The sequence below is a fragment of the Macrobrachium nipponense genome, chromosome 1 (assembly GCF_015104395.2).
Source record: "Macrobrachium nipponense isolate FS-2020 chromosome 1, ASM1510439v2, whole genome shotgun sequence".
Taxonomy (NCBI): domain Eukaryota; kingdom Metazoa; phylum Arthropoda; class Malacostraca; order Decapoda; family Palaemonidae; genus Macrobrachium; species Macrobrachium nipponense.
In genome coordinates, this window is record NC_087200.1 from 108,889,158 (window position 1) to 108,961,246 (window position 72,089).

The 72,089-nt window shown below is 39.5% G+C and overlaps 2 protein-coding genes across 3 annotated transcripts; both read right to left on the minus strand.

Moving 5' to 3' along the window:
• Positions 1–33,213: 33,213 nt before the first annotated feature.
• Positions 33,214–45,305, minus strand: LOC135219544 (macrophage mannose receptor 1-like). The gene is made up of 7 exons (XM_064256397.1): positions 45,223–45,305; positions 39,651–39,724; positions 37,235–37,477; positions 36,007–36,255; positions 34,214–34,420; positions 33,756–33,845; positions 33,214–33,675 (listed from the first exon to the last, which is right to left on the minus strand). The coding sequence occupies exons 2-7, from the start codon at positions 39,685–39,687 to the stop codon at positions 33,503–33,505; spliced, it is 999 nt and encodes a 332-aa protein (XP_064112467.1). The 5' UTR covers positions 39,688–39,724; positions 45,223–45,305; the 3' UTR covers positions 33,214–33,502.
• Positions 45,306–59,019: 13,714 nt separating this feature from the next.
• LOC135219546 (uncharacterized) lies at positions 59,020–69,027 on the minus strand. 2 transcript variants are annotated; one of them, XM_064256401.1, is made up of 7 exons: positions 68,905–69,027; positions 68,438–68,539; positions 66,434–66,667; positions 65,502–65,765; positions 61,906–62,115; positions 59,868–59,957; positions 59,020–59,314 (listed from the first exon to the last, which is right to left on the minus strand). In XM_064256401.1, the coding sequence occupies exons 2-7, from the start codon at positions 68,475–68,477 to the stop codon at positions 59,145–59,147; spliced, it is 1,008 nt and encodes a 335-aa protein (XP_064112471.1). In that variant the 5' UTR covers positions 68,478–68,539; positions 68,905–69,027; the 3' UTR covers positions 59,020–59,144. The 2 variants fall into 2 exon arrangements, with proteins under 2 accessions (XP_064112471.1, XP_064112470.1); XM_064256400.1 differs by having other exon boundaries at positions 68,810–68,956.
• Positions 69,028–72,089: the final 3,062 nt, after the last annotated feature.

Here is a 72,089-nt window from a genome sequence, read left to right on the forward strand (position 1 = left end):
GTAAATCCTAAGAATGCTCCTTTGTGCGTGCCATGGCATCGCGCATTGCAGAGGAGAGTAAATCCAATGAATGCTCCTTTGTGTGTGCCGTAGCATTGCACAAAGCCGAGGAGCTTACGCGTAAAGGTCTGGTAGTTCTTGAAGGACTCAGTGAGCTGGTGGGGAAGCGATACCTTCCCACCGCCGGTAGTTATCCGCAGGGCAGATAACTACCGGCCCGGTAGTTACTACCTCGGTATATAAAAGACTGTATTAGCCGGTATTTTCAACTGAGCTGCAATCTATCCTAAGTAAAGGATGGAAGGTTTGTATATGGTGTAGGAACAAATAACAGCTGGCATGCAAGGTAGTAAATAAAATAGTATTAATTATTAACTGGCACAGTGTGTTCAAAAGGTTGCTTACCCCTGATGTAGGCCATCAAGAGACATGTAAAACTTATGAATGAGTCCCTCAGGATGAGAAAATCAATTCTAACACAAGGTCAATCATACAATGAAATTGTAGGGGTATTTTTTCTAGTTCAAAACAAGTTAAAGCCTTGTTTAGAGACTCTGATGCAAGAATTATTTGTCTCCAAGAAACAAAAATTGGCAATAGGCTGTACAACCCAGGGTTAAATTACAACTTTTATAGTTCTCCTCAACAACCAAGAAACAGTTCAGGGAGGCACAGGCTTCATTGTCCGGAAGTCAGTTAAGTACAACATGATCCAAATAAGGGATTTTGACGAAGGAAAAATCTATTTCTGGGCAACGACCTGTGTCGCCCTGTGAAATGGTTCCTTTGATACTATTTCTGAGGAATAAATATTGCTATTCATCCTAGAGAAAAAAGAAACAATATAATGCCAAGATAAATGGCTCGCTCACTTCTTATAGAAGTGTCGGTATAGTAAGGAGCGAGTGGAATCACTACCAGAGGTCCCTTGCCATTTAGCTTCTTCCTTCGACAGAACCCCGAACTACGGAGGAGCCGTGCTACAGCTCCCGGTCTACTACTACCGTGAGCGCCTCCGACGCCTGAGACGTCATTCCTGAAGATAGCCTCCAAGCTTGGGGTAAGCTGGGTGAGGATAATCTAACTACAGGGTGGGGTTTCACAGGACGACACAGGTCGTTGCCCAGAAATAGATTTTTCCTTCGTCAAAATCCCTTTTCTGGGCTTGACCTGTGTCGGCCTGTGAAATAGTACCAGAGAATGCTAAACACCAAGCTTGAGGAACAGTACAGATAAATTAAGAAGGTAAAGTTAAACACTTGTAAGGTTAATAGTATAATAATCAACTAAAATTACAGTCTTACCCTAAGGGAAGTATAAGCCCTAAAACATGGGTTATAACTTAAAATTAGTTAGCCTAACAACAAACAATAACAAAACAGGTTAGGCAAAGACAGGATATAAGTTGATATATACAAAAGAATGGAACTGAATCCAATTAGAATGATGAACAAAAGCAAACTCAAGGTAACCCAATACATGGAGGCGACTAAACTAAGTAAGGGTGCAATGGGGCAGGTAGAAGGGAAGGCTACAAGAAGTTATAGTAAAAATTAAGAATCAGGAGAAACTGTGTTTCCAGCTGCCACTGCTGGAAATTTGAGGGCTTCTAAGGGTTTTAGGTAGTGCCGTTTAAAAACTGTCGGAGATTTCCAGCCTGTATACTTCTTAAGATCGTCAAAATTCATGTGTTGGAAATAATAGATGTGGCCACCGCCCTAACATCGTGGGCCCGAGGAAAGGACTCTGGATTGGCCTGTTTAATGAAGTATAAAATTTGTTGCCTGATCCCTTTTAGGGATAATGTACCACCTTCCTTCCTCCTAATGAACAATGGGCCTGAAGATTTCAGAGTTGTTCTGCTTAGGTAGGCTCTTAATGAGTTGACAGGACAAAGGGAAATGTCTTGAGGTAGTGGTAGGATTTTCCACGAGGACCATCTGTCCTGTGGGTCTTCATTTTTGGCTAGAAAATGGCGATCTGGGGATAAGAGGACTTCCCCTGAGGGGAGGAACTCAATGTGGCCTGGTTCTCTTGATAAAGCTGACAGTTCTGATATTCTAGCTCCGGAGGGTAAACTTAATAAGAATAGGGTTTTCCTCAGGAGGGATATATAATTGCAAGAGTCATTGTTAATGTCCGAGGCCAGTTTGAGGACATCATTTAGGAACCAAGAGACTGATTTAGGTCTCGTTGATGGTCTTAATCTAGCACAAGCTTTTGGTATGGACGTAAAGTACGAATCCGTAAGGTCTATGCTAAAACCAAATTGGAAGATCTTTTTAAGAGCTGATTTGGTCGTAGTGATAGTGCTTGCTGCTAAGCCTTTCTCAAACAATGATCTGAAGAAAGTTATGGCTAGGTTCGTTGTCATGACTTGAGAATTTGACAACTTAAGGAACTCTGCTAGTTTTCTTGACAGATGAATCATATTGCCGGAGAGTAGATTCTCTTTTATCTGATTCCAAGAATGAGATATTCTGGGGATCAATTTCTGCATTCCTCATGGCTGCGAATTTCAGAAAATCCATAAAGTTAGGGCTTTCTGAATTCTTGAGGAAGCGGACACAGTCTGAGTTTGCACTAACTGGGTTAGTTTGGGGTTGGGAATCCGTAGTGGTCGGAGTCTCAACTCTAGGAGTAGAGGGAACCAATTGCTCTTGGGCCAGTTGGGAGCTACTAGAGCTACTTGGCCTTTGAATGTCCTGAGTTTGTCTAAAACTTTCATGAGAAGGTTCACCGGAGGGAAGAGGTAAATATTCTTCCATTCGTTCCAATCGAGGATCATTGCATCCGTAGCGTATGCTAGAGGATCGAGGTTGGGTACCACGTAACAAGGGAGTTTGTGGTTTGACTCCATGGCGAAGAGGTCTACTTGGAGTCCGGGGACTTGTAGACTGATCCAATTGAATGAACTCCTGTCCAGTGTCCACTCCGATTCCAACGGAGCGGAGTGCGATAGAGCGTCTGCTACTACTTTCTTGACTCCTGCCAGGTGAGTGGCTGACAGGTGCCATTTGTTTTTGTTTGCCAGAGAAAAGATGGCTATCATGACATGGTTCAAGTGGCTTGACTTGGATCCGCCCCTTTTGATGCAGTGTACTACTACTGCACTGTCCAGAACTAATTTGAAATGTGAGTTCTTGGGCGGACGAAGCCGTTTTCAGTGTGAGGAATACTGCCATGGCCTCCAGTACATTGATATGTAGCTGGCGGAATGTTAACGACCAAGTTCCTTGAACTTTTTCGTACTGGGAGTATCCTCCCCACCCTGTTAGTGAGGCGTCTGTGTGGATCACTAATGATGGAGGGGGAAACTGTAGAGGAATTGCTTTTGAAAGATTCTTTGTCTCCGTCCAGGGACGGAGACGTTTCCGTAAGATCGCTGGGATAGAGGCTAGTTTGTCAGGTGATCTGCAATTCGCTTTTGAGCGCCATACTCTGTTTATATCTTTGAGTTTGGCTCTGAGCAGAACGTCTGTGACTGATGCAAACTGGAGTGAGCCCAGGATCCTCTCCTGGCACCTCCTGGATGTTTGTTGTCGTTTGAGAAATTGTTTTGTAGCTCTTGCAATTTCTTTCCTTTTCAACGACGGAATTGATAGTGTGCGCGATTGTAAGTCCCACTGAAGGCCTAACCACTGGAATCGAGATTCCAGTGTTAGTCTGGACTTGGTTTTGTTTATTTGAAAACCTAAATGTTCTAGGAATTTGATCACTCTGACCGTTGCTTCTTTGCATTCTTTGGGGTTCTTTGCCCAAATAAGCCAATCGTCCAGATAAGCCACTAACATTATTCCCTGTTTCCTTAGCTCTTGCACTACTGCTTCCGCCAATTTGGTGAAGATCTTGGGGGCTATGTTGAGCCCGAATGGCATTACCTTGAAGGAGTAGGATCTGTTGCCTAGTTTGAAGCCTAGGAATGGACGGAAGTGTCTGGCTATGGGAACATGATAGTAGGCATCTGTAAGATCTATAGAGGTTGTGACGGCCCCACGGGGAAGTAAGGTCCGTACCTGCGAAACGGTCAGCATCCTGAACTTGTCGCAATGAATGAATAAGTTCAGATGGGACAAGTCTAAGAGGATTCTTCGGTTTACCGAGTTTCTTTGGCACGCTGAACAAGCGTCCTTGAAATTTTAAATTGTTGACTCTTGAGACTACTCCTTTGAGAAGGAGGTCTTCGGTATACTCTACCAATTCCGTTGTTGGTGCTTGATAGAATCTGTTGGTTGGAGGAGGGCCCTCTAGCCAACTCCAACCTAGTCCTTTTGTTACTATACTTTGAGCCCAAGGGCTGAACCCCCACCGCTGGCGGAAGAGGTACAGCCTCCCTCCTACCTTGGGACTCTCACTGCTGGTTTGCCGAGGGGCGGCCACCTCTTGCTCCTCGGAAACCTCTTCCTCTGTTAGCAGCCCTGCCGGATCCTCTAAATCGAGAGGCACCTCTTGCTCTGCTGCCTCTCGCAAACCTATTGAAAGCCTGAAAGTTCTGGCTTTCATAGTTGGAATTGTAGGCTGGCGAGACAGCAAAGGAAGTAGAGGGTTGAGATTGCTGGGACTGAGGGGTCAGAACAAGGTATTGTTGTTGACCCTTCGACGATGGTTGCCCTTGTGGTGCTGGGAGTGCCTGAACCAACGTTTGCTGAGAAGGCTGGAAGGGAGAGAACTTCTTTGGTTTCTTCTTGTTCCTTGGGTTAGGACCAGAAGATTCCTGCCTCCGCTTTGCTACCAGTCCCCACCTGACTTTGAGGCACTGGTTAACCTTAGAAGCCTCATGAAGGACTTCTGCTACTACTGGTGCTGGAAAGAGGTCCGTTCCCCAAATTGAGGAAGCAATCAGTTTATTAGGTTCATGGCGGATAGCAGCTTCCGCCAGAACGTGCTTCCTGCAATTTCTCCTGGCTATGAGGAAGTCGTAAAGGTCACACTGCATGGTGTGCAGCAGACCTTTAGCTAAAACTTTAAATAACGGCTCTTCTTGATATACAAGAGCCGTCATCTCCGCCATAGTCATGGAGGAAAGGGATCTTGCGAGCCTAGTCCGGGCGTTGTACTCCATCTGGATGAGGGAGTCCGACAACCTGGGGAGTCTCTCACTAAAGAGAGAGGTGGCACAGTCCGCCTTTAGTTTTCCTACTGAGAAAGTAGGAACTGCCCCCTCGAAGTACGTCTCGGAGCCTGGGACTAAGAGAGAGGTGGGTTCCGTCTCTCGTAGTTGAGGCAGGGGCTCGTCTTTCAGGGCGGCCTGAAAGGTTGCTTCCACTACCTTAAGGGTCAGTGGTAGCGGAGTCCCTTCCACCGGAGTAAAAATGGTGAAAGGACTCCTAAAGGCTGTGATGCGGGTGTTTTCACACCCCCATTCCTCCAGACTTCTCATTGGAGTCTGCTGTGCCTGTTCCCTCGGAAGGATCATTGTTTCCTTGGGAACCTTGTCCTCTCTCATCATCGCTGCTTCTGTTAGTCGGACGTAGCCAATGAATGGTGGTTGAAGGTCTCTGGGGTGGAACTCGAAGTCCTCACGCCTTCGAGTTCCTATGCCTTCGATTGTCAACATTCCGTTGACAAACGGGGCATATGAAGCGATCCTCCAAGGGTTGGCCGCCTTGAATTCCGGCAGTTGGCTGGAATCTGGCATTGGAAGAGGAGAAGGTGGCACAGATAGAGGGGAACCTGCCGCGATCGAGGTTTGAATCCCGGCAATGGCATTCTCCTGAGCGGCCAGCCGTTCCGCCAGCGATTGGATCGACTGGCCGGAAGACGTAACAGAACTGGAGAGCTGGGAGAGCACCGAGCCGACCTTGTTGTCAACCAAGGCCCCTACGATCACTCCCACCTGCTCCAGAATATTAGCCGAAAAGGATTCGGGATCAAAAAGAGGGACTTGAGCCCGATCCTTACGTGATCTATGTTTGGGGGACCTCGACGCAGAGGAAGAGGCCTCCCTTGACCTAACTGATCCGGGGTGGTGAGCCGGAGTTACAGTGTCTGTCAGGATGACCGATTTCTTGGGGAGAGACTTTTTAAGTTTCTCCTCGGTCATCTTAGCCTTGGGGATCACTGAAGTAGCCTTAGGACGGACAGACCGTTGCTCTTCAGTGAAGCCCCGGAAAGAAGTGGAAGTAGAAGGATCAGTAGAAGGTGATGGAGAAAGGGAATTCAGGAAAGGGCCCTGAGAACCCACAGAAGCTGCCCCTACTACACCCTTACCTGTACCCATGGAGTCAATAGCCATGGGTTCAACGTCGAGGTTCATTGCCGCAACGTCTTCTGCAACATCCTCTGGGAAATCCCCCTCCTGAAGGGAGATCATGACTTGAAGGTCGGCCATCAAAGGGGCGGCCGCTATCGGGTCCACCACTGATCCTTTCTTGGCTCCTGGGAATACTAGGTCCGCCATATCCTGGGTAAGAATGTAGGGGCGGCCCTTCGAATTCCGGCCAAAACCCCCTACCCAAGCTTTGAGAGTCGACAAAGCTTTCTTCTTTTCTTCATCAGAACCCTGTAAAAAAGGGTCTAGAGTTAGGGAGAGGATAGGGGAGGAATGTCTGTTGTGTTGAGATTATATGAATGTGTCTCATATGTGAGAGGTATAATATAATAACAAGTATTCCAGGTGATGAATGAATGAAAAAAGTGCTAAGAAACTTACTACTAGTGAGGCATCTCCTACTAGCAAGTAGCAGGTTTGGCAAGCTTCATGATGCCAAACGATAAAATCCTCCACTTTCACTGCACATCCTGCATGAGAACGGCATACTACATGGCCGCACGGGTCTTGGAGGATGGCATTGCACCCAATCTCCTGGCACAACATCTGTAAGTCAAAGGATACATGAGTACCAATGACAACCTCCGGTGGTATAATATGCAAAATATCCGTGGGTGCCGGAGTAGGACCGACGGATAGAGATCTACGTATGAATATTACGTAGAAAAGTTACGAGGGGGGAAGAAAGTCTCCGCCTCCGCCTAAGCTCACTTGTATATGATTAAAAATAGACTCCGTAGGGCCCGGAGTTCTCCGTATGGCCCGGAGTTAATTAATATTGAGTGAGCAATGTCAAACTTCTAACGAAGCAAGGGATAGTACGAGAGGCGGAAATAAAAAAACCCCGGGAGTAACGCAAAAGATTCTAAACATTAAATTAAACAAAATAAAAACAAAATAAAAACCCATTATATCAGTAAGTGCTCGTGTGAACTATCCTAAGTGGATAGGAAACCCAGTGGTTCCCTCCCCCCCTCTCTATGTTCGGTAGCGGCGGATAGACACCTGCCGGACTGAACTGAGGGGGAAAGGGTAGGGAAGAACGTGGGGTAGGGAAGCCCTCCCCCTGAGCGGCCAGTTAAGGATGGAGAAGAAGGGGGAGGAGGTCCCGAGCCCCGAGGCACATGACGAGTGAGAATACCAGTAGGGGAGGGGAGATCCCCACCAGTCCCGTGAGTCACCCCCTCTCATGCAGACTCGGACGCTAGCTGTGAGAAACGAGTCATCACCCATCGACGTGGATGGCAATGTATGGAGGGGGGGAATGGGGGGACGGGAGGGGGACCCCGTAACCGGGTGGCTCACCGCGATCAACCGGTGGTCTTCCCAGCCAGGTGAAAGACACGAGGTGGGGAAGAACCGTCGGAACAACATCAATATCACTGATATATATAGGATTACTTATAATAATCAATCAAATAAAATTAAAGCGATATCTTAAAGCTAGGCTAACACGGGGAACACGAAGCTAAGCAAACAGAAAATTAGGCTAATCGCCGATCTGAAGAAAGGGGTATGTTAGTTTAATCTAACCTCTAGTTCAAGAAAACGGGGGGCAGGCTAATCACCAATCGACAATTGGGGTATGAAAGCCTAACTTAACGGTAAAATAAATGATAACAGGGAAGCTAATCGCCATACCAAAGCATGGTGTATGTTAGCCAACCTAGTACCTATAATATTATTAATGGTAATCAGGAACTAGAGAAGGAAAGAGAGAACATCAGAATAATTAAGATGATATGACTCTCAAAATCGTGACTGATAAAACTCTTAACAATGTAAGGCGTAGCTAGACTAAGGTCCGAAACGTCCGGTCGGAGCGTGCCCCGTGGAGGCCTAACTAAAAAACTAACTGCATAAAAGATATAGAGACTATGTATAAGTAACCATATCTAAAGTACTGAGAAAAAAGGGGGAAATCCCTAACGGTATGGAAGACCGAAAGAGAGAACCCGTACCGCCAAGCGGTCGAGGGGCATACCGGCCGATAAGGCTCCGAATATGTATAAAACACGAAGATCATCATAAAATGAGATCAGTAACCCCAAACAGTACTTAACTTAGAAGCAGAAGCTGAAGACATCTTGAAAATAAAAGATAATCCAAAATCGAGCGAAACACAGCACAGAAAAGTTCTAACGTCTGGTTGTAACGCGTGCTATCAAAAGGAATGACGTCGGAGGCGCTCACGGTAGTAGTAGACCGGGAGCTGTAGCACGGCTCCTCCGTAGTTCGGGGTTTTGTCGAAGGAAGAAGCTAAATGGCAAGGGACCTCTGGTAGTGATTCCACTCGCTCCTTACTATACCGACACTTCTATAAGAAGTGAGCGAGCCATTTATCTTGGTATTATATTGTTTCTTTTTTCTCTAGGATGAATAGCAATATTTATTCCTCAGAAATAGTATCAAAGGAACCATTTCACAGGCCGACACAGGTCAAGCCCAGAAAAACACTTTACTCCAGGCATGTGCAATTGAAATATACCGTACAGATGGATAAAAAGATTACCTCATGTTCTTTATATGTTGAACCAAGGTTAGAGAACATCTGGTTGATGCCTCGGGAAATAAGAGACAATTAGATATGAATGATCTTCAACATGTGGTTGATCAGTTACCAATCCCATTTATCCTAATGGAGCATTTTAAATAATGTGGTTTTATTGAATGATGGATCACCTGCTAGATGTGATGTCCACCATAATTCCAGTTCAGCTATAGATTTGTCAATTTGCTCTTCATTCCTAACATTAGATTACCAATGGTCAGTGAATAAATTTTTATATTGAAGTGAATACTGGCCAATATATCTTAAATACGTCCACAATATTCCTTCTTATCTTCCCAATTGGAAGATCGAAGAAGCTGATTTGTCATCATATGAAAAATCTACTTGTATAGATGTTGATTATGATGATTTCACATCTCCAGTCCAAGCATATCAACATGTAAGTAATAAAATTCAAAGTGGTGCTGATACACACTTTCCTAAAACTACTAGTTTGCCATGCCATCCAGTTGTACCTTGATGGAATCAGAAGTATGCATTGGCCAGGAAAATTAAAAAGATGTGCTTTCACAGACACCTTAGATCTCCCTGCGAGGCAGACAAAATAGCATATGCAAGAGCCTGTGCAAAACAAAAACGAGTGATGAAAAAGGCAAAAAGGTTATCTTGGAGTAGGTATATATCAGAGATCTCATCCAAAACTCCATCAAACCCAATTTAGAAGTATAGGAAAACTACAAGGCAAATTTGTTTCAAATCCATTACCTATCTTACAGGTTGGAGAAAGATCTGTAACAGACCAAAAAGATGTAGCAGAGTTATTTGGTAAGCATTTTGCTGATATATCTAGTACATCACAGTACTCTGCAGTTTCAGCTGATCAGAAACAGTACATCAGTTGTCCCACCCACTCCAAACAACACAGAAGCTTTTAACTTGCTTTTTACAATGGATGAGATGTTAAATACTTACGACAATTCTTCATTAACATCCTATGAAGAAGACGGCATCAGATAAAAGATGATTAAACATCTTCCAGAGACCACTTGGACATTTTTACGAAAAACCCTAAATGGTCTTTGGGAATCACATACCTCACCAGAATCTTGGAAGATATCAGAGATAGTGTATCTGGAATCAAAGAACCTCCTATCCAATAGGCAGTTTGGCTTAGGAAAAATCGAACTTTAGATCCATTGCTAATGCTATCTTGGGAAATCCAGATCGCTTTTGCAATCCAGAACCAAGTGGTTGGTGTTTTCTTCGATTTGGAAAAAGCTTACGTTACTTCTTGGAGGGCTGGCATCCTAAAGCAGTTAGCTGGCTGGGATGCAGGAGGTAACATGTTTTTATTCATACAGGATTTTTTGACAAATCGTTACCTGAAAGTTTGGGTAGGATCAGGTTTTTCATCTCGTATCTGCAGGAAGGTGTTCCGCACATTAGCGTGTTGAGTGTCACCCTATTTGCAATAGCCATTAATAGCTTAGCGGCCCACATTCCAACAGGAGTACAAGGGTCATTATTTGTGGATGATTTTGCTTTCTACTGTAGTGGGTCTACTGTTGTAGAAGCTTGCAGAAATATCCAAGTTGCAATAAATGCTGCCACAAAATGGGCAGGAGCACGAGGCTTTAAATTCCTGCCCTATAAAACCAAGGCTATTAGGTTCACAAGAACACGGAAAATAGAGGGGATCCCTACACTATTTTTGAATGAAAATATTCTACCATATGAGGGAGAAGTAAAGTTTCTTGAGGTTATCTTTGATAAGAAACTTACTTTTGGCCCTCATATAAATGTATCTTTGATAAGAAACTTACTTTTGGCCCTCATATAAATGAGCTATGCAATAGGGTCAAGGTATCATTAAACATCTTAAAAATGGTGTCACACTTAGATTGGGGTGCAAATAGGAAAACTATGCTGAGATTGTATACCACACTGTCTTAGCAAGGTAGATTATGCTGTCAGATACTATATAGCCAGTCTGTATGTGGATTCAGGATTACCTCCCCTTTCAATACGCAGAGAAGAATTAAATCCTGGGTTCTTAGCAAGGTCAATGACTTCAAATAATAATCTGAATTATAAGTACGTATGTAAGACCTCCTGTAGATCTTGGAGCAATGGACCCCACCTGCCTAAGCCACTGGAGGTATGGTGCAAAAATGAAAAAAGGGAAAATGGGTTATTTTCAAAACCTATAGAACAAGTAACTTATCTCCAGACACCACCTTGGTGCAAGCCATCCAATAAAGTTTGTGCTATAAGTGGAGGAAAGAAAGAAAAATCAAATTAAATACTAAAAGCAGAATTTTTAGATCATGCAAGAAAGCACAGAGGCCAAAGTATATTTACAGAAGATGCAAAATGAAGTGATGGAGTTGGATGTGTCATTATTTCTAACAAAACTGTAATTAAGAAGAAATTACACCCTTGCTCTTTTTTTACTGCTGAGATCTATGCTGTACCTCAAGCAGTAAAACATGTTTTTTACATAGGGTCATATAATGAAACTTTTGTAATACATATATAGTAGTGACTCTGCCAGCATTTTAATTACATTAGCAGCATATGCCCTCTCACCATTTAGTACGAGAAGTGCAAGACTGGCTGGTCCTCTTGCACTCGCGGAAATGTATCTAAAGTGAGATTCTGTTGGGTAAACAGCCCACGTTGGGATTTAGGTAATGAGAAAGCAGACACACAGCAGCTAAAGAAGCCACTGGATTGCAAAATACCACCTAAATTAGCGTTCCACATGGTGATTTTAAAGAAATTGTTCACTCCCTCATTTTAGGTAAATGGCAAAATTGGTGGGACAGATTACAAAGCAATTTTAAACTGAAAGCCAATAGACCTTTTATTAAGAAATGGGAATCGTCAAACCAACCTGATTGGAGGAGAAGTGTAGATCTGACCAGATTGCATATTGGCCATACGCACATCACACACAGGTATTTGTTGCAAAGTGGAGAGGAAAGACAAATCTCACAATGCAATTAGTGCAGTAGTAGGTTAACTGTGGAACATATCCTTGTTGAATGTCCTCTTTATGATCAAGTCAGAAGATCAACCTGTATACATGGCAGGTCCATTGGAGAGGTATTTGGGGGGGGAAATGTAATATAGAAAGAAAATGCTAGACTATTTTTGTTTTAATTATTCAGAGGTTATTTTAAAAGATTAGTATTCGATAATTTTATTGTTTTTAAAAAATTTTTCATATAGATTTTTTATATACAGCACAGTAAACATTACAGTGTTCTTAGAGACTATTTATTCAACCTTTTCATGAAGATAGTTTGGCACACTTGCTGGTTGAGTGTCCCAGTCCAGGGGATGTCTCTGAGGCTGTAGGTGGGAGTGGCATGTTCATCTTTCCCAAGGTCCTTGGAGAAGGGCTGATGTATGATGCCAGGACATTTTTAGATTTATTATTGAAGCTGGCCTTTTAAAGCTATAGTGTATGTTTTATATAGTTTTTATTTTTTATCTATATTTTTTTTAGTGCATATACATAATTGAAATTGACATAAATGAACTTTTAGTGTATAAGCACCGAAGGGCCTAACTGGCATTAATGAACTTTTAATATATAAACTCCGAATGGCCTGAGCTGCCCCAGTGCATGGCTTTTGAGCCAAAAAACCATAATTGAATTCAGTTCAATTCATTCACACTTCTGTTCAATTCATCAGAGGGTTGTCTCCTTCCTTTGCTCTTACATGACCAGGAAGGAGTCCTAGATGAGGCAAACTCCAGTCAGTTCAGAAGCTTACTCAGAATCCTCTGCTTCCTGGGCCAAAAGGCAAAGTGAGTGTATACTGACTGGGTGAGTGGGACTCCCTCCCATAGTCAGTAGTTAGCTATGTACTTCACCTTGTTTAAAGTTCAATGGCCATGTTCCAGCTGCTGCTATAAGTAATTCCTAATGTAAAGGACCTCAGGTTTGTATAATTAGGAAAAAAGGGATTTTGACGAAGGAAAAATCTATTTCTGGGCAAGGGCCCGTGTCACCCAGTGAAATGTCCCTTTAGCACACATTTCTAAGGTAAATTATGCTAACATTACCAGAGAAAAAGCTAAATTGGAAATGTCAGAATATTCTGACTCGCTCACCTTGTATAAAAGGTGTCGGTATGGTTTCTCAGGCGAGTGAAACCACTACCACGGGTCTCTTACCATTTAGATCCATCCTTCTTCGAAATCCCCCTACCTGAGAGGGCCGATGCAAGGCCCGCTCCCAGCTACGACTACTACTAGCGCCCCCGACGCCATCACTAGCGCCTCTACTGGTCATCCTTGGAGTTAGCCTGTCAAGCTTGGGCCCAAGGGTGGGGGCAAAAACAGGGTGGGATTTCACTGGGAAACACGGGCCCTTGCCCAGAAATAGATTTTTCCTTCGTCAAAATCCCTTTTTGGGCTCAGCCCGTGTCGCTTCGTGAAATAGTACCAGAGAAATGGCCACAAGCTTGAATATGGATACAAGATGTGTAAGGAAAAAATAAAAAACAATTAAAAATTCAAGTACTATAATCTAGAAGGACTTATGAACTATAAATGGTTATAATACATGCTTAAGATTAATTATAATAACTTACATTAATCTTAAAATTAAATACAAAATCACAAATTCAAAGATATGCATGAGTAATCCTAGCATAAAAATAAGGAAAACATCACAATATGTGCATCTATGGCACCAAAGACATAGAAAAGGCTACATGGTGGCAGACTCGCAGGAAGGACGTCAGTGAGGCAGGTAGAAAGGAGATCTAGATCTAATTACTAATACTACTTAAGCAGTGTCAGGAGAAACTGCGTTTCCCGCTGCCACTGCTGGGAATTTAAGAGCTTCTAAGGGCTTAAGGTAGTGACGTTTGAACACTGTTGGAGATTTCCAGCCTGTATACTTTTTCAGATCATCAAAATTCATATGCTGAAAGTAGTTGATAGAGGTAGCTACTGCCCTAATATCGTGAACCTTGGGAAACGAGTCTGGGTTGGATTGTTTAATAAAATATAAAATCTGCTGCCTAATCCATTTTAAGGAAATGGTGCCACCCTTTTCCTTCATGAACAAAGGGCCAGAGGATCTCATGGCTGTCCTGGTAAGATATGCTCTTAAGGCAGTAACTGGACATAAAGAAGGGTCCTGAGGAAGTGGGAGGATCTTCCAAGGGGCCCATCTCGTTAATGGATCCTCGTTTTTAGCTAAAAATTGACGATCTGGAGAAAGTAAGACTTCTCCTGAAAGGAGAAATTCTATGTGACCTGAGTCTCTAGATAGAGCCGACAGTTCAGATACCCTGGCTCCTGAGGCCAGACTTAAAAGAAATAACGTTTTCCTCAGGAGGGGCAAGAAATCACATGAGTTGTTATCAGTGTCTGAGGCCAGTTTGAGAACATCATTTAAGAACCATGACACAGAATTAGGCCTCTCTGATGGTCTGAGCCTAGCACAGGTTCTAGGGATAGATGAAAAATAGGAGTCTGTTAGATCTATTTTAAAACCAAACTGGAAGATCATCTTTAGTGCTGATTTAGTAGTAGTAATAGTACTAGCTGCTAAACCTTTTTCAAATAATGATCTAAAGAAGGAAATAGCCAGATTGGTAGTCATGGTTGGAGATTCGGTCCCCCTCAGGAAAACGGCTAGTTTTTTAACAGCTGAGTCATATTGACGAAGGGTCGATTCTCTTTTATCCGATTCTAAGAATAGGATGTTTTGAGGATCAATATCAGCATCCCTTTTGGCTGCGAACTTCATGAAGTCCTTAAAGTTAGGGTTTTGAGAATTCCTGAGGAAGCGAACACAGTCTTCATTTGCACTAGTTGGGATAGCTTGGGATTGGGAATCCGTTGAGGCCGGAGACCCAATTCCAACAGGAGTGGGAACCAGTTGCTCTTGGACCAATCGGGGGCTACTAGGGCGACTTGTCCCTTGAAGGTCCTGTGGTTCGATTCTGTGGCAAAAAGATCCACCTGGAGCCCTGGAATCTGTTGGCAGATCCAATTGAATGACCGCCTGTCCAGAGACCACTCCGACTCTTGAGGGACTGAGCGAGACAGGGCATCTGCTATCACGTTCTTCACTCCCACTAGGTGTGTGGAGGACAGATGCCATTTGTACTTGGCTGCCAGAGAAAATATGGCCATCATGACATGGTTCACATGGCTTGACTTAGAGCCTCCCCTGTTGATGTAGTGTACTACTACTGCACTGTCCAACACCAGCTTGATGTGAGATCCCTTGGCTGGTTGAAGTCTTTTCAGGGTGAGGAATTCTGCCATAGCCTCCAGTACATTGATATGGAGCTGGCGGAATGGAAGGGACCAAGTCCCTTGTACCTTTTTGTACTGAGAGTACCCTCCCCAGCTGCTTAGTGAAGCATCCGTGTGGATAACTAATGCCGGCGGAGGGAATTGAAGAGGAATTGACTTGGATCTTGAGTTTTGCCTTCAGTAGAACGATGGTTACTGAGGCGAATTGAAGAGAGCCCAGGATCCTTTCCTGACTCCTTCGAGATGTCTGTTTGTAGAGAAATTGTCTGGTTGCTTTGGCTATTTCTCTTCTCTTTGACGACGGAATTGATAGAGTGTGAGAGTTTAAGTCCCATTGAATGCCCAGCCACTGAAAGCGAGACTCCAGTGTCAACCGGGACTTGGTCTTGTTTATCTAGAACACCAAGTGTTCCAGAAACTGGATTATTTTGACCGTTGCCCTGTGGCATTCTTCGATGCTAGTTGCCCAAACGAGCCAATCGTCCAGATACACAACTACCATTATTCCCTGAGACCTGAGTTGTTGAACTACTGTCTCCGCTAACTTTGTAAAGCCCCTGGGGGCTACATTTAGCCTGAAAGGCATTACTTTGAAGGAGAATGCCTGGTTCCCTAGCCTGAAACCTAGGTACGGGCGGAAGTGTCTTGCCACTGGGACATGATAGTATGCGTCTGTAAGATCGATAGAGGTGGTGACGGCCCCACGGGGAAGTAAGGTCCGCACCTGCGAGATAGTCAGCATTTTGAACTTGTCGCAACAAATGAATAAGTTCAGACGGGACAAGTCTAGAATTATTCTTCGTTTGGTTGAGCCTTTCTTTGGCACGCTGAACAAGCGATCTTGAAACTTTAAATGCCTGACTTCTGACACTACCCCTTTCTGAAGGAGTTCCTGGGCATACTCTACCAATTCCGTTGTCGGTTATTGATAGAAGATCTTGGATGAAGGAGGGCCTTTGGTCCAGCTCCATCCTAGGCCTTTGGACACGATGCTCTGTGCCCAGCTGCTGAACCTCCATCTGTGACGAAAGAGGAACAGTTTCCCTCCTACCTGAGGGTTCTCACTGGCTTGGGGCAGGTCGACACCCGCGGCCTCCCCGTAAGTGCTTCCCTCGGCTGGATGCTCTTCCGCCGCCTCTCTGGCGAAAGGCACCTCTAGCCCTGCTGCCCCTTCCGAACCTGTTGAAAGGTTGGAACGACAGGCCTTCAAACACTGGGTTGAAGGCCGGAGAGACAGCAAAGGAGGTGGAAGCTTGACCTTGAGGAGTCAGCAGCAGAAATTGTTGCTGAGGCTGTGACTTCGATGTAGAAGGCTGTGGCACTTGGGAAACTGGCACTGCCTGAACTACCTGCTGTTGCTGGGGAGCCTGGAAAGGCTGGAATTTCCTAGGCTTCTTGACTTTCTTGGATGAAGAAGTCGACTCCGGCTTCCTCTTACTGGAGAGGCCCCAGCGGACCTTAAGACTCTGGTTGAGTCTTGTCGCCTCATACTGAACCGAATTGACGACCAATTCTGGGAAAAGGTCAGCACCCCAGATCGAAGCCGCCAGCAACTTATTCGGTTTGTGGCGGATGGTGGCTTCCTGCAGTTACACCTCACCACGATGAAATCGTACAAATCACATTGTACAGTATGTAAATGTGATTTGGCTATTAACTTGAACAGAGGTTCGTTACCATAAGTAACGGCTGAAACCTCTGTCATGACCACAGTATTGAGTGACCTGGATAGCCTTGTACGTGCGTCAAATTCAGCCTGAATGAGACTGTCTGGAAGTCTGGGAAGCCGTTTGCTGAACTGTATGATAGCGCAGTCCGGCTTTAATTTCCCGACCGAAAAGGTGGCCGGAAGATCTGCCCAAAGATCTTCCATACCAGGAAGGAGGAGTGACGTGGGCTCCGTTTCCCGGAGTTGTGGCATCAGCTCGTCTCTCATAGTGGCCTGCATTGTTAACTCTGTCACTTTTGTGGTGAACGGAATGGGAGTCTCTCCATCCACCACAAACATGGTAAAAGTGCTTTTAAACGCTTGAATCCTGGTATTAGTGCAATCCCAGTCTTCCAGGTTTCTTAGCCAGTCACACTGGGCTTGATCCCAACCGAAGATGACTGTCTCTTTTGGGATCTTATCCTCCCTCCTCATAGCTGCCTCCATAAGGCGGGCGTAACCAATGAAGGCGGGTTGCAGGTTGCAGGGACTCGAAGTCCTCAATCCTTCAAGTTCCACAGCCTGCCAACGTTAGCATCCCGTCCTTAAAGGGGGCATAAGACGATACTCTCCAAGGATTACTCGCCGTGTAAGGAGGGAGGTTGTTGTAGTCCGGCATGGCCTGAGCTGCCACACCGGGCTGAGGTAGAGCTGCCGTGGGGTTCTCCCGGAGACCTGCTATGAGGTTCTCCTGGCTGGCCAGCCTCTCCGAGATGGCCCGGATTGACTGACCTGACTCCTCAAAGGAAGAAGAGATGTGAGAGAGCATCTCTTGGAACTTGTCCTGAACCAAGTTCCCTACCAGACTACCCATTTGCTGCATGATGTTAGCAGTAAAGGAGTCCGAATCAAAGGAACTAGGTTCCTGCTTCTCTCTGGGAGTCTTAGGGCGTGCTCCTGTAGAGGTTGAAGGCTCAGGATCATAAGGGAGCTGAGCCTTGTCTCTGGAGGACTTCCCTCTGGACCCTTTTGAGTGGGAAGACGACTTGGGCTTCTCTGCTCCGGGATGGTGAGCTGGAGACTTTTGAGAACCGCTCGAAGCCGCCATCTTAGACAGCGTCTTTTGAAGCATTTTTACTTCACGTTTCCCTTTGACCTTAGGGATTGCCTGGGTGGACTTCGGTCTAGCTGAAAGCCCATCCTCAGAGAATCCCTGAAAAGAAGAAGAAGAAGGGACAGGGGAAGAAGATCTAGAATGGCTCAAGGGTAAACCTTGAGCCCCTACCAAACCTGCCTCACTCAACCTCCTACCTGCTGCCTCTACCGCCATGGGCTCGAGGTCCAGATTCAGAGTTGTCACTTCTTCTATGATCTCTTGGTTCCCAGGGTCCTCCAAAGCTTGAGCTACTTGGAGCTGAATAGTAGCGATGTAAGGGGCCGCTGCTTCCGGGTTGACGTAGGAAGTCGTCTTACCGCCGGGGAAGACAAGAGCAGCCATCTTCTTGTCGAGAATATAGGGCTGCCCCTTGGTAACGTTCTTTCCAAACCCGCCGACCCAGGCCTTCAGGGTGGTATGGGCAGCGTCCCTGACCGCTTGAGCAGTCTGAAAGAGAGGGTCAGTATAAATACTAAGCTACTTAGAACTAAAATATATTATCACTTGTAATGATATATCACTTATAAGAATTGTATATATATAGGCCAAAAATATATATGATAACTTGGTATCCGGAAGAGTACTTACTCCGGAGGTAACCTGATCTACCAGCTCGTAGCATATGGAGCAACTCTCATGATGCCAGACAGCTATCTCTCCGTAGCGGATGGCGCAGACAGCATGCGTCCGGCAGACCTCGTGCCCACAGGGGTCCTGCAGGACAGCGTTACAGCCAGATTCCTGGCAGTGGGTGGCCTGTAAGTGAGCAGATACATGCGTATCAACTGTAACAGTTGGACAAGTCCAAGAAGTGATATATCATAACACCGGAGTTACTTGACAGAATAAAGATCAGCCTCTACTTGCTCTCCTGCCGTGAGTGGTGGGTGTCCAATAGAACTGGTAAACTAGTGTCAGTGTGTCTCCGGAGTTGCCGGAGGACGGAATCACCGAGGCAGTTACCCAGTCTATACGCCGGAACGAGGAGTACGAGAACGGCGGGGGAGGAGCAGGTGGGGGCCAGTAAAATCTTTGGCGGAGGAGTGAAACTCTGCCATAACAGATATCAAGATAAGCAGGTGGAGAACCCGGATGGTGAGCGGGGACTCCGCCGACTTAACAGAATGTAAATAATCAAAATTGAAATAAAGTTAACATGCATAAGGAAAAACATGTGGCAGAGCTTCCCTGTAGTCACCAAACCTGAGATCTGGCGGAGCCAGAGGCCCCAGCCGCCGGAGCGGGATGGGAGAGGTGACTCGGGGAGAGGGAGAGCTCGATCGGAAGCCGAGAAGGTGTGAGTGCGGCCGAGCCGGGTGGCCAGCCGAGACCAACCGCACAGGGAGCCCCCTCAGTACCGAAGAGTGAGAGCGGTACGAGCCGAGCCAGCCTTGGTTGTCCCCCCTGCTAACTCCCGCATCCCCCCCGTGGAGAGGGGGAAGAAGGGAGGGAGCTCGGATGGTTGCCATGGGCAACGGGAGCGAGCAGGACTCCCCCCCTAGAGGGGGGAGGAAGCGTGGGGAACAGTGGCCGGGTGGCTCATGGCCATCGCCTGGCTCGTCGTGAACGTTGTGTAGGCCACGCATTGAGACAGGACAAGCGGTCTGAGGTGGCCTAGGCTACCTCTAACCGTCTCATAGCATGAATAAAAACAGCCTAATACAACATGGGGAGGAAAGGATAAGATAAATAAGCAGAAAAAGAGAAAGCAAGGTCCTGGAGAAGCTAGACGAGCCAACCGAGAAGGGAGGACGACTAACAGCCCGGGAGCTGGCCTCTGCCGATACGTAGGAACGGAGGGCGGTGGCCTGGGTGGTCAGGACTAAAAGGAAGGACCAATGTCCTAAGTGAGCCTAATACAGACCTAAAACAAAGGAACATGCATGCATGAACACTGAGCTAAGGAGCGATGTAGGCTACGCGCTCAATAGAGTAAGGAATCCCCGTGAAAAGCTAAGCATAAAATAACATGGTAAGCTGCAAAATATGTATAATGCAAAATATGTACTGCTAAATATTCAAGCTACAATGGTATAGAAGACCAAAGAAGCATGAAACAATGAATCATGTGGGACGAGCCGCTCAGATGGCTCGGCTACGAGGCCGAAGGAGGCGCCGTCTTAAAACCTAAATAAAATTGGTAAAACGGGCCCCTGGCTGGCTAAAATTAGATGAAACACTTATAGCAGTACTTAACTTAGATGCAGCGATGGCTTGGCGTTCCATGATGCAGATAAATCCAAAAAGGAAAGCACAAAAGACACAGTGAAGAAAAACACGTGCAAGCAAGATGGTGCTAACGAAAAGGATGACCGGTAGAGGCGCTAGTGATGGCATCGGGGGCGCTAGTAGTAGTCGTAGCTGGGAGCAGGCCTTGCATCGGCCCTCTCAGGTAGGGGGATTTCGAAGAAGGATGGATCTAAATGGTAAGAAACCCGTGGTAGTGGTTTCACTCGGCCCAGAAACCATACCGACACCTTTTATACAAGGTGAGCGAGTCAGAATATTCTGACATTTCCAATTTAGCTTTTTATCAGTGCGTAGTAATGGCTAGGGAAGCCAGGGGTTACAAATTACTTAGGAAAGAGTAGAGTCAGGGACTTGGACTGCTTCATTTACATAAAAGGTGAAAATAAAGGGCAGATGTAAAGAGTAATAATGTTAAAGTAAATTACAATCAGTTTGCCACAGATTTATTTCTTAGCTTTTGTAATGGCTATATTTGTTCTTTAGCCCAAGGGTCGTCAAAGTACATACATACTAGAATGCCATGGGCGTTGTAAAGCAGTCAGAGGGCGCGACCTCTCTGACAGGAGTGCCAGGCTGGTCATGCAGGCATGATGCTCCTGCTAGGTATTAATGTGACAGTGCCAAATGTGGCACATCGTGTTATAAACTTGAATATTTACCATGCCCCTGGGGGCATGGCAGAAAAGTCAGGAAGACTTAAAGGACCAGAGGGTTTGGCAATTGGCACTGCTTAGGGAGGGAATGTACCAAAGAAAAGGGTACTGTAATGAGGCTTAAAATAAAGTGAAGAATAAAGCTTTAGAGGTAAAGGAAAATAGAAGAAGAATAATCAGTTACAGAATGATGAGAAGGAAGTAATAGAGGAAGAGACCCAGCATCCTCCTATGGATAGAGGTGCCAAGGTCCTCCTCAAGATAGCACACTGTGCCAAAGTGCACAGGTGTGATTAGAGTTCATAGACACTTAAGCTAACTGGAGTGTGTACACCATTGATCCTTCTTCCTTGGCCCCCTCTGAGGTCGGTATGTTAACATTGTAGGAGGACTTGGGGGAACCAAGCCGAGGAAAGGTATAGGAATGCCAGCTGCTCTGGAACAGTGGCATTCCCTACCTAATACCAGTCGTTGGAGTTCCTTAAATTCATTGGCCACTTGAAGAATAGCAAAATCCTTACTCAAGGTTTTGTCTTCTGAGGACTGGGAAGAAGAGGAAGAGGTCATCATGGGCTTGAGCAGCTCACAAGTTAAGGTGCCTAACTCAGGCATGGGTTGTGATTCTGCACCTTAGTGTGTGCTTCTGCTGTGGTCATGGGAATATGGTTGGGTTCCTAGTGGAAATATGGCGACGTCTCTCACTGGCGCTGGTAGCGTTGCTAAACTGGGAGGTAACAGGTTATCTGACCTGGTGTACCCTGGAGGGAGATTAGTTACATGCTCTGGTATTGAGGCTAATGCAGCATTAGCCCTGGCCTCTTTCTCAGGCCCAATCTCATTGAGCATGCTATGTAGGTCTAGTGCATCCAGTGGTGGGAATTGTCTATGGAAGATAAAGCTTCAGGAGTTCATGGCCTAGTATGGTTTTGTAAGTTTTGTGAATTTGCTCCACCACTCCTAGGTGGCACTTTTATTTCATGACCCATGTCCAATAGGGGCATTCTTACCTTGAGAAGGACGTTGGGGACAGTACTATAGGTGATGCCATCGATCCATTCAAACTATTTCTTCATTTTCTCTGACTTGGGTGCCCTTTGGCAGCACACTTGCGCAGGCAGGGAGGCTATGGCTTCTACATTGGCTGTTGGCCTTATCCACCATTAGGCTTTGGGAGACTCATTGCCAGGGAGGGGGACATTATAGGCATTCCTTATGACACCTTGAAAAGTGTCATGGTATGTTAAGGACCGATTTGGACACTTCGGAATTTGTGGAATGTCCACGTATGAAATGACTAATGCAGAACTTGTGCATCCATCTCTTACCGGGAGCCCAGCCCCTTGGGCTGGAACTTTGAGGTAGGGGAAGACATTGCATTTAGGCTGTGCATTAGAGGCAAAGTCTAATGTGAAATGAAAAGCTGTGCAGGGAATAGACAGTCCCACAGAATGGGAGGGTCTCTCTTATGGTGGCACCGGCACTAAGTATAGGTTCATTCTGGACAACTGGTGAATGGCACTTGGTAGTGCTGGCTCGTTCCTGGGATTCGAGTGTTAGGGTTATAGTTTGTTCAAAGAATGGCTTGTGTCTTGCACATGGATAAGGCTAGCCACTTGTGCCAGGTTTTAGGGTGTTCCTGAGAACTCAATTGGTTCGTTATCTGGACTGGTGTACCCTGGAGGGAGATTGGTTACATGCTCTGTTACTGAGGCTAATGCAGCTTCAGGCACAGGAATCAAAATTTGAATGAGCATGACATACCTGACGAGTGGAGCATGTCACTGTGGGGTCTGATAAAGAGACCTATGGTATGTTGTGGCACTGGCACAGGGACAGGACCAGACGCAGGATGTGGAGTTATCAAGGCCTCTATGTTCTGAAATGATGGAGGCTTGCACTGCCCAAGGCACAAGTGGCACTGGCAGTGCCTTGGAAGCAGGTCTCTTAAGACTCTTTACACCTGAGGAAGTTGTTGCCGGGTTAGAATGCCTGGTTCGTCGAAAATTTGGAAGGGACTTGAAATCTTGTCTGAGGAGGATTTTATATCCCTCATAAATATAGCATGCTACTGCAAGTGTACATGGTTTGGAATTGTGAGGTCTTGTGCCTCATTTGGATTGTGGGAAGTATCAACTTTATTTGGTTGATGCCTTCAATCATGACAAGCTCGCATTGATTGGAATTACCCCCTTTGGGGATTCTATTTCCTGTATCAGGGAGATTTGCTTGCCAGTCATAAAATTCTTTGACTTGGCATGCGGGATAGCTACCTCAAGGTGGTGCCACAGATATAGGACCCTTAGCTGGAGGGCTTAATGAAGATGGATTTGTAACTGTCATGGCAATGGCGTGTATATTGTAGTTTGAGCAACACCACGTATATCTCTCAGACATGTGACCTTTCTGACCAAAGTCTCTGCAGAGCTTGTTACTGAAGTCCTTTCTTAGCACTGGATGATGAGGCCAAGATGGAGCCAGAGGTTGCGAATCTGTGGCGTCACCAAGGCATGCAGTGCTATGTGTCACTGGTGAAGAGCCTTCTATGACAGAGGCTAGAAGTGGGGAGGTTAATGACTCCTCCTCAGAATCCCCTTCGGGAATGAGGTGAAGAAGGTAGACATCAAAAAGGGGTAAGAGGATTGCAGGATGCAAGAGTTTCTTCTGACTTTGGCACTGAAATAGGGTCAGGCACAAGACTGGAAGGAGTAATGTCAGTGACATTGGGGTCAATAGTGCCAGAATGACCTAATGGGACAAAACCTTACACAGGTCAGAGAGGCACTGACTCCAGTTAATGGTGTCTTGGGCATTAGCCCTGGCCTCTTTTCTCAGGCCCGGTCTCATTGAGCATGCTATGTAGGTCGAGTGCATCCAGTGGTGGGAGTTGTGTCCATGGAAGATAAAAACTTCAGGAGTTCATGGCCTAGTATGGTTTTGTAAGTTTTGTGAATTTGCTCCACCACTCCCAGGTGGCACTTTTATTTCATGACCCATGTCCAATAGGGGCATTCTTACCTTGAGAAGGACTTTGGGGACAGTACTATAGGTGATGCCATCGATCCATTCAAACCATTTCTTCATTTTCTCTGACTTGGGTGCCCTTTGGCAGCACACTTGCGCAGACAGGGAGGCTATGGCTTCTACATTGGCCGTAGGCCTTATCCACCAATAGGCTTTGGGAGACTCATTGCCAGGGAGCGGAACATTATAGGCATTCCTTATGACACCTTGAAAAGTGTCATGGTATGGTAAGGACCAATGGGAGCCTAGCCCTTGGGCTGGAGCTTTGAGGTAGGGGAAGACATTGCATTTAGGCTGTGCATTAGAGACAAAGTCTAATGTGAAATGAACAGCTGTGCCAGGAATAGACAGTCCCACAGAATGGGAGTCTCTCTTTTATAGTGGCACTGGCACTAAGTATAGGTTCATTCTGGAGAACTGGTGAATGGCACTTGGTAGTGCTGGCTCGTTCCTGGTATTCGAGTGTTAGGGTTTTAATTTGTTTTAAGAATGGCTTGTGTCTTGCACACAGATGAGGCTAGCCACTTGTGCCAGGTTTTAGGGTATTCCTGAGAACTCAATTGGTTCATTATGAACAATTCAAGGTTGCTCATTAATAACAGATTCAGGAAGTCTTGTAGGACTTAAGGGATGGTCTGATTTGACTGGAGTAAGCAGTCTTGAAATGGACTTAGATGTTTCTAAAGAACTAATATAGTCTTGAAATGGAATTAGGCATTCGAAAGGATGGATATAAAGTCTCGAAGTGGACTTGGGTTTAGCACAATTCTAGGAAGGTTTTTAGAAATTCCTTGAATTTTAAAGCTTTTCAACCTAAGTGTTTTCAGTAATTTTAATGTTGAGAGATTACTAATAAAAAATTCTCCTAAAGATGTTTCTGGTTCCATATATGAAGTTCCTTGTAAAACGTGGGATAAAATGTATTACAGACAAATTGGAAAATCACTTTCACAATGAATCAAACAACACCAATATTGTGCGAGAAGTGGCCAAATATCAAATGCATTATTCATACATATGAGAGATGTAGATCATCTTATTAACTAGAGTAAAGCAAGATCCTTAGTCCCTTGTAGCGACACAGTTAAAAAGAATATAATTGAATCTTGTTTCAAGGCAAATAATGGAAATGTTCTGAATATAAGATTTGGTTTGTTTAAACTTGTTGCCTTCATAATAAAAAAAAGTTGCTGATAAATATAAGCAACAAAATTAAGTATATTCAATTTTATACTTGTTTTTGGATTTTGTGTGGCTAAGTTTCCATATCTCTTATGGTTAAACCTATGGTTTTAATTTGTGACTGCATGATAACGGATTATCCTGGATTATCTCTGATTTTTACCCTTTTGACAATTAACCATCTGGTATTCTTGATCTTTTTGTTTACCTTATAACCTTCTCTCCAGCTGGATTTCATTTGTGCCCCGACGATACCTGAATAAACAGGAGAAGGTGCTTGGTATTGACCTTCTGCTTGTCATTTTCCTGTGGTATTTGCGAGAGAGAGAGTGAGAATGTTTAGTCGCTGTACGTGTGTGCATGTATGTAAGTATACATATTTATTTTTATATATATATATATATATATATATATATATATATATATATATATATGTGTGTGTGTGTGTGTGTGTGTATGTATGTATGTATGTACATATATACAGGGTGTTTCGAAATTAGAGCCCTTCCCCCTCTATAGCATAAACTAGAATTCATATGGACAAAAGCAAAAGTAATTCAGAACAGGTATTTATTGAAGTTTCTCTCTGAGTATTTAATATTTTGTGTGGCCTCCATCTGCCTGTACCACAGCTTGCATTCTTGAGGGGTATGATTTCAGCAAATTGCAAAAAAGCTGAGACTCAAACTCCATTTCCCCGAGCACTTCGGGCACCTCTCTTTGCAGGTTGTCATAGTTCACTGTTCGTGCTTCAACACGATCCTTCAAGATACTACCAATGTTTTCACACACATTAAGGTCAGGGGAGCTCCCTGGAAATTCACTTGACAAGAAGAAATCTATACCACTGTTTCGAAGCAGCTCCTGTGTCTGAAGAGCCTTGAAACATGGTGCCATATCATGCAAAAATGTGACTTCTTCAATAGATAACACATTTTCAGGATCTTTGAGGAAAGGAAATAACTCCACCAGTAAGCACAGTTTCTCTGAAGTATTTGCCATTCTGTGACTGTCCTTTTTCTTTGATGATCCACATTAACCATTTGGTTGTGAAACAGAGAAAATTTCCCAAACATTCAGGAAATTTCACAACTTGGCGATAGCACATGTCATCGCTGATATCATCCAACTTTGCAACCCAAATGATGTCATTTTTATGATTTGGCTTCCAGACTAAATGAAGAATTTATCTGACGCGGCAACATTGAGAAAGTTAGTTTCATCCCAATCTTTAAGAAATGAACCACAAAACCATGCACCATCTTCTCTGTGTTGCTGAGTGATGTTGGGCTTGCTGATAACATGAAATGGCTTGATACCAGTGTTTTTCAACTCACGATATACAGCACTATAACTTCTCTTCTTTCCCCTTTTTGTTTCTAGTTCAAGCACCAATTTACTTAAAGACTTTCTTGGTCTACCCACTGCCTCAGCTATGATGTCTTTTGACTCTTGAGAAAGGATTTCAGGCCTTCCAAGATTCTCATTCTTTTTGCGATGACAGTCATATGGATTTTTGTTCCAGTTTCTTTTAACAAAGGATTTATCACTTAATGTATTTAGCTATCCAGGAATGTGAAATGAAGGATGCGCCAGCATCCCTGGCCTCTCTGAAGGTTATAGCCTGGATTCGGTCAATCCATCTGATGTCCTCCGAGTCATTAGCCATGGCTGTATCTAACTCCGTCACTCAGTCTAAAAATACAAGAAATGTGAAATGGAAAATAGCTTAATAGAAACAAGATAATGTACTCAGAGATAGGCTATAGCAGACAACTTCATAACTTTCCATTTGTTTTGTGGAGGGGGTCTCTAATTTCGAAACACCTGGTGTGTAGTTATATATATATATATATATATATATATATATATATATATATATATATATATATATATGTAAAATAGTGTGTGTGTGTGTACACACAGTGACTAAATATTCTCTCTCTCTCTCTCTCTCTCTCTCTCTCTCTTCTCTCTCTCTCTCTCTATATCATATATATATATATATATATATTATATATATATATATATATATATATAATATATTATATATATATATATATATGAGATATAGAGAGAGAGAGAGAGAGAGAGAATATTTAGTCACTGTGTGTACACACACACACACTATTTTACATATATATATATATAAAGAAATTAAGACAGTAGCAATTGCTCATAGAATAAGCATATTGGAGTATGGAGACTCGTTCTGTCCTTTTTCCAATTATTAAGTGCCGACGTTTCGTATCAGCTTGGTACATTTTCCAGGCTGAAATTGCGATTACACATCAGTTGCCTGTAAGCAGTAAAAGATATACACATTAAATGTTTACTAACACCATAATTAAAAACCTATTCGGAAGTTTTTTTAAATACAATAAACAAAGAATAAAAACAGAAACACAGAACAAGTGAAAGGGCCAAGAACCAAAACAGAAAAAACAAGACACTTACCCTTGTTATGGAGAGGAGTGTCAACAGAGATTGCAACAGAGAATCTGGACAGGTAATTAGGAAATAAACAGTTGCGTGGAAGATGATTGGTGGTTAAGAGTAGAGCCTACTCTTAACCACCAATCATCTTCCACCCAACTGTTTATTTCCTAATTACCTGTCCAGATTCTCCGTTTATACTCCCCTCCATAAGTTCATAACAATTTTTGTGTCAGTCCTCCTTACGTTACTGCTGTGGGTAGTCTTGTTTTTTCTGTATTGGCTCTTGGCAATTTCGTTTATTCGGTGTTTCTGTTTTTATTCTTTATTCATTGTATGTAAAAAAAACTTCTGAATAGGTTTTTAATTATGGTGTTAGTAAACATATATCTTTTACTGCTTACATTCAATTGATGTGTACTCGTAATTTCAGCCTGGAAAATGTACCAAGCTGATACGAAATGTCGGCGCTTAATAATTGGAAAAAGGACAGAACGCGTCTACACACACACACACACACACACACACACACATATATATATATATATATATATATATATATATATATATATATATATATATATATATATATATTATATATGTGTGTGTGTGTATGTGTGTTTACTAGCATGTACATATATATTACATACTCGTCGATAATGTTCTTAATCGTTGCATGTGAGTTACTATCTGTTATGTACTAAAAATTCCTTTGTATTCAAAGCTGGTGACGTTAGATTTCAGGAGTTATTAAATTACTTGATTTTCTCCATTTTTCAAGCATTTCTTTTTATTATTTAAATAAAACCTTTTTATTTGGTATATTTATGCTGCAGAAACCCTCATAGGGAAATGATGAAAGAAATAGTTTAATGCACATTATGCACTTTACTTTTTCTTCTGCTCTAGTGCTAGTACAAAAACTATTGCTTTTGTTTTGAAACGCTTTACAGGTATAATCATGTTTTACATGATTACACAGTTATCTGTGAAATAGGCAAAAAAGAAAAAAAGGTGAAACGAAGTTCAGTTCAGTTTCTCAAATTATGACAAAAAACATTTAGACGACATCATAATGTCATATGATGTTCTGAACGGGAAAGAAACAGAAAAAGAGAAGAATAAAAAAAAAGGATCATACTGTATAATTTACCATTCTTCGCTAAATAACGGTGTTGATGGTAGCCTACCGCGATGCCCACTTTGTATACCTATGGCGAGGGTCTTATATAATTCGCTTTACGCGGCAAAATAAAGATAATGAGAACGCATTATCAACATTAACCCACTACTGAGAGCCCTGACAAGTACATCCTTTAGGACGAGCCCTGTTACAGTACCGCCCGTGGGTACTGGGGTCACCCCTTTTCAAGACCCAACGAGAGAACTGTTGATGGTGATGGTCTGCCTCCGATTTAAGGTGGAGTTTTTTTTATTATTCACCAAAGATTTACGTTTCTAGAAAAAGGACCTCTTTGCTACTAGAATTTCATCCTTGTATCATTGAATAAAATTAGTTACGGACTATTTTATATATAAGAACAAGAAAAAATACTTTTTATCTTTCCAGTAATGCACGTTTCTTGCTCCTACTTTAAAATGTTACACTACTAGTAACTATACGATTTATGAGACTACATGTTATTGAAGCCTTTGTAGACCAACGCATGCATCCAGCAGCAGCCCCTTTTATCAAAGTTCTTTTAGGAGCAACCCGAAGCTCCACAATGAACTAAATCCCAGGCCTATCCCGCACAAAGAAACACATTGCATAACAATTATAAACCCATAGGTCTATGAAACCTCGAGGATGTGGATGAATAGGCCCATTAGAGTAGCCCCACCTCACCTACCCTAATTTTTCATCATCCTGAGTGTGTTTCTGCCTGCCGAAGAAGAATGACGAACGAATTTGCATGTCACCGTAGACAATAAAAGCCCATTTCTCCTGCCCAACCTCCCACAAACGCTTTCGTACCTAACCGTACTGAAAAAATAGAACCATGACAATAGAAAGAGATTTCCAGGACAATAGAATAGATTCTTTTTCCCAAAAAGAATCTATTGTGCGGTGAGCGGTACGAGGAAGCCATGAAAAGGAGCCGCCTTGCCTTAGATGAGAAGGGAGAGGGCGAAGTAAACTTTCTATGGCTATGCAAAATGTACTATCATCCTTTAGAGTTGATTTTCATATTCATTTTAGATTAAGGATGGACTTTACTGCCGGAGTCTTGAGGGACGTGGAATGTTTAGATTTAGTATTGCAACACCTCAAGGGAACTACATTTACTTTTTATGCAAATGGAGCATAGACACTTGACAGGTAAAAATCCTGAAATGTGCCTGGACTTCTGTCTAAAAAAGGAATAAAAAAGTAATGGCCTAGTAAACTTCTATCATCAGGCGATGGCATTAACGACTGTTCTATGAACGAGAACTCTTTAAGGCATATAACCAGCTCATCCACAACAGAAGAGTTATGAAATGACATACTACATGGTAGCACAACACAAAATGGAAAATATTTGCTAACTTTAGAATTGGCGGCGGAAAAAAAAAAAACAATTACCAACACGGTTCCTCCTTTCGACTACACTTGTAAGTGTTAAGTCAAAGAGAGCAGTTGAGATGGCATTGTCTGTCCGTCCGCACTTTTTGTGTCCGCCCTTAGGTCTTAAAAACTAATGAGGCTAGAGGAGGGGTGCAAATTGGTATGTTGATCATCATACTTAATTGTAGCCCTCTAGCCTCAGTAGTTTTTATTTCATTTAAGGTTAGGTTAGCCATAATCGTGCCTCTGGTTTTTCGACAATACAGGCCACCACGGCCGGCTGAGAGATTCATGGGCTGCGGTTCTTACAGCATTATACCGAAACCACCGAAAGATAGAGCTGTTTTCGTTGGCCTTAATTATAGGCTGTACAGAAAACTCGATTGCGCCGAAGAAACTTGGGCGAATTTTTTTACTTGTTTGTTCGTTAGTGCGTGGGATTATGAGCATGATGCATGCATTGCGGACAAGAGGAAATTTCCTGTATCCACAATGAGTGGCCCATTAGGGGAACACAGAAGGTAAGACAGTGCCATCCATATCCAAGTTGTCGTAATCGGTGCCCAGCAATACCAGAATAGCTGCAGAAAAGACGAAGATGCAATCCTTACCTAAAAGAACTCTAGTTCATTCTTCAACATAAACAAAATCAAATGATTACGATTTCGCCATTAATCTGTTTCCGATCCTGAATAAGAAACTAGATTGTAACATATGGTAATTATGTTAAGATTGTCGCTTTTAACATTCAATTATTGTGCCTAACTGTGGTTAGATTATAGTCTTTAACATTCGATATACGAACATATCGTAAATATGTTAAGGTTATCGTTTTTAGTACTCGACACAACTTTTAAACAAACCTTGGGATGATAAGAATGGCTGTGGAGAAATTTGATGACTAAACAAATTCGGAAATGAATACCATAGTGAACCTCTGTGAATTCCATAGCATCAACACCACAGGAATTGTCTGTTTCCTTCCAGCCCATCTGCCGTCCTCGCACATTCTGCGGGTCAGCTTCAAAAGCTTTTATAAACTACAGCAGAAATTTCCATTGGTCACGAAAAAACAGTTAATGGGCTGGGCTCAACTTACTCTCCTATATGTTTTATAAAGTCTCTGTCTATACAGTCATGATTCTCTCTCTCTCTCTCTCTCTCTCTCTCTCTCTCTCTCTCTCTCTCTCTCTCTCTCTCTCTCTCTGTATGTACGAAGAGCTTTGTCAGCATTCCAGTTCCTGTCTGTCTGTCTGAAAAGCAAATGGTCAACTTTCTATAAGAAACCATAAAAATGTTCAACAATTGATAACGAGCGGCAGAAGAAAAATGCTCTTCTAGTTTGACAACTGCTAACCCACGAAACCTAAAGGAAAGTAATTGATTACTCGTTGGGAAGGTAGCAATTTTCGCTCGTCTTTGAGTCAATTGCCTCGTTGGCCTAAATGATTGGGGAGGAACCAGCATCCCTTCGCGATCCTTGTTCAGAGAGAGAGGTCTGCGTCAGTGAGTCTCGCCATCATCATCATCACCGCCTCCGTCATGCATATTTATCACCATTTTGTTGCAATCATTACGAACTATTTTGTGCATTACATTTACAATGGAAATGCAGAAAGTCAGAACAAGTCATGTAAACCCAAAAGGTCCATGAATAAACGGCCGCCACATTCGGCTAAAATAAATAGCTCCTCGCTTGATCTCTCGTCGATTCCCTTTGGCGGCCTTTCCGTGGTGGTTGCGTCTCCTCTCCGCTCACTAAGCCTGAGCCCCTCTGGGGCTAATCTTCTGAGCTCAGAATTTACGCTTACTCGGGGAGTAAGCCTACAAACTACTTAGTTGTTGGGGGTGGGGGAAGGGTTTAGGGAAGGTCAGAAAAGGGGTGTTTCGCATGGATGAAAGGTATATGAATTTTGGTATAGGATATTTATAATTTATTTATCAAAATGAAAATGTAGAAAATAAATAATGTGCATGTTGAACAGTTCAAAAAAAATATTTAATGAAATATAAATGTTATCCGTCCATTGATTTTAGTGACATATATGAACGTGTTTAACTTGTATCATTTTGATTTGATCCTTGTTAGTATGAGTAGTACTAATTGTGAGTATTAATTGCGAAGACTCCTTCACGTTAACTTAAGGGAAAATCGTTCACGCGTCCCAAGTAAGCTGGAGGTGGAATCACGCCTTGTTTTTTTCCATTATCCTTTGGCTAATACGCAGTGCTCCATGAGGGAAGCAAAGTCTTTGCTAAACTCTTCTATATATGAAAGTGAGTTGCAGAAGAATATAATGTAGGTAGCACTAGTAAAATATTGTACAATTTTCCCAGATAATATTTCAGGAAATTCATAAAGATTTGATTGAGCAATAGAGAAAGTAAAGAATAAATAAACATGATATTTAAGCGTTGAACAATACAGCAGAACATTTAATAGTTGAAAGTGTGGAATATCGGCCGTTTACAAACGCGGAGCTTGCAACTGCGCCTCTAAATACCCAATAAAAATCCAGAAAGGCGCTACCGCTTTCACAGCAAATTACATTACGCATGATAGCTTTATATATGTATGTATGTATATTATATGTGTATACACACACACACACACACATATATATATATATAACTGATGATAACTGTATGTATATTGTGTACAGACAAATAATTATATATATATTAACTTTGCAATGAGTAGAAAAATTTAGGGAGGCTGATTTTAACGATCCATTTTGCCATAAATGTGCAATTTACATCCCATTGATTCGAAAATGATGTCCAAAGTGTTACTCACTCTCCAAATTAGACTAAACTGTGCTTTTAACTGCGATATAACATTTAGATAATTTTTTTTTATGTGAACGGTCAATTCAACGCTGTTGATGAGATAATAACAACGGGTAGAAGAAATTTTTTTGTTAATTACATTTCCTTCACATCTCCAGGGAACGACGGGTGATTTCTACAATTTTCAGGTTTCTTTAAATGGTAGCTATTTTTTATAAACAAAAATGCCTCTGTTTATTCATTTGTTTATTTGCGCAAATATTGTCCACTTACAAACATTCCTTTTACTCAATTATGTAATGAACAAATTACAGAAAAGTATTCTGTTAGTCATTATTTTTGTACTCTCATGTTAGATAAACTCACATAACTGATTGCAAGAAATGTCATAGATGGTGCGTTAAAACTTATTGAAACAACAACAAAAAATAGGATAATTAATATTTCAAAAATCAGGTTCATCCTCGTCAAAAGTTTATTTCAGTCTCGACCATTACAATGATAGAAAACTAGATGTTTTCGAGACACAGATAAATCGACTAAACCAAAGAGCGCCTTTCCTAACTTAACCTTTTGCCTGGTCAAATCATATAGAACTTTGACTTTCTTCGTTTCAGTCACGAAAAACGACTCGATAGGACGATCACAGACGAATGTATCCCCAAGACCTCGTAGCTACAGAAAAATGCCAAAGTAAAAGTCGACCTGAGTGCAGTTCCCGTAGTTCATATTCTGCATGAGTTACAGGTACTTTGTGCTGATCATGCAGAGAGGACTGAATAATTCAGAACAGACTTTGTCTCTAAGGTAATGCTCCCCTTCTGAGGTTAGAGCAAGGCAGTTCTCTCCCTCGGCACCGGTTGGCTCTGGGACCCACTTGTCTCCATCGCTGGAATAACCCCACCAAGGACTATCTGTAAGCATGAAAGAAATTTATCATTCTCTCTCTCTCTCTCATACGAAACAAACGCAAAGAAGTAAACTCGATTCTTACCCATGGTAATGTTAGTGTCGTCGTTCCAGACCCAAAGCCCTTCTGCTTCCTTGTCCGATCCTCCAATCCAGAAGGAATGTTGATGGATCTCTGTGGAGGGGAGAGAGGTGAACGCATTAAAGCAGTCTATTGTGTCAGCTTCGTCAAATATTTTCATAATAACAATATTTAAACTCCGCTGTTAATTCTTTCCATCTGTTAGTCTTAGTCATATGAGACATGTCATATCTGTTTATCATCATGTAGTAATTGACGCTCAAATTTATTATATCAATTACGGGAACAACTATTTGGCAGCATTTTCTCAGAATAACGTGCATGTTATTTTATATCATAAGTCCCATGCACTCCTTCGTTAATAACATTAGAAAGTTATAAATGAATTCGTATGATCTGAGTTACCTCAGGAGACTACGTCAGTACACACACAATCTGAACATTGCACAGGATTACTCTACCATGTTTATGCAGATACTCATAAATATCTCTGAGCTGTTGTATGTTGTTCAAAATAGCCAGTTCGCCTTCCATGCCGATACATGGGATGTTGGCATCTTCCCAGGCAACGTTTTCCCAAATGACGAAGGCCAGACAAGTGCCACCGACATCCACGAAGAAAGGAGGACATTCAACAGACGCATTTTCTTCATCTACGCTCTCTTCGACTGATTGGAAGAAGAAGAAAAAACCTTCGAGGTGAAACGGACCGAGATCCTCGTCCTTTCCCTGTGCAACTGCTCCTCTGCCCTGAGGTCGCCTATCACATCCACAGGGAAATGGTCTTTCATTCCTCTTTTGCAAGTTAACTAACGAACGGAGGTCCTTAATGCTTACATATCTGGCTAATGTTACCACTAGATTCTACACACACATATATGTGTATATTTTATTGGAGCTACAAATGTCCTTTAATATCTAATTCGCTCTACCTCGGAATTAATATATTTTCATATATGTAAACCGAAGGAGAATTTTATTAGTTGATAATAATTTCGTCCTCTCGCGGGTTCGAACCACCGCCCACCGGACAGAGAAGAAATCAGGACTTCAGTGAGGTTATCGATTCGGCTAACGTCACTGAAGTCCTTTTTGCTTCTCTGTCCGGTGGGCGGTGATTCGAACCCGCGAGAGGACGAAATTATTATCAACTAGAAAATTCCCCTTCGGTTTACATATATGAAAATATATTAATTCCGAGGTAGAGCGAATTAAATATTAAAGGACATTTGTAGCTCGAATAATTTATATGAATCACGGTGATGTGATAGTATTCATATGTGTATAGGTATATATATACCATATATTATTTATGTTTGTGTTGTATGTATATATATATATATATATATATATATATATATATATATATATATATATATATATGCATGCATATATATATGCATTTATATATGTATATATATATAGATAGATAGATATAGATATATATATTTTGAAAAATAAATAAAAATATAAGTACTATATCGTACTTCTCAAAAGTATGTGGTAAGATCCAAAATGAAATGCATGTCACAAAACTTGGCCTATTAAGAATATATAGTATATACAAAGCTCATGGCTTTTGTCCAACTGCTGTGGACTTGATCACTAAAAGTTGGACGAAAGCTGTAAGCTTTATACACATTTCACATATTTTGTCACGCATTTCATTTTGAATCGTACCTCGTGTATATATACATAGAGTGTGTATGTGCTTATTTGTGTTTAAATTATACTGACAGGTGATTTTTTATGTCACACAAACGACAGGAAAAATGAAAGATTGGGTGTAATCCTGACATTCGGCTTTATGTCCAAGAAATAAAGCCGAAACCGGTCTTGTTTTACACCCAGTCTTTGGTTTAACTTGTGCAAAAACATTTATATAAGCAAAGTCTTCTGTTGAAATATATATATGTATGCATGTATATCTATACATGTATACATATATATGTATACTTATATACACATGTATATTTATACATGTATATATATACAAATGTGTATGCAATATATATATATATATATATATATATATATATATATATATATATATATATATATATATGAAGCTTGCTATTAGGTAGTTGTAGATTCTTTTATGAATGTGACACCACCACACACTTTGTTCATGGCCATTTCTTATCAAATTTGCCTCATAACCATCAAAAAATGAATATGCATAGTTTTAACGCACCCACCCACCAAGCGTCTAGAGTACCTCTCCGGAACTGAAGGGAAATTGCAATCGCCTTACCTCCAGTTGGCAAGGGGTATTCGCAGAGAGCGCTGTGTAGGCCCTCGCAATCGACGTTGTTCATGAAGAAACCGTACTGGTCTTCGAGTGCAATGCAGTTTGTGGCATCTTCGGTGCTAGGTTTGTGGACTGTCTCGGAGGCTAACCAGAAGGGGGTATTCATGACGACCAGGTCCTTGTTCGAGTCGACCCAGACAGTTTCATTCTTAACGTTGGAACCGTCGACCCAGAAGGAGGAGGATTCGTATCCTGAAGTAAAGAAAATGCTTGTATGCCACGAGAGACCTTGTAGGTTAAGCAAAAGGCGAGAATATTGTCCAGGGAATGGGTCCTGGGCCCACAGACCTACAGAGGATTCATATATTTTAAGTTCTGTCGAGCATTTTGAGGATCTGAAAAACATCATAATTCATTGAAATTGGAAAATGAAAAATATAAATATTTCGTCTCGTTAATAACAGATTCCAAAAATTAATTAGTATTCAAGTGTGGTTACTTATTCATTTTTGTTCAACGATATGCAATATATCGTTGTATATGTCATTGTTGACATAAGAATTTGACATACTACAAAAATCTAGAAATCGATTATATTAGCACTCGTTGATCAACGACCCTCAAAACTTTCACTAGAGTAGGTCCTTGCATGTTTGGTTCACAATGTCGTCAAGTAGATTATTTTTCTCTTAAAAATTAAATTAGAATTCGTAAAATTGTATGTAGTAACTGATAGAAGGAATTTTGACTATTCTCTTGTTTACTTTGTTTACTTTCCTCGCTACTCGTCCACCAGGCCCTTGTCCTTTGAAAACGTGCAATATTTCATTCCAGAGTTATTGACGATCTTATATTCTAGACACGATGCTTTAATATAAATTTCTCTCTCTCTCTCTCTCATTATATATAATGTATATATACGTGTATATACTCGTTTATTTTATCTTCCCTCTCTTTTCCTCTCTTTTCCAGGCACATTAAGCTACTTAGCGCGTCGGTCCTTGCTTAGAACAGGGAATCCGAAAACTGCACAGATCCTGGGCACTGGTAAGAACGGTCGTGTATATAATGAGGGAGAGTTCCTGAATTACTCTAAACAAGGGTTTTCTTGGTATTACTTCCTTCATTTTTTCCATAAAAAATATTTAGGCATGAAAGTTGTTTGTTTCATGAAAATTACTGATGATTATAACTGAGCCCTATCGAGGTATACGTTTTCCCAGAAGCCTACCGTGAGTTCTGATGTAAATGAGGATATTCTCGAACTGAGTAGCGCTGTTGATGATAACCAAGGAAGCTTGTAGACCGACGCAGAATTGCTTCGCTGACTTGAAATTTGAAGGCCCCATGAAACTAAAGAAGAGGCATTGATCTCCAACTTGCTGAAAGAAGGCTGGGCATGTTAGTTCAGGGAGACCCATCTGCATCTCCCAGTCAGAGGTCCCAGCTGAACAGGGCAGCAACAACTGCACAGCTGACAAAGAGATTATTGCCATTAATTTTTGTATGGATTTTACACCCAAAATCACACATTACAAAATTACCACGAGACTGAAATGACAGATCTTATAACGAAAGATACTTGTAAACTTTATTTTTAAAAATTCTTAAAAGATGTCCATTATTGGAGTGGATCTTATTTTTTTGGCATCTTATAGTTTTTGTTTTGATCTATTAGATACAGTTACTGTTCATTCACGAATTTCGTGGGTTAATGATTATTCAATCAGCAAGAGATACAATGAGCAGTTTAACCTTGAGAAGAAAATGACACAGTACTCTGATGTAAAATGAAGTGAGTAAAACAGAAAAGACGGGAAACCAAAACAATCAATCAAAAGAATCCATAGGTGATCTCTCGTACCATTTTTATATCGAATATTAATCACCCATGTTGCAATGCTTTTAATGTAGTGATTATATATAATTTACGAATTTCCATTGGTAGATTAGGTGAATACGCTCCTGTTTTACAAATAATAATATATCGCTGTATGGAGGTGCCGTCAATTGAAAGTGTGAATGAGACGGGCGGAGGATTTTCTTAAAGCGCTCTACTTCAAATTAAAAACACGGCAAAGTGAAACAGTTCCAGGCTACATTCGAAGCTTTTAGATTTGCACTGAAAACCAAACAGTATCATTTAAATATTCTGTTTTTTTCTCAGAAATAAATAGTGAAAAAATACCACCCAGGTGTTTTACCTGTCCTAAGCTTTGCTTTAGGGAACGAAGTCGGACGAGTTGAATGTATCACACCAGCAGATTCGCAGATCACGAGTCCAGCCTGGCTGTTTGAAGAGTTGCAGCAATGCTGAAGCTTTCCAGAAGTTCAACCTCAATTGAATTCTTCACGGAGTCTTGAACCCATGTTCAATCTTAATTTTGTCTGTATGTTGGCCTGAGTCTACTTTTTTTCAAATTTGGAAGTGAGAGTATACTGGGTCTTAAAACTAGAGGTCATGGTCAACCTTTTCAGAATACTTCTGCATAATATTCATTAACGTCGGTTGTTTTCAGAATACTGGAATGGTGTTAAACCTTCTCAGAATGTTTGAATCAATATTAAAACTTCAAAATGAGCTGCATTGATGTTGATTCTGCCGAGTCTTTCTAGCTTTGAAAAAGAAAAAAAAAGTTCTGTACGCACATGGTGCAACTCCTGATGCTATTTGGCCCTCCGGATGTGAAATGGAGCTGCTACCCTAAGCAGAGTTCTGAACCAGATCATGATGTAGTTGGTGAGGTCGGTAGCGCGCGAGTAGGGATCGACTGACATCTTGCACCTTCCCAGATTGTGTATGCAGAGATAGCACTTCGCGTGTACTCATGAATATTTTGTTATAATTGGTGTATCTTTGGAGGCTAAACTTTTTTGTTTGATTACGTCCCCGTACAATGATACTCTTAAGTATGTGGCGTTGATTGTAGAGTAGGTGCGTGCTCATGATTTCGCGGTCGTGAAAATTCATTTTCATCTGAGGACTTTCACGGAACAATTTTTAGGTGATATGATGCTCGCAAGGTACCGAATTTTCCTTTCCTTTCATTCCCTCGCATTTAGTTTGCGTCTCACAATACTAATCTGATGCAGTATTTTCAAAATATGAAGCCAACGTTATATACACTTAAGATAAGCTTTAAAAATTACAGTGGATGCACGTGACTTCATTAAATAATTGAATATAACAGGAAAATGATAGACAGAAATCCAAGCGCTTTCGTCTTTACTAAGACAATGTCTTAGTAAAGACGAAAGCGCTTGGATTTCAGACAATCATTTTCCAGTGGTATTAGCACATTTAAGATATTTAGCAACTTGTGAGTCGTGCTAAGCCTTTTCAAAATAATTCTATTTTCAGATTTTTTTTTTTTTTTTTTTTTTTTTTTTTTTTACCGAAAATCCTCTTCACAGAATGAATTTTAGTTAAACGACGGAGTCTATGGTAAGTCTTTCCAGACGCCATCCAAAGTCGATTCTCTGTAGAAGCTAGAGTCCTTTTGGCTTTATTGCTGGCATAATGTGTCAATTCTTTTATGAATTTTTGCACATTCCTGTAATAAACAATTTTACCGTTGATAATTTACTAGAAAGTGAGGAATAAAAGGTTGCCAAAGTCTGTATGTTAGTAGAACTCTTTCTCTTACCACATAAAAGTAGGATGAAACACCTTGTATGCCGCATCGTGAAGTGAAAATCCCCAACCGATGTGTAATGAAGCCTGTAATGAAAAACAAATGGAATATGTTAGAAACTAATTGTTTACTCACAAGTGCCAAGAAATAGATCTCGGCTTTTAACGAAAAATATCTTTACAAACGATAAAAAAATCAAAATTATATCTCCCGCAGCTTAAACAAATGAACAATAATACAAAATCCGTTGCACCGTCGCTTTCCTTCTAACAAGGAATCCACAGCAAGCGACGGGGTGTTGGGGGGCAGTTGGCAGATGTCATTGAAATAGTAAAATGAATGATATGGCAGTAGATTCATTAGATTCATTACTGGGATTTATATGTTCATGGAGAGTAGCTGTCAGAAAATTTGGAACCTAACCTTTCCTCTTAGTGAAACAACAGGAAAGTAACGAATACTGTATACAGGTCAAGTGACTTGTGTTTTCATATAAAAGTCAGAAGGAACGGCAGTTGTCCACCCTCGCCTACCTTAAATCTATAATAAAAATGAAAAGGACCAGTATGAAAAGGGACAGATAAACCTCCAACCCCCGTATAGGGGTAAGTACCGACAGTGCACCTCGCGAACGGTGCACTGTAGGCAAAAGGTTCTTTGCTACGTCCCCTCGACCTCTAACTGCAACATTTCATTTCTATTACTATACCTCCGTTCATATTCTCTCTTTTTTTTCCATCGTACTTTCCACCTTCTAACAGTTGTTTCATAGTGCAACTGCGAGGTTTTCCTCCTATTACACCACTCAAACCTTTCTACTCTCAATTTTCGTTTCAGCGCTGAGTAGTCTCATAGGTCCCAGAGCTTGACCTTAGGCCAAAATTCTTTATTCTTTTCTGTTCTAGGGCAGTTAACCTTAAGAGGAAGGTTATGGAAACTGGAGTACAGAAACAAGGGGAGAATAAAGGTAGAAGGGTGCAAGTTTAGACGAGAACTTGAGAGGAAGGGGCAGTCCCCTACGCTACTTTTGTTGCCACGGAAGAGAGTCCTTGTTTGAGATTTCCCTTAGTGCTTTGGCGTCAACTCAAACAAATTGCTATCATGATCATGATTAAATTGTTGGGTTGCTTCCTACGTTATGAAATAATCCCAGTAGCCCATCTGCTGGTATGAGTTGCCAATATCCCTAATTCTCTCTCTCTCTCTCTCTATAATAGTTATATATAGATATATCATATCTATATATATATATAATATATATATGCATATATATATATATATATTATAATATATATTGAACTGAAAAATTTTTTGTTAGAACAGAATTCCATCTAATAAAAAGGAGCTGATAAAAGCATCAAAATATATGATTTTTACTACTGACATTACGGAGAACATCTCCTTAATATAGCATTATTTCCAAGGTATATAGAATGGGTCAGGTAGAGTCATTTATGGTGGGTTGCGGCTTATTTCCCCATAAGAGCCGCACCTCCTGGAGGACAGGTCAGGGTGAGAAGTCACCCAGCTACCGTTTCATTCAAATGTAGATCACAAGTCACTTCAGTCATCTCTGCAGTGATTTAGTTTTAAATTCTTCTAATAAAACCATAGTTTTCATTTTTTATATAATCTAAATTATTATTTAAATAATGCCAAACAGCTGCGCCGTGTTTGGTTGGTATTCAAATAGAAAAAAGGAGGTATCCTTTTTCCGATTCCCTCGTGATGAGGAAACAAGACGGAAATGGGTTCATCGTTGTAAGAGAAAGTACAACTTTAACCCTACTACTCATCGCGCATGCAGTAAACATTTTGAAGAAAGTGCATATAAAAGAGACCTGCAGCATAAATGTAACAGGTAGGCAACGTATGAGTGTGAGGAAAGCAGTGCAGCTTCTTTCGGAAAAACATCTAAAGCTTTAGATTTCATGGAAGTCAGGGACTTTTGAAGCGTATGTTCAGGGAAAGTACAAGGGACTTTATAGAGCTTGCTCACTCCTGGTTTGATGTGTTCAATTCAAGGGTACCATATCACAGAAAAAACTCTAGTCATGCGTATGGGATAAAACATACAATGGAGAGAATACACTCAAACCAGGCAATGGAGTATTATACGACTTGGCATGCCGTATTAAAAATTGTGTATCCTTGCCTTTTAAAGTGATATTATATATATATATATATATATATATATATATATATATATATATATATATATATATATATATATATATAGTCAGATTTCGGATGTTTTTTAGGATGAAAGTTCTGAATGGCCAAACTGTATCGAGTAGGCAAAAAAAAAAAAAAAAAATAATAAGATGCGTAAATTAACTAAATTATGCCGTGACAATTCTAAAAGTTTTGATGTTTTTTTTTCATTTTTGTTAAGTATTCTTCATTTCTATTATGAAGCCAGATACTGTTTTCTGTTATCTATGTATATTTATGTTAGTTTATTAAATAATGTATTATAAATAAGCCTTTGTAAATAACTGTCAGGTCAAATACTAATCGATTTTTTAAATTGTATCAAGCATATTAATCTAAGGCTTCTATTATATTTTAGAAAGCCAAACATTATCAATCCACGATTTTGTATGTGAACAGTGATCTATATGAATTCAAAAGAACACCAAACGTATAGAAGATAACAGAGTGAAAACGACATATGACACTTACAGGCCTAATCCCCAATACCTTCCACCCAAGGTACTTAGTTGCCTTGATCGCTCTCAGCTGGTCCTCCAGGCCTATCACGGAAATACCCCACAACTACCCCCGCGACCAAAGTGACTGTACCTCTCTCCCTTATTCTATATACCTTGATTAATTCTATATACTATATAGTATATATATGACTTCTAGTCACCTTTTTTTTTACCCGGTATATTTGTACTTGTGTCGATATGCAAATCGCCACGAGCCCCGAACCCAAATGAAGAAACAAATGGGTAAGGACTAATTCACTCATTCATAAGGTAGGATTAGGACTTGCGCACGATGGCTTGAGGTTATTAAGGTGAAGCCCACGGCCACAGGGCTCTGTCGTGTTCAGACATATTTTGCTAGAACAGGAGCAAAGCGCTTTTGCGTATTACTTTTTAAGTTGTGTATGTATGATTGGAAGTTGACTAAGCCCGTCATATTTGCCTAGTGATTATAAGATTAAAGCACGGTCCAGGGAAATGTTAACTAAAACGAAATCAGAATATGGGCTAGCATACAAAATAAATAAATAAAGCACTTGAATGTGAGCGGCCAACAAAGACTGCGGATGAAATTAGCTGTACAGTTATAATCGAGATCCTGTGTCAGTTCACTAAGATACTTGGAGAGAATGTGAAGACGGGAAACCAATTTTATATCTTGCTCTGTTGATGACTGATTGGTTCGAAATTATGAATTCTTCCTCCTGTATATTTGGTGACTTTGAGAAGAGTAATGCTTTTGGTATATAGAAAAACAAACGAGTGTTACATCGTGTAATCGAGATCATAATTAGTATGAAAGTAAAAGGTGCTAAAACAAAAAGTCTTTAGAGGCTTCAAAAAGCTATAGTTTTATCATCAAAACCGTGAATAGCGTTGCATGGTATGTTGAAAGCCTCACATTATGGAGATTATATACTTATGCAAAGATGACATCCAAATTGTCTTGAGCCCTTATTTAGATGTATGAGGCATACGAACATCCAAATGCCGTCAATTTCAAATTTAGGCAGAAAACGTTGCAGTTAGGAAAGGAAATTGCAAAGAGTGAAAACTGTAATGTGGAAATAAATGACAAAATAGGTTATGAATAAACGGCGAGAACACAAAGAAAAGCTCGTGCAAGGGAGTTGGCATTGGAAGCGAGTGTATGTAGCATCGCTCGCAGATGTTTAAGAATGAAGAATGCGACTTGGAAACAGGAGTTTTTGATGATGAAGAGCTTTTAAATATAATGGCAGATATGAGCGAAACTGCAGTAGTTACTGAAGAAGAGGCTCTTATAAGTACATTGGAATTATGATTTATTGTGAAAAGTCTTTTTCCATGAAATACCTCAATTTAGGATCTAAAAGTAATGAAGTAAAAAATAACGCTGATTCATGAAGCCAATGTATGGATAGGGGTGCACTGTATGCACCTTCTAGTGAACATTTCTCTAATTTAGTTATTATGAGAGAAATTCTTCATTCTATACTTGGAGAAAAAGCCTTTCAGAAGGATATTGTTAGTTACTATCCCTTTTTTCTGATATTAAAAGATTAGAGTTGAAATTCCAGATAATGAATAAGATTTTTTTGTAAACAATTTTTTCATATTTTAGGATGAAATATTTAGTAATATGATCGGGAAAAAAAGTGGTGGTCAGACACGTAAAGAAGCAATTAGGGAAAAATTGAAGATTTCATCATAATAGACTATAGTTTAAATAGTAGCTTTCTTCACTATACTAGTCACCCGCCCCCTTTATTTATTTATTTATTTGTTTATTTATTTTATTATAATTTTTAAAATAACAATGTAAGTCCAAATACCTATTATATTTTCAATATACTATGCCTTCCAACCATTGTCTGACTGCATAAAAAAGACGAGTTTAAATTTTAATATAAACTGGAAAGAAAAAAAAAATATGAGTAGGTCTCAGCTGATCCATAGACTGACGTCTGGGTCAGCGATTAGGATGCGTGACGTCGTAGCGCAGACTAGGCTTAATTTGTTCTCCGTCTGCCCATGGCTGACCTGGTATTTCTGGACCAAGACCTTATTCTGTATACCTTGATCTGGACCGTTGGACCCCTACCTATCGAGCGTGAGTTCGATTCCTACCACGGGATTAGGGTACGTTATTTTGTCCCTTCTTTTGGTTTCAAGCAAGGCCTTTGTATAGGCCTTGGTTTCAAGGCTCGTAGTGATGGGCATATCCAGACAGTGGAAGGAAATAGAGGCATTGAGTGGTCATTAAGATTATTACTAATACGTTCACATACACAACACATATATAGGAGTGAGAGATGTGTACTTCTGGTGATAGAAGTTCACTCTCGACGTGGTTCGGAAGTCACGTAAAGCCGTTGGTCCCGTTGCTGAATAGCCACTGGTTCCATGCAACGTAAAAACACCATACAAACAAACAACACATATATATATGCGTGTATATATAAATATATGTATAGTATAACATTTATACTATATAAGCATACATACATACATACATACATACATACATACATACTACATAAACATACATACAACATACATACATACACTATATATATATATATATATATATATATATATATATAATATATATATATATGTGTGTGTATATATATATATATATATAATATATATATATATATATATATATATATATATATATATATACACACACACACACACACACACGTGCGTGTGCTTAATATTAGATCATAAATCCGTGGCAAGCATACTTATTGTTTTCTTACAGGAAGCGAAATATGAAAGGAATATGCTCGACTCTTAGAGATTTCCCAAGATTATCGAGTAAAAACGGTCTCGCCACCGAAAAATGCGAGGGAGAAGAAGAAGAAAGATATCATTGAACCGACCTGAGTTGGGGGCGCGGCGTCTTTGCTGCAAATAGTGTGTTAGGGCGAAGCAGTGCCTGTTTTATCTCACGCACCTATCTCTCTTATCAAGCTAGAAAGACGCAATAATGCAGCTTTCAGAACTTTACAAAAAGTATCCTGTTTTTAATCGGAATTTTTTTCTTTTGTGGGGGGGGGAGGGGCGCCGTTTCACATATTTTCCAATATTGTCAGTTATAAGGAAGTATGATAAAGACAGGAGTATCAAGTGAAATGGTAAAGGCATAGTGTTTATTAGTCATTATTAAATCAGGCTCGAGTATCCTCCTTTCACAATAAGTTTTCTTAACTCGAGTGAGAATGATGGTAAATCCCCTCCAGTATCATATCACAGTCTTCTGCCCAGCTGCAGCTTTTAATGCACATTCTCCTCAGACGTTGTGAATAAACTTGTAAAGCTTGCAGTTCTTAACACGGCTCATTTCGCCCTGTAGCCTGCTCATCAAAGTAAAGCAATCGTCTAAGTCACTTTCTGATAACCTTTCCACTTCCTCTGCACTGCAGAATGTCTGTAATTAACATCCTGCTTTAAGGAAGGAAGGTTGTCAATTTCTTCGTCTAGGTTATCTGGATATCTCGTTGGTGAACTCGGCTGTAACAAATGTCCATTAACCTTCAGCATGCGAATTTGTAGCCAGTTTACTTATATAATTTATTTCTTCGAACTTTCATCTCCCTGCAACTATTGTATGTCTGCATTAATGACTTGGATATTGCTATTGCAAGGTAATTGTCACAAGGTTCTGATTTTTAAATTATGTTAACTAGTTGTTACTTCTGTCTGAACCTAAAGGAAAAACTATTTTCGTACCATATTCAGGAATATTACTATTATCATTAGCAAGAATACCAATATATATACATATATATCAATAAATAATATATATATATGTATGTGTATATATATATATATATATATATATATATATATATATATATATATATATATATATATATGTATATATATAATGTGTGTGTGTTTGCGCGCAGTTGTAAACGCCACAATGCCCTCTTTTCGAGTTCTTCACACTTTTTGGCACGCTTGTCACCAAAAACCCTTATATTCAAATGCAAGAGATATGGAGTAATTCTGCTACCGGACGTGAGAATCACTGCATTTTTCATACATTTGGATCTAAGGCTTTGTGGTAACAAACCTATCCAAAAAGCGTGAAGAATTCGATAAGTTAAGGGGCACTATGGCTATTACAATTACATACTATCATGTAAGAAATACACACGCGTGTATTATATATATATATATATATATATATATATATATATATATATATATATATATATATATATATATATATATATACATATAATATTATATATATATATATATATATATATATATATATATATATATATATATATATATATATATATATATATATGTGTGTGTGTGTAAAGAAGGATATACATTTGAAACAAATGATAATAAATGTTACATAACATTGATAAACAAATAATGTAGATGAGTAAATCAACAAATAGATACACAGACAAACTGCCAGAGCACGGGGCTCAAATATTATAGAATGGAGGGCAATGTACTGTACAAAGGCATTCTTACAACAATTTGAGAACGTCATGCGTATGGACATAACCTGGCTTCAAGCAACTAAACCCCGCAGGGGGTACCGCCGTTAATGCACCTCATGCGGTGCACTGTAGGCATTACTTATGGATCTTGACAACGTCCCTTCGGCCTTAGTTGTCCATCTGATATTCCACCTCTGCTCAGTGTTGTATCGCAGGGCAACTGCTTCGACTCAAGTTTTCCTCCTGTTACACCTTGCAAAGCTTCTTACTCTCAATTTCCCTCAGCGCTGAATGACATCATATGACCCAGCGCTTGGCCTTTGGACTAAATTCTATAGTCGATTCTCTAAGGCAACTAAATGTGATACCTGAGATAACCCAAACACAGTTCTGCCTGTTAATGAAGCGACACTCAGCTGGAAGATTTTGTATAACCTCAATTAGCAAACTACCCTGGTGTCTGTCTACTTACATAAAAGGGGATCAAGACCTAAATTTCATAACCAATCAATCAAGCCTAGAAAATTAACGTCGTGCCACTCGTGATACTGAATCCTCGCAGTCAGTAACGGAGACAATGTTTCTTCACTAGATGTTACCACCAGCGCATGCCTGGTATTTCCCAAATGTCGAAGAAAGTATTCACTGCGAACGACGACATTTCCTGTCGTGCAATTAAGAAGTAGTCGTTGGTAGTTAAGCAGCGTGGAAATTCCCAGTGCAGTAACAAGTGATATCATTCATTGGTGAGAACTTTTCCCTTTATTTGCCTACATTTCTGAGCAACAAATATAAGAATATTTCTCTTGGAATAACCTTCAGGAAATGTTGCGTATTTGACTCGGACCTCCATGTTCGAATACCGCCCAATGACGAACAATTTGGTATCACTTGAAGTGCCCTGGGAGGGTGACCGATTAGCCTCATCTGCTTTGTTCCTTTGTTTCACGTTTTTTGTTATGGTAAGATAAGACGGCAAATAATTTGGCTATTGAGAGAACAGAGAGATAGAGAGAATGAAGAAGTATTCTTCTTTAATAAAGTTTTGCTCCTTTGGTAATATTTTAAAGAAAATTTCCGTTTCGCAATAATTGTTATCTGGAGTGTTTTCTTACAGTCCATAAAACAAGGTGTGAGTTGACTGCAATGAAGGTGTCTCTGTAGGCTGATGAATGACTGATAACAGAGAGTCACAAGCTTTCCAGCATGTTCTCCAATTCAGAGACGGGAAGTCACAACCTCCAAAGTCTTGGGCGTAGTGACATGGAATTTCCGTCAATGGGGCTCTAAAAATCGCTTGATTAAGAGCGAGGAAAACGCATGAAGAATATCACATATTAACGGAGCGCCTCAGTGGCGTGGTTGGTTTGGTGTTTGCTTCTCACCTCGGTGGTCGCGGGTTCGATTCCCGGCCATTCCATTGAGGAGTGAGAGATGTGTATTTCTGGTGATAGAAGTTCACTCTCGACGTGGTTCGGAAGTCACGTAAAGCCGTTGGTCCCGTTGCTGAATAACCACTGGTTCCATGCAACGTAAAAACACCATACAAACAAACAAACATACTACACGGAACCAAAGAGAGCGAAATACGTCAGTAAAAAGGTATATATGAAATAAGGAAAATGGCAAGGTTTGCTTAGTCCCCTCAGCCCCCGTGGTGTAGTGGCCGGAGTAGTGCTGTTAGTGCACCTCACGTGGTGTACTGTAGCCATTAAGTAATGGTCTTTGCAGCGCCCTTTGCTACATCCTCTTTCATTAGTTGCACTACATATTCATACTATTCATATTCTCTTCCTTCGGACTTTCCACCCTCTCTAACAATTGCTTTCGTAGGGCAACTGCGAGATTCCCCTCGTGTTACAACTTTCAACCCATTTAAATGTCAAATTCCGTTTCAGCGCTGAATGACCTCATAGGTCCCAGCTCTTGGCCTTTGGCCTAAATTTTATATTCTATTCTACTCTAATCTATTGGCGTTACTTCCTTCAATGCCTACAATCGAGAATAGTTAATAGGTAGAGCTGACGTATATGGTGATCAGCATGATTCCAGCAATGCAGTATAAGACCTGATTGTAAAATTTCATAGAAGACAGCTTAGCTTCAATGCGCAGAATGTGCTGACCGCAAACGTTGGCCACTCTGCTTTGAAAGAAGTGAGGGAAAGATAGATGCAAGTGGACAGAGTACACAAGATGTTCACCCCTGCTCGTCACTGTAACTAACGCATATTTTCTGGTAAACTGTAAGCAGAAAGTCTTAAATGTATCCGAGATCCAGTCCCTTGCGTTTCACATTGTTTTTATGTTGATCAGTAAAAGTGACTACCATCCGTGACACTGATCACAGCTTCGTTTGCTGCGAGATACAATTTGAGTTGAAGAAATTTCATAAATTCGAAACAAAAGAGTTCCAGTAAGAGCTTTGATGTGTATATACAATACAAAGATCCAAATGAAAAGCACAAATTCTTAGACGATATATCAAAGGTTGGAATGCTCAATGCAACGCGCAGCGAAATACAGGCCGATTTGATCATAACTGAGTATATTACTATTCCAATATTTATATTCATGGTGCCACCATTATGGTTCTTTATAGTGGTGCTTCAAAGCTTGTCGGATGTGGAAAGTTTTTATCAATCATTTTCCATTCCGATTTCAATATTTTACGAATGGAAGCATGTAAAAATTAAAAAAGATTCATTCACGCAGAAAAAAAAACACCCGCCGAACATACTGTGGAGGAGCGAATTCAATACTAAGACATCTGTAGCATAATTTCATTTTAAACATAAAAAAAAGGTCACGAAGCACGAGATGGAAATTCATATGTGCATATATATAATTATATATACTATATATATGTAAATATATTATATACATACATTAAGCTAGAATTAGCACCGATGGGTAATTATTGCTGATATATAAGTAATAGTCACCTGATGGACTCGAACCACTGACGATAACTGTCACTTCAGTGACGAGATTGTGTGTGTGTATATATATATATATATATATATATATATATATATATATATATATATATATATATTATATATTGTATATGTTATATATATATATATATACATATATATTTATTATCTATATATGCAACATACACATATATATAATGTAAGTATATAGTTTTATATATAGAATATATATATAGACAATTAATATACTTAAATAACATAATATTATTTATATATGTATACAACACACAATATATAATAATATATAAATATATATGATAATACGTGTATATATATCATAAAAACCATGTGCTGTCGAATTCACTAGACTTATGTATGTTGAGTTCGATATTAAGCAATATATAAGACTTAATGGTTGTGAATGTAAAGTTATGCATATGTCTGTAGCATAATTCAGATATATATATATATATATATATATATATATATATATATATATATATATATATATATATGCAACAAAAGGTGCAGCTATCTAGTCATCAGTATGTTTACCGAAACTCAGAAGATCAAGAGTTTACTAAATGTTTCGTGCCACCCTGACACATCATCAGTCTGTAATAGAAAAAAAAATTCACCTTTGTAGAATACTAAATTAAAATTTACTTGCTAATTTTAAAGGAATATATAAAAAAAACTAAAGTTACTCATAAGAACTAGTTATTAAGAACTAAAAAACCAAGGAAGCTAAAATGACTTACAAGGTGAAGAATAAGAAAGGAACGGATCAGGGCCGTAGGACCGTCGTTCGCCCAGACCTCGACTAAGCCTAGAAAAGTTGAGCAGAGGATTGACTAGAATTGAGGGAAAGAACGAGGTGCTTGATATGTAAAGACTCAAGTGTTGTTATATATTGGCCGTGTTGAGTATTGTCTATTATCGAAAAGTGTCTGTTGTTAATTTCAATTTTACAGTGAACTGCATGATTTCTTATATTAGAAAATTCAGGGTTGGTTATCCTCTGGCCAGTTCTGTCGCTCACCCCCGAATGACTAGAATATCGTACTTGCAACCAGCGTTTCGTCGATCCAACATAAGTACCGGGACACCCCGGGCAAGTAAATTTGTAAATAATATTGGATCGCATAAACGGTTGCAAATTCTCTTATCACTTAATGAGTGAGGTTATTTTGAGAGGATTTAATAGGCAATAAATTAACTTTGAGACTTCCGAACTCTCGTTAAGTTTCTTGATAGGGTCTCCTAATTTATTTCTAAAAATATGGAGCAGTGGTGTATATGGGTAGTTTAGGTACATCAAAGGAAGGTGTATTTTCCGTAAGGTTTAGGTTAAGTCATTTATTTACCATGTTATAAAAGACTCCCGTGGGTTACGAGTTAGTCAACAAATAATCTTGAAAAGATTCAGTTTCTGTTTGGAATGATTTGCAATCAGAAGCAGACCTAAGTGCTCTTCCTGTAAAGGTGTGTTTCCTATTGTCAGAAGTATTAAACTTATTATTATCTCTTATTTTTATATCTAAGAAAGGTGAACAGTTATCTTTTCCGTTTCTATAGTGAAGTTTATGTTACTGTGTTGGGTATTTACGAACTCCAATAGGGCATCGCCCTGCCATGCATGTCTTAGTTTTTTTTTATCTTTTATTACTGCATGTCTTAGTAAATAAAAGTGTCATCTGCACATTTAGTTAAAAATCTCTTCTCTAAGGAATCCATGAAGACATTTGGCAAAATAGGGGCTAAAGGGCACCCCATGGCCACGCCCTCGACCAGCGAGTACAGGAGACCATTAAAAGTGAAAGCAGAATCTTGCACAGCAAGTTCCAATAATTGCTGAAATAAATTTCTTTAAACCGTGGAATGTGTCATCAGCATTTTTTTTTTAAATCTGTCTAAATTAATGTTAATTGTCTTTTCTAAGGGAACATTGGTAAATAGAGAGACTATATAGAGACTAACCATATAGTGGTCTGGAACCTGTTGGACAAAATGTTTCTGAAAATCGAAGCAATTTTTTTATTGTGTTCAGGAGGGAGTTCATTAAGTAAAGCAACAATGTATATAGAGAGATTGTATGTTGGGCTATTATAAGAAGAAACAATGGTCGGATAGGACAGCTTTCTGTGGATTTTTGGGAGACCGTATAAAATGCCAAAGGATAATCCTGTGACCAACAGTTTCTGATAAGTTTCTTCTATTATGATTTTCTGATTTTTTTGTTTCCTCAAGAATCTGTTCATTTTATGTTCTCGTTTAAAGATGTCTTAAGAAGCTTGGTTTACCTAAATATTTAAATTTAGAAGTATCGGAAAGTGTTGCTATGACCCTGTTAAGTAGTCTTGTTTATTGAGGATAACCACATCTTTGCCTTTACCAGGTCTGCATGTTATAATATTTTCTTGTTCTTTCAAGGACCTAAGTATTTTCATATCTTTTTTTGAAAAAAGGTGTCTATTTTACCTTAGTGCTCTTATGTCTCTTGTAAAACAGTCGACATTCTCTGTTGTAAGTTACTCAAATTTTCAGTTAGGTTAAGACCCTTGTGTCTCTGGAACAGGACCTCGAACGGAAAATAAAAATGAGCAAAACTTGGTCTGTAGGACGGAAGGCAGAGGTCCACATCAAAAGATAGAATAAACTTCCTTTTTGATAAAACACAGCCAGACATATTAAAAATACAATTATTTCCAGAGCTAAAATTAGAAATATGAACACCCAATGCTTCAAGTTTTCTTTGGTGGCGGGCATGTACATTGCTGATAAAGTTGTTAATAAAGTCACAAAATAATTGTTTATACAAAATCTTATCTAAAAATGTCAGCTGTTTTACATTATCTTTATTCTTCCTCTCCCCCCACCCTTTTTTTTCTTCTTATTTTTTTTCATGAAAGCAACCAGATGACCTTCGAAGTGGCACCAAAGCTTCTCAGTAAGCGGTGCATTCTCAAAAGTTTGTATCCGAAAAATTCGTGAGAATATCTGCACTTGGTAATTCCTGAAACTCTCTCTCTCTCTCTCTCTCTCTAGCAAGATTATACTCCCACGAACTCTGTCCCCTACGCATCAAAGTGTGGTACGTAATCTCTTAGTGATTGCAGATTATTGAATTGAATTTCGCCCACCCTAAGTAGGGCCTTTCATAAATGTTCAGGCTTATTTTGGTATTTACGTGTTTGATATTTACATAATTGTTTTCTCCCTTCCCTCGATGGGAGATTCAAAATCTGGAGAAGTAGCAATTCACAGGGATAGAAATTTCACTGAGTGCAAGTGCCTGCAACTCCGTGACCTTTCCTTCTGTGAGCTGGATTTGTCGTCACTTAGTGGCGGGTTCAGTTAACAACATTCTACTTCATTTCCTCCAGCACCAACTTAGGTTTTAGACAATGTTTTTTCGTCAGTGAATACCATAGGCAACTTAAATGACGACAACTTGGACTATGTAAACGCGGTCATTTTCTTGTCTGTCTCTGCCTTTATTCTGAAGGCACTGACAGGCCATTACAGACTGCACCATGTAGGGTAAGCCGGAATCGTAAAGGTGGAACTTGCTAGAATACTGAAGATGCAGTGTAAGATAATGAAGACGAAGGGACGGCGTCAAAGAATATTTTGTGGCCTTCAAAGAGGAGGGGACTTTCAACTTTCAAAGAAACGGACGACTCTCCAAGCAAAACAATGCCAAGGTATCACGTTACCGTCCCATGTTATTATTTATTCTTGCCCAGTTCATTCTAACAGCCTTTCTTCCATATCATATCTTTAGAAAATGAATAGTTATCGACATACTATTATTTGGTAAAAATTATAATTGTTGTTTTTTAAATTATATTGCCATATCTAAAGCTTGTCCGGGTCATGTTAGGATGACCTTCAACACCTCGGTCGCATAGAACTCGAGCTCAGTGTTACGTTAGCTGACAGATGGGTGGATTAGGATGTATCCCTCTACATGCACCGTCCAGAGCAATAGAACTGATGATCAAAAAGGGTAGTGGTCAAGTTTCCAGCCTCTGTCAATAAGAAAACATCGGTGCTGTGCACCCTGTTTGAAACCCTCAACTTTGCGTGAACGATCGATGTACAACAAGGCAACCTTTATGATCTCTGGCGTTTGCCACATTTGAGTGTTGGAGAGCCTGCTTGATAAGACTTCGTTTCCTTTGGAGTAATGCTTTCTTAACGCCCTTCCCAAGACAAGTGCCACGTTAGTTCGGAGTGACTTTTGAGGGATTTTGAAAATGTAACGATGGATGTTAGGCTTGGTATTCACGCACAGGTTTACCTGTCAGTCTCCCTGTCACTTCATCGAAACTGATGTGGACGACAGTTTGTGGGCGGAGTCAGTCCAGTCACCAGAACTGATGAACTGACCTAAAGTTCTTTCGACCTACTGACAGACGATCGCACGTGTGGACGGGTAACCAACGATTTTATGACAGTTCGCCGCTGGATTTCGCCTGGGAAGGATCTCAGCCGCTCGGACTAGAATATGAATAAACTTTGTATATGCCTAATTAATTTCATTGTTAGCCCCTGTGGCGCTATTTGTAGACCGTTATGAGTCCAAATCAAATGATAAATAAATACTATTTCCATGTGATAGATACAATTTGGTATAGGCCTAAGCCAATGTCCTGCCTTGTTATGAGAGATGTTACTAGTGAAACTACGTAGAATTCACGGTCCATTTCTTAAATAACTGAACCAACCCGCGGTCTAATTTAACCTTATACAGTGATATTGTATGAGAATAGACCTCTCCCCTCTTTATTAGGCAATATTTAGACCATACTCTGTCGTGCCATTTTGCTTCTTTGTTATTTTGAAGTGAATTACCACAGCAGTTAGTCTTTGTAGCTTCACCTCCTTATCACCCAGCGGAGTTTCCATCGCTGCCATATAGTGTCATGGTCTATAGACCTTGTTGTCAAGTGAGGAAGGGTGCTAGAGGCTGACATATATATATATATATATATATATATATATATATATATATATATATATAAAATTCATTTTTTTCCTCCGTGGCATAGACCTTTATTTATACATAGCATCACGTTTTATATACTTCGTGATCAAGTTATATATATATATATATATATATATATATATATATATATATATATATATATATATATATATATATATATTACTGTTTTATTTCCTTTCTTTATTTTGTATCAGCTAGGTTTGTTTTGTTTGACTTGAGTCATGATTTGCATAATTTTCTTCTTTGAGATTCAGAGCCTGTGTCCGGGTGTTTTTCCGGAATAACTTTTTTTCTGTGCATTTGACAAAGATGTTACTTAGCCATAGTATACTTTACATCCCTACCTAATTTTCGGAAGCATTCTTATATTAGAAAAAACTATATTCAAGTGAATTATAAGTTAAATACCGATTCCGACCTTACAAATCACTTTCTAACTCAGGTATTTGCAATTAGAATCGATATCCAATCCCCTCTACCATGTTAACAAAGTCAAACGTTTGCTGCACGTAGCCATATTATGAATTTCTATTTCATTGCCGTGATTCATACGCATGCATTAAGCTACAAATGAATTTTAATATCCTATTCGCTCTACCTCGGAATCGGTATCAACTTATACCTCACTTGTTGGTCAAGTCGGTAACTCACTGAAGTTCTGATTTCTCCTTTGTCCGCTGGTTCGTATCCACGAGAGGACGAAATTAACTAAAATGTTCCCCTTCTGTTAACATATATGAAAATATATTAATTCCCATGTAGAGTGAATTGGATATTAAAGGACATTTGTAGCTTAATGCATATGTACAATACATACATACATACATACATATATATATATATATATATATATATATATATATATATATATATATATATTTGATTTATCTAATTTTATACATTTATGTATGTATATATGTATCAATTTTCAATTCCACGAGAAGCAAGTCAGCATGACACGCTCCTTTTTCTAAAAACTCCTCACCCATCTCTTTCCTTCTCTTATCCCTCCTCCAGTGCATGAATACAGAGGCTACTACACCGACAAGCATCCTGACTACAGCTGAGGTCTGGACTGGAAACTTTGTTTGCAAACAATGTTTTCTAGTGTGGACAGGCCTTAACAGGCGTATCGAAAGTACAACATATTTCTAGACTTCAAGCTGTGATCTATTTACGGAGTACAGTTGATTTGCATAAACAAAATAATGACAGAGGAACAGGTAAATCATTGCAGGCTGACTTAATACAAAACGGACGAACCCTCACAATATGTCCTCGCCTGTAGGGATGGAGTCAAATAGACGTCCGAACTGTTACTTCAGTGTTTGCACCTAACTGATCATATCAGCTACAAAATAAATACACCATTTTGCAGTTTCACTTTCTCGTATCCACCAAATTTGAGTTGTGGATGTGAAACGCCTCTGCGGGCTTTGGTTGTTATGCAGACGACGGAAAACAAAGGAAGGCAGTTCATTTTTGGCTCCTTAAGACTGAAGCAAGGCAAAAGTGGATTTATCTTGGAATTATTCAAGATTATCCTAACCTTTTTACCCTTGCAGTAAAAATTTCAACGAAAGGGTATGTGGAAGAAAGTAAATGCATTCATTTTGCACATTCAGTCCTCTAGGAATCTCATGTTTTCATTTCATCGTGTTAGATAATGAAGAAACAAAAGGGCGTTTTTGACAAGAGGAGTGTTCCATGTAGGAAAGATTCGCTAGAGAAGGAGCAAATGGATCCAGCGAAATGGTAAGAGGATTTGTTACGTCAACTGTTTGATGCAACACAGGAAAGAAACCAACTCGCCACAGAATTCAGTCTGTGGAAGAGAGAATGGGAAAACCTCAACCGCTGAAGTTCCACGTTGCTAAACTTTCCTTGCAAGAAAATTGTTTTCTACCTCTTGTGGAAAATATCATGAATGGAAACCGCGAAACGGTGGTGACCGTGGCATAATTTTAGCGATGACTTGGCAACATTATGTGAACAATGCAATATTCCTTTTCTTTCGGAAAGAACCTTCGGTTATTAGGCATCGTAAATAAAGTGTGGAGCCGGAATGCTGCATACTACAGTGTTGGGCCGGGTATCCAAGCACAGGTTTACTTGTCAGTCTCCCTGTCAGTTCATCGAAACTGACGTTAAAACGTACGTGTGGACGGGTAACCAACGATTTTATGAGAGTTTGCCGCTGGATTTCGCCTGGGAAGGATCTCAGCCGCTCGGTCTAGAATATGAATAAACTAGGTATAGGCCAAATTAATTTCATTGTTAGACCCTGTAATGCTACTTGTAGACCGTTGTGAGTCCAAATCATATATATATATATATATATATATATATATATATATATATATATATATATATATATATATGCTATATATATACACATATATATAGATACAGACATATATATATTAATATATAGTTATATATATAATATAATATATATATATATATCATAGATATACATAATATATACTATATATATATATATATAATATATATATATATATATATATATATAATAAATAAAAACCCATTTCCATGTGTTAAATATGATTTGGCATAGGCCTAGGCCAGTGTCCTGCTTATTCATGAAAGGTGTTACTAGTGAAAGCAGGCTTCGCAGTCCATTTCATACTAACCAACCCTGAGGTCTAATTCAACATTAATATTGTATGAGAATAGATATCCCTCTATGATAAGCGATATTAACACCATACTCTGTTACGTCTTTTTGCTTCTCTCCTATTCTTTAGTGAGTTGCCGCAGCAGCTAGTCTATGTAGCTCCACATATTTATCAGCGAGCGGAGTTTCCATCGCTGCCATGACGAAGGCTGGGAGAGAGCAATGAGGGCAATGACCTTTAGTTGACTGTCCGACTGACAATTCTACTCTACGTGTCGTGTGGACCCTGATACGTAGAACGTTCATGGGTGGACTGACAGGTAAACCTGAGCGTGAACACCCGGCCTTACAAATATTAGAAGGAAGAGGGCGCGAGACACTAAAGGCTTCCTCCCGGAGTCCCGAATTGTGCGTGACGTCATTTGACGAACAGAACATTTCTCGTGCATTATTAAAAATTCTGAGGATAAAAGGATGACAGCCGGGGACGCACTTCGTTTATTCAAAGAAAATGTTTCAACTATCAAAGTGAGTGAAGCTTATGATTGCAGACTTTTCCATTAACTGTAAGTTATTGATATAAAACGTCTCAAAGAATTCCATGTGCAACATTGCTGGTGTATTTCTAGTGACTGGAGCGTCCTCGTTTTAGGTTTCATCTTTTGTACTACATACTTGGAAAGACGCCACCATGGATACACGCAGACGTATATATTTATGCATGGATGCGTTTTCACTTTAACGTCTTTAGTCACAGTTTTGGATGGGAAATATTCATTTTGTGTCTTTGAACACTGATAATGTACACGCATGTACTCCATTCGCTGAATATCTTGGTGCGTGTGCTTGTTCCTTGTGATGCCAATAATCCCCATTTTCACGAGTGGATCACGAGGCTTTAAGAGAGAGAGAGAGAGAGAGAGACTCTGTGCCTCCTTGTGACAGATACCAAGCAAACAAAGATGAAACAGATAAACTTGAACCTTCTTTCAAAGATTTGAAAACTATGATCCAGTTAGCTATTTCCAAAGATATATCTGAATTTTAATTGTGAATTTTTCCATCTCACTGCCATCAGTCAAGTGGCATATTTCCCATAATCATACATCATCCATATACAGTTTTGTCTACTGAGATCTTTTATAGTTGCCTGAGCATGTGTGTATTTTAGAATTTTAAAAAATTTCTTAGTACCAACAGGATGACAACATTTGCATTGACATACAAACGTAAGGGGAAAGTGTTTAAAAGCATATGTGATCATTTCTTTTTCAAGGGAAATAACGTAAGGATTCTGAAGCAAGATCATGTTACTTTTAGACTTTTCGACATCTTGAAAGAACACAACCAAATAAAGGCATCCGAGAAGACCAACGATTGTGCAGTGTTGTTGCAGAATTCGTGTTTTTTTCATTATTCTAATGGAATATTCGTGAAATGTTTCGGAAATTAAAACATGGTTGTATGTACTTCATGATTACACGAATGTTATTGCACACAAATGAAATTTAACCTGGTTTTGTAGGTCTCATTAACATAAATGCTTACTTCGTCATCTTTTTATACCCTTACTGGGCCTCTGCCAAAGGTAAGGTGTTATTTTTTTAAATAAAAAAGACTGTCAAATTTCTTTATTTATTTGATTGTGAAAGTTCCCCCTGACTCCATTAACTGTAAAAAGCGAAACATTTACGGGAGTTTCTGGATTATTTAGTGGACAAATCTGAAAAAAAAAAACTTAGTAAATTAGGGCGTCAATGGTGGTGCTACGCATAATAGATTGTAAGTTGAAGAACAATCTTCATCCCTGAAGTAGTGTAGACCGTTGGACGTCAGTGCTAGACAATTTTCGGTTGTGTCGCCATCGGGTTCCATAATGAATTCGGGTTTGTTACTGTTTCCCCAAAACGGTGCGTCTGGAGATGACAGAGGAAACAAAAAAGGAAAAATTAGATAAGGTCTCTTCTCGTTACATTTCCTGAAGTATGATCTCATTTTGAGTCAACTTGTGTATATAGGACTGTTTGCCGGATATCTGAGACTATTAGAGGCGGAATGACAGGAAATTGCTTGGTATAACTGAGCATTTTACAAGGTACACAGTATGAAATTTCGAATACTTTCCGGGCTCAGTTTTGTTAATGATTTTCAAAATAGGTTTTGGGATGATTAACAGTTGACTAAGGACTGAGCACAAAGATTTACGTTGCGATTCAGATACGAGACCGACGGAAGGTTCCCCGTTGCTGCCTTCTGCGCTCTACCAAAACCCCGTCATTTCCCATCACTTGTTATTGTAGTTAGGACTAGTAGTGTTTTATGCTTTCTCCCTCCCTTCTCAAAAGCTCACACCAGTATGGTAATATGAAGCTCAGGTTTTATTTTTGGAAATATAGGAGATCACAGACCAGGAGAAAGACAGACGCCAAGTGCTACTACAATCTATGGAATCATTCATCTCAAACTTACTTATTTCTATTATATGTCCTGAGGTGTCCTTCCATACGCCCTCATGCCCTGCATCTGTGGCCCCTATCCAGAAGTCGAATCCGTCAAGTCCTGAAAAAATAGGATCGTGAACCAACTCCTCTTAGGGTGAAACGCGTCCCACTTCCAAGGTGGGCGTCGACCGAATTTACCGAGGTTTCTGTTTTAGTGTCTGGTTTGTGACATACAGACTTAGGCAAGTAGTATAGGCGAGAGTGCTAGAATTGGCCGTATTATATGGTACCTTGAACTTTATTTTGGAGAATCTACACTCCAAATTGGCATTTTGCAAATCGCAATGACGTTTGAGTGCATACTTTGTCAAACTAGAGAATGCCTTTAACAATATCCAAATCGAAATGATATAGCAGCGTAAAGATCTTCTAATGTAAATTACAAACAACTGTCCTTTTTAAAGTCATAAGCTTTATATTGACGTCCTCATTTTACTCTTGACGTATGGTCATATTAATCCACTATATTTTTTACTAGTATTATTGGTTTAGTCAGTGTCGTCTTACCAGTTTTCTCTAAATATGCCGTGAAAGTAAATCTTTTGACATGGTGTGCACAATTGTTATTGTTAAGCTGAAGAATGAACACTTTGAAATGTTGGTTTGCCATTTGTGAGGTACAAGGATCAGACAAGCCGTACAGTTGTCATTTGTCTGGTAATTGTTCAAAGTAAGCAGCAGAATAAATCGGCTGAAAGTCTTAAGCTCCTCTCTGGCTTTTTTTTTGAACGCTGAGAATGCCGTTGGAGGATTATACACGCATACACAAAGGCGTTCATATATATAATATTATATATATATCTATATATATATATATATATATTATATATATATATATATATGTATATATATATATATGGTCTGTATGTATGTATATGTGTGTTTGTGTATGTATGCATGTATGTAATCCTAATGCGGTAGTTTTGGTATTCGAAGAGACGTCAGTGGAAAGCTGAAGACTTAAGTTAGACTAGTGCAGTATGCTTCTGCTTATTTGGAGTAACTTCCAAAGACAAATTTGAACAACTTCCATAGACAAATGACAATTGCATGGCTTGTTCGACACTTGCACCTAACAAATGACAAACTAACATTTTACAGTGGTCGTTCTCCAGCCTAACAATGACCATATGGCGAAAGATTACGTTTCAAGAGGTAATTACTGTGTGTGTTCCTAGTTACTAATAATTATTGCTTAAAAACTGAGATATGTCTTTTTCAAATTTTACTTACTGTTTACCACTAACATCGTTTTTCACTGAATCAAGATCCACGAACTTAGTAGAATGAAATTAAAATCCGGAAGCAGGACAACCTCCTACATTCAGCATGAAAATAAACTGGGACAATTCCGTTTGAAAAGATGGAGCCTCTACACCGGTATAAAAAAAAGTTCAGTACATTTAGTTTAACCAGACCACTGAGCTGATTAACAGCTCTCCCAGGTTTGACCTGAAGAATTAGGTATTTTTACGTGGCTAGGAACTATTTGGTTACCTAGCAACGGGACCTACAGCTTATTGTGGGATCCGAACCATATTATATCGAGAAATTAATTTCTAATCACCAGAAACAAATTCCTCTAAAATTTAAGTATATCTTAGTTTAACCAGACCACTAAGCTGATTAATAGCTCTCCTAGGGTTGGCTGAAGGATTAGATTGATTATATACCTAGGAACGGGACCTACAGTTTATTGTGGGATCCGGACCATATTATATCGGGAAATTAATTTCTAACCACCTGAAACAAATTCCTCGGATTCAACGTTGGCAGATCGGTGAATCGAACTCGAGACTACCGAATCGGTAGGTGAGCACTAAAACCACTCTTTCAACGAGGAACTTCTACACCGTATATAAAGAAAACAGATTATTGTTAAATAAAACTGGAGTTTGCAGAATGCAGTTGTCACTAATGAGAGGTGATGGGGATCTTTGGCGAGAAAGTCATAGAACTCGTGACTGTTCGATCGCTCCTTCTGCAGGTGCGGTGTCTGGACTTACCTTCGGCGTGTAAATATAGATAAATCTCTCGAAGTAGCTCGACGTCTGTCGGTAAGAGGAGCGACGATTTATCAGTGAAGGAGTGACACGTCTGCTTAGCTGTCTCCCAAGAGCCCTTGAAAAATGTAATGAATGCTATACAGGTGTTTAATACCCGAGTGAACATTGAGGGGCAGCGGATGTCCTCGTCCTTCGGGTCCTTTGCCTCTTCTGTCGGATAGAGATTTATCTAAGACAAATTATTTTACAAAACACAAACGCACGCACGCAAGTATGCATAAATATATACATATAATAAATGTGTATATACTTATATGTGTGTGTGCATGTATGTAATGTATATCACCTTAAATGTAATTATACCCACTATACCCAGCCATATAATCTTACAGTAATTCTAGAGACCATAGTTGCTTTTATTAACAGAATAAAAATGTATCTACTGGTTACATATACCATATGCATATATATATATATATATATATATATATATATATATATATATATATATATATATATATATATATATAGTATATATATATATATATATATACATATATATATATATATATGTGTGTGTGTGTGTGTGTGTATGTGTGTGTTACGCCTTTGGAGTACGAGTATATTTGCACACTAGTGTTAGGAGATATCTTTGAAGAAGAGGAGAGGAGAATCACCAGTAGGTAAATTTAGGAGTATGCACAAGAAATGACAGAGGATACATGCTTGTAGAATTTGCTGAAAGAAACAATCTTAAAATCATGAACGCCTTTTTAAAAAGGAACATAGAAAATGGACATGGAGAAGCCCAAACGGAGAAACGAAATAGATTTTATTCTCAGTGAAATAGTTAATTTAGTTAGAGATGTAACAGTGTTAAACAAGTTAAAGTCAAGCGACCATAGAATGATGAGAAGTAAAATTTGTCTAGATCTAAGGAAAGAAAGAGAAAAATTTATTTTAAAAAAACAAATAAATACTCCTGTAATAAGAGAAAAACTGATTAGTTTAGTTTAGCAATACAAAACAGGTACTCCCAGCTACATGATGAAATGGAAGCAAGTAAAGAAATGAATAGTTACTTAACAAAATTTGTGTTGGAATCAGCACAAGAGATAGGTGGAAAAGTTCCGAAACAAGATCAAGGAAAACTATCAAAAAACACCAAAAACTAAATTAAGAAATGATTGGAAATGAGGGTAAAATCCAAGAGAGATGAAATAGAATGGCAGAACTATCCCAAAGCCCAACCAAATGAAAAAAAAAACTAAAAACAAAACCCAAGTACCAATTTCGTAAACACAACACCCAGACCAAAATTGGGGAATAAATACTACAGAAAGGGAAGAGGCAATCAGTTGATGAGATTTGGAGGGTAAAATCCAAGAGAGATGAAATAGAATGGCAGAACTATCCAAAACAAATAAAAAAAACTAAAAACCCAAGACATTCGTAAACACACCCAGACCAAAATTGGGGAAATACTACAGAAGGGAAGAGGCATCAAGTTGATGAGAAGATTTGGAACAGGGTCTCAACTAATATTTGCTTTAAAGGATGAAAATGGAAATGTCAACAAAGGAGATGGAGTGATAACAAATTGTTGAGGATTTCTATACAATGCTGTACAATAGTGATATAGGAAACAACTTTGTCAATAGAAATAATGAAACACCTGAGCCGGTATCAAAAGTAACAGTTGAAGTAAAGAAAGCATTAAAAGGTATGAAAAGAAACAAGCATCAGGAGAAGATGGCCTAACAATTGGTTTAATAATAGATGGAGGAGATTTCATAATAGTAAAACTCGCTGAACTTTACACAAAGTTTGCAAGAATGCTCTATACCTACAGCTTGGAGAAACTTTATAATAATTCAGAAAATGGGAGACACAACAGAACTGAAAAATTACCGCCGAATAAGTTTACTCTCAGTAATATATGAACTATTTACAAAGACCATTTTAGGCCAAATAGAAAGAGAGCTAGACTTAAATCAGAGAGCAGGCAGGTTTTAAAAGCCGGTATTTTACAATTAACCATATCCATGTAGCTAAAGGAAAAATCAACAGAGTATGACAAACCACTATGAATGGCATTTGTAGACTACGAGAAAGCTTTGGTTTCTGTCAAAACTTCAGCAGTAATGAAAGCCCTTCAAAAGCTAGGGATAGATGAATCTTATGTTAGAACACTTGAAGATGACATAGTTCTACTCAGTGAATCAGGAGGGGAATTACACAAGATGATAGAAGATTTGAATAGAGAAAGCAGAAATGTAGGACTGAAAGTGAATATGAGCAAAACTCAGGTAATGTTCAGTGAAAATGCTGATAGACAGCAAATAAGGGTTATGGACGAACCTCTAGAGATTGTTAATACGGGTAGTACAGCAATCCTAAAACTTCATGAAGACTGAGAAATTTCCGATTGAGAAAGGAGTTAGACAAGGAGACCCAATCTCTCCTAGATTATTCACAGCGTGCCTAGGAGAAGTTTTTAAGAATTCAGATTGGGAAAATGTAGGAATTAGCGTTAATGGGAAATACCTTAACAACTTGATTTGCAGATTTCATAGTTCTACTCAGTGAATCAGGAGAGGAATTACAAAAGATGATAGAAGATTTGAATAGAGAAAGCAGAAATGTAGGACTGAAAATGAATATGAGTAAAACTAAGATAATGTTCAATGAAAATGCAGAGACAACAAATAAGGATTATGGACGAAACTCGAGAGATTGTTAATGAATATACGTATTTAGGACAGTAAGTGCATTTGGTAAACAAAATGAGATTATGAAAAGTAAAATGTCACTTTCTCTAAAAAGAAAGGTTTTCAATCAGATGGTCCCACCAGTATTAACTTATGCATCAGAAACTTGGAGCCTTACTAAAGCCTTAGAACATAAACTATTTACAACTCAAAGAGCTATGGAAAGAATAATGATGGGAATAACACTAAGAGACAGGAAAAGAGCAACAAGGATACGAGATCAAAATTAAGTAGAGGATATTCTAACAACAAAATTAAGTAGAGGATATTCTAACAACAAAATTAAGTAGAGGATATTCTAACAACAAGTAAGACCGAGAAATGGACGTTGGCAGGACATATAATAAGAATGTCAGATAATAGATGAACAAAAAGAATAACAGAATGGGTCCGTGGAGATTGCAAACGAAGCAGGGGAAGGAAGAAACGACGATGGATTGGCGAGCTAAGAAAATTTGCGGGTATAGAATGGCACAGAAAGACCTTAAACAGAAGGTAGTGGAAGGATATATATGTAAATATGAATATATCACATTTTTTTTTTATTATATATATATGATATAGATAATATATAGTATAGGTATAGATGTATATATATATATATATATATATATATATATATATATATATATATATATATATATATATATATTTATACATATATATATATCATATTACTGTATACGCATATTTACATGACAAAATACACACGAAGACATTTTTCCCTCTTACGAAATTTACACTAATCCTTTCATTTAATTTTTGTCCTCCCAATCGATCAAGAACTGTTATCTTATCACAAGAAGACTGAAGAAATGATCCCACCTTGATCTTCTTCAGGCTGGTTAAACCCAAGCGGCACGTGTTCGCAGAGGGGCGAGTGTTCCTCATCGCAGGCCACGTCGTTCATCAAGAAACCGGAGTCTGAGGTGATGCTCACACAGTTGAAGGTGGAGTCGTTTTTTGGGCTGTGTTCTTCTTCAGTGGCGTACCAGAAGGGCGTTCCCAGTGGGACAGGCTCTTCGTTTGTGAAGTTCCAAGATGTGCCATTGAAAGCCCCATCAATCCAGAAGTTCGCATGGGAAAGTTCTGCAAGATTTAATCTCGAAAATAAATCATTTCTAACTTAAACTGGAAAAATGTATATTATTATTATTATTATTATTATTATTATTATTATTATTATTATTATTATTATTATTATTATTATTATTATTATTTGAGATGGTGTTTCATGAATAATTGTGGCTTAGACATAATGATTAAGGTTACCAAAGTAGGATAACATTGATTTTCACTTTTTCTGGAAAATAGTGAATTTGAATGAGTGAGTCAAGAAAGAAAATCGATAATGATACATAACTAGGAATAGACTTTAATAACTTATGATTATTTATAGCATAAGAATATTTGAATGTGTTCATTTTATATTTATGAATGGCAAATATTACATTGTGAGAAAATAATTAGTTAACAGTGTGCAATATCTTTGTCTCTGGTCATGCTGACATTGGTAATTTAGAATGTTAGGCGAATATACCACATTATAATTATCTTGAACGTTTGACTTTGACTAGCTTTGTCTCCGGCATTTATCAGGTTTTAGTTTAGCTCTCCTAGGCATTTGACACTTGAAGTGAACAATCAATTTATCAAAAAGCCAGGCCCGTCCCTTTCCATGCATTGGAAAGTGGACAGTACGCAGAGTAAACAGCGCAAGGTTTGTTACACAACCAAACATACAGACACATACATACCTCTTTGTTCAATTTCTGCTATTATATTTTGAAGTTGAGTCGCCGTTTTGATAGCTGCTAATTCACCCCCAAGGGAATGACATACCTGCTTCCCGGCGGCGCGTCCTTCTTGCATGAAGGAGGCGAAATAGATACACTGGTCGCCTACTGGCGCGAACATATCGGGGCAGAGCGTTTCGTTTTGGATGGCGTCTTCGCTTGCGTACGTCGCGGGTGGGGAGGCCTTTGCCATCACTGTCGATGCAAGATTATGACCTCTTAGTAGTTGTGATTTTTAAGTGTTTTCTTAGTGCATCGCCAGCACCCTTGTCAAGTACATTTACACTGCTTGTTTTGAGAGATGGGTTTATATTAGTCATGTGCTTTGATGAAATTTTGTACGGAGGGTTTTAAGACAAAACTGTTATTCTTTGGGCAACATACGGGCTGCTCTGTGAGCAAGAGCCCGTGCTGGCACAAGGCCAGCTTAATCTTAAACAACATCTTTGGGCAAATGCATGATACCGGTAACCCTGTTCTTTCTGAAAAGTGGTCAACAGCATTCTCTTAAGGCGTCATAAATCCCAGTGACCCAGCCTGCCTTAAAAACCAACATGCAATGTGACCTCAAAACCGAAGCTTACTTCCTTCTGTGCTCTCTTACAAGGGTCCTCATACATCAAGTTTGTCTCCGCAACCTTCAAAGTCTTGTCCCCTCCCACATATGTGATTCATAGTAGGGGAGGGCAAGGCTAGTGTCGGCGCTCGACCATGAGTTTTGATCCGGTCAGTGAACAGTTAGGAGTAAGGAGCTCAGGGTAAGATGACTCGGACCTAACCGGAAGTTACGATGAGAGCGAATTTAGAAAGGATGCAGGAAGCATTGCACAGTTAGGAAAGTGATATGCCACTTTGTTACATGTGTCAGACGATAAACTGTGGAGGATCTGGTAGTGTATAATGCAGAAAATATGAAACGTGTTTGACTTGACACTATAGCGTATGTGACGCCAAAATGATCAGTTGCCACTAATATGACATGAAATACCACTCATTAAAAAGTATATGGTAGTGATACTCGAAATGAATTGCTAAGGTTGGAAAATACAGAAAACGGTAAAAGTTTTCGCGCTAACTCCACAGTAAGATTGGATGGATAGTTTTTCGAAAATGAATAATGCTCTAAACAAAATCTTCAAAAAGGTCGGATAATTATGGCAGGACGATGGAAAAATGGACGGGACCACCAGAATAGAATAAATTATTAAAGCGCAGGATGAATCATTAGGAATTTGTATAGTGTTCACTGCAACGAATAGCTCCTAAGAATGATACTTATGGTGGCTCTGCTTCAATGATCATTGATTATTATGAGACGCAGGGGAAACAAATAGGCATTATTATTATTCTCAACTTATTATTTCTGCATTTATTTACTCTTTTATCATTAGACAAGCCATTACAGCTTTTTTTGTCGTTATTCTTGGTGTCCTCCTCTGATGTTACCGAACCAAGTCAAAACTCGAATCCCAGTTCAGTAGAAGAATAAAAATGACTGGTTTTCTACGGGCTGCTCTAGGAGCAAGAGCCCGTGCTGGCATAAGGCCAGCTTAATCTCAAACAACGACTGGTTTTCCCGATTGTTCACTTCATTTTTTTATAATATTTGTATGGGTGTTAAAGGGGCGTCTAACCAAATTGTTTGGTAAACGATGAAAATATTTTCAATGGTTGTTGGAAAAAAAAACATTCTGCACTGATTGTTATAAGATATATTGCATTGTTTTCCCGTTCTATTTGTACATTGGATCATATAAGGTTTATTTTCACACTTTATACGTTCAAAACTTTTACCAATTTTTCATTCAAGATAACTCCTCCTATTTTATAGGTAAATGTAACACACACTCACACTCCTCTCTCTCTCTCTCTCTCTCTCTCTCTCTCTCTCTCTCTCTCTCTCTCTCTCTATGCTTGCAAAAAGTTTCTAAAGCGTAAAACTAGAAAGGATTGCCCTGTACTTACCAGCAATCGACAGGAGGAGATGCAGCAACTGATGACCCATTGTTATTTTGCCTTTGGCTTCTGCTCTACTGCCGAGATGGGAAAGGTGGCCAGTTTTATGAACTGGAATTAAATATGGATTTATGTATATAATATTCTTAAAAAATCCTAGGAGGCAAAACAGACACACAAAGAAAGTTCACATACTATCCAGGACGACGCTTTAAAAATACTCTAAATTTCAGGGCTAGCACCCATGCAAACTTGAATGCTAGTGAATCATACTTTGAATCTATTCATATGTATATACATAACATAATAATTATACATAAGTACATATATATATAGTGATTGTATATATTTATTTTTTTACATGCACGGATGCTTTCTTACGTATGAATGCACAAAATATGCATGAATGTCATTGTCCGGAAAGTCGCCATAAACCTGTATAAATCATAATACAGAAGACGTAAAGGCCAACGTACCTTCAAAAGTGAACAAGGGTAATGCAAGAGCTCGGGAAACAGCATCCACTTTATATGTATTTTCGAAGAAAAAAAAGAATGAAAGTCGATTGCGAAAACAGTCGTCAATTCTGGGCCTTTTGTTTTTTCTTTTGCGGGTGCAGGGTGCCAGAGGACGATGTATCGTTATCTTGAATTGTGTGTATTCAGGGGGAGTTTGAAATCTCTTGTGACGCACTGCGAAGAGCGTACGGGGTAAATCAGCATATTAGAAAGATAATGTTTTTCGAAGTATATTGATTTTCACAGAACTGCACATGGTGGAATACACGGTTATCGTCCATGTGGGTGGGCGGTATGACTTAGTTAAATTAGAAAAAAAATAATGCATGTTGACGAAATATCTAAAATCAGATAAATATTTTTCAGTCATCTATCTCTTAAAATAATTAGAGGATTCTCACGGTTGTTTCAGCTGGCAAACAATTCATTATTTTATTTTTATTTTTTCTCTAAAGGGGACAAAATGCGGCTATCATAAGAGATGTTTGTCCGTACGGAAATTTACAAACTGACATTAAGGCCTCTTTCAAATGGACTGAAAGGTCAGGGAGTCCAAGGGAGGCGAGATGGTCTGAGAATAAGTCTTAAGAGAAAAACAAACTAACTTTCAAGTTCGAGGAGAGAGAAAGAAAGCGGGGGGACTGATCAGAATCCCTTTAGGGAGCCGTGCAGGTCGTAGGAGCAGATAAAATTGCTTGCATCAGTAAAGAGTTTTCAGGCAATGCGGAAGTTGTAGGGTAAAAGGAAGGTTAAAGCTGGAAAACAGACTGATGAGCAGAGACTCAAAGGAGAGAAAGAGTCAAAGGACTTGAGGATAAAGGTAAACAAAGATGTCCATTCAAGATGTCTGGGTGGGAGAGACTCTTACCCAACAGAATCGGTGGGATAAAAAGAGGTCGAGTGAACTGACATTACTGTGAGCTGAAGGAAGGTGACGAATATATGCAAGTAAAATGCTGTGTTAAATGGTATGCAATTGTTGACAAGGTACAAAAGGAAAAATAAACATACTTTATATATATATATATATATATATATATTATATATATATATATATATAAAATATATATATAATATATATATATGTTATATATTATATATACTATTTATATAGCTGACCAACCCTGCGCTGCCTGAGAAAACTGAATGACAGCCTGTGTTGGGGGAGGGATTAGGGAAAGGGCAGTTAGAGAGGGTAGGGAAGGGAATTTGAAAGGGAGGCGGGTTTTCTGTTGACGTCTGACTGACAGTTCTACTTTTTCATGCAATTTTCACCCTTCGAGCAGACTGTGTGATCTGAGAGACATTACTGTGGTGACTGCTCATTTTATCGATATATTCCTGTACTGTCTGTTCCTTTTATCCAAAAATTGCAGTGGTAACTGTCCTTTTTATCCAGATATTGTTCTGTGTCCCTTTTATTCAGGTATAATGTGCTGTCTATACCTTTAATCCAGTTATTATCGTGGTTACTGTTCCATTTATCTAGGTATTACTGTAGTGACTGTCCCTTTTATGCAGATATTACTGTGCTGGATGTCATCTTTAACCAGGTATTACTGTTCTGTCTGTCCGTTTTATCCCAATATTACTGTTGTGATTGTCCTTTTTATCCAGATATTACTGTGGTGACTGTCCTTTTATCCAGTTATTACAGTGTTGCATGTCACCTTTAACCAGGTAATACTGTGATGTCGTCCCCTTTTATCCAGGTATAACTATGGTGACTTTTATCCAGGTATTACTGTGGTGACTGCCCCTATTTTTCAGGTATTATTGTGGAAACTAAAAAGCATTTTCAATAATATATTTCTGTGGTCTCGAGTACATGAAGTGAGGTATGATAAACCTGTAGAGTTTATGTACCACAAGTTACAAAGGGAATGGGATGTGGAAGGGGAATGGGTATGGTTATGGGTATGGGTATGGGTTTAAAACCTACCCTATTATCTAAGTTGAGTCAAATAATGGCCACGTGCCAAATTTTGTCTAGAATAGTCAAGCGGTTCGGATTTCTATTGCGCACAAATTTATGTACATACTTACGAACAAAGTTACATACATAGAGATGTTACATAGAGATGTACAAACAGTTTCCATAACAACAGAGGAAGCAGAGGTGTAAACGGAATCTACCAAATAAAAGAGATAGTGCCAAGGGCTAACAGGTAGAAAATTTTTTAATTTTGACCCTAATTTTCAAGATGGCCCCCAAAATCTTAAAATGGCCATAAAGCGCTTTATATACCATTGTTAAAGATGTATTGTGCCCAAGTGATGAAATTGACCTATGAGCCATTGCTGGCAGTCATCTTGGAACTACGATTGTTGACTGTATAATCAGCAGTTTAAATTGGCCAACGGATGTCACCAGGTTTGGCAGGTCTTAGGACATTTGCCAGAAAGCTTCACCAAGAGCTGCGCATACAAGATTCCATTGATGGAAGAGCCCTTTCAAGAGAGCCATAGACCTGATTGGCCCTATATTGCCAATGCTGGAGAAGGGCAACAGGTACATGCTAACGGTGGTAGACTTTGCTATAAGGTACGCAGAAGTAGTAACACTTCTAGAATAGAAACCAAGCTGGTAGCAGAGGCACTACTCAACGTTTTCAGCAAGGCACAATTCCCATGAACGTTGTGTATAGTGTTACAAATGCAGAAAGAAAAATGCAATGTTTCTCAATTACTTAGTGCAATAATGGAAACAGCTCGTTTATTCAAAGAAAATCATTTACCTATTAAAATTATGGAAATCTTATAATCACAGACTTTTCTTTAAACTTTAAATTATTTATATAAAATGTCCATAAGGGTGCCATATATTAAGCTACAAATATCGTTTAATCTCTTTCACTTTGATGAGATCGTAGGTCAAGAGTCACTGTACTTGTTGAAAAAACGTTACGATATATACATGCATTTTCAATCTGTCTTTAATCACATGTAAAGGAAATATTTTCTATTTTGAGCCGTGAACTCCGCTTATGAATGCTTATGTACTTCATTGTTGCAGACTCCTTAGGATTTCATGATCTTTAATGGAATATTCGTAAACTGTTTCATAAATCAAAACATGGTTACATACTTCATTATGAAACGAATGTTATTTCATACAAATGAAATTTAACTCGTCTCTGCCG

Bases quoted from the DNA above. Each gene is read 5' to 3' on its own strand.
- LOC135219546 (XM_064256401.1), bottom strand. From the start codon at position 68,477: ATGGGTCATCAGTTGCTGCATCTCCTCCTGTCGATTGCTG. The intron at 65,766-66,433 runs GTATGTATGTGT...TAAATCTTGCAG, and splicing joins AGCAGAAATTGAACAAAGAG to AACTTTCCCATGCGAACTTC. The intron at 59,315-59,867 runs GTAAGTTTGAGA...TGTCATCTCCAG, and splicing joins AGGACATATAATAGAAATAA to ACGCACCGTTTTGGGGAAAC.
- LOC135219544 (XM_064256397.1), bottom strand. From the start codon at position 39,687: ATGCGGCATACAAGGTGTTTCATCCTACTTTTATGTG. The intron at 37,478-39,650 runs GTAAGAGAAAGA...TCTCTTTGTCAG, and splicing joins TTTCATCCTACTTTTATGTG to CTGTGCAGTTGTTGCTGCCC. The intron at 34,421-36,006 runs GTAAGGCGATTG...TCTTCCAATCAG, and splicing joins ATACCCCTTGCCAACTGGAG to TCGAAGAGAGCGTAGATGAA.